Below are 71620 nucleotides of genomic sequence, written 5' to 3'. Positions count from 1 at the left end.
TGCCCCAAAAAGCACCGATAAGAAAAGAGAATCTATTTTGAATTTTACATCTTTTGAAGATGAACTGAAATTAAGAAGCACACACAGATCATTGCCTTACCACTTCCACAATGGTCAAAAAGCATTGCAGGGTCATAAAAATCACTACAGTCTCTTTCCTGCTTTCCCACCCCAATTCAACTAAATCAAAGCAAACAAAAACCCATTTGTACTATTACCAATTTGTGACATCTGTAACCCACACCATGGAAACATTCATTGCTATTTAAAGCAGTTTAATCAGACAATTTGGTTTTATTATTTACAACTGAAAGATTTATAGAACTAAAAATAAGTACCCTCTCAGTAGCAACTGTGGACTCCTGCTTAAATTTTTGAAGAGTGCCCATCAACAAGCCAAATATACGTCGATTCCTGAGTAAAAACAAAAAGAAGTTTGAGATTCAGTTCAAGCACCAAGATTTTTATTTGTATAAACAGTCAGAGAAACTTTTCCACCTCAGAGATGGTTATTTTTAAAGGCTCAGTACTACACAAGGCCACTAGCAATAGAAAACAAACCGACTGCCAGCAGTTGAGGATATAACTTACACCATATCATGTTTTGCTTAAGGGTAAGACACAGCACCTATCTGTAACACAGCACAGTTAGCATTGGGAAAATTGGCTCTGCACATCAGAAAATAACAACACTAATATAAAAAACAAAAAAAAAAACAAAAAAAACAAAAAAACAAAAGGAGGCCATGGAAGAAAAGACTGAGTAAACACAGAGTGAGATTTCAAAAAGGCACTGAATTGCAAGGCTGTTAAGTTGTCTGAAGAACATCCCTGTGCCACTGGGGGGATTAAGCAGTAACACAGCCACAGAGGAGTGAAAGACTATCTGCCAATGATCTAACTAACAATATCTTATTATATAAGACACTGCACACCAGAATTCTTCTTATTTAATTAAGGGCACTTGAAGAAATTTATGTAAACAAATTCCTCAACGAATTCCCTTCTTTTGAACCAGCTTCCTGAATTTCACCTTCTCTTTCTTCCCATTTAATGCAAAATTAAGCCTTTATAACAAGAAGCTGACTTTCTTACTTGCCTTGAACTTTCACCTAATGAGACGAAAGAAGACTACCCTTCTCACTCAGGACTCCAAGGCTCTATTCCAGTGGCAATAACCTGGCACACAGAGATAAAACTACCTGTACATGCAACAGCAAAAATAGCAATAGCTAAAGAGCTGAAAGCTAGGGATTACCTGACCAAGAGTATCTGTATACAAATGGCAACCCAGAAAACCCTGAGCAAAGCCAGAGCTGAATGGATGCTGTCTCCCTGAAGGCCTCTTTCCAATGAGTCACATGAAGATAAACACTGTTTCTCATCTCCCCAGAACACAACTCAAATGCAAAATGCTAAAACTACAATTGCAAACAGACAAACTTTTTGTGCCAGAAGACCTATAAAAGTCCACCACCATTCCTTCTGTAGGGAAAAAGTCAGGAACTAATAATGGAAGTAACAGCAGCATTAGAAGAAGCAAAAGACGACCAAGCAAAGTGTCTTTTTGTTCTAATTGATCTCTGTTCCTCATCAAAGAAGTGCAAAATAGTTCACTATTTCAGCTCTGATTCTATTTGAGGCATAAGTGATTATGACACCAGGTAGGCTGCTGACTGGAGAGTCCAAGAAGTTGGATACTGCTGCAAAGCTGCTTTTCCAACAGCTCTTCTCAAAATAAGTGCATCTTAACAAGAACTTTAGTGAGCTACTCTAAAACACACACACATGCACAAGAAGAAAAAGGAGATATAAACACTAAAAATTTACAGAGGCAAAAGGAATGTCAAATTATATGCACAACTAGCCTAAAAGTATAGTAAGAATTAAAAAAAAAACAAAAAACATGAAGGAGCTACTCTGCAAAAAAAGAAAACTGCACACTTAAAACCTTTTTTCAGCCAACAAAAGAAGTGGGAGTAATAAGAATCACCTGTACTGTCTTTGGCAACTGCTCTTTCAAGATGTATACTTACTAGCTATAAAGGTACACAACAGGTTACTTCCAAGATACATTGACACAATCTTCTATATCACAAAGCAGGGCAGAATGGATGTCCCTGTATTCACATTCTGGGTTTACTTCCTGTTTTAACAGTCCAAAGTGTTAAGTAACCAATTAAGTTGTCCTACTTAAAGAGGACCTGTTAGAATAACAATCTTATTGTTGTAGATAGCTTGAGAAGCAGAATCTCTTTCACCTGTGTTACATGAATGATTTGTTGTTACCGCTGTAAATATTTTGAGAGAATATTTATCTAAACCAAACCTACAATCTATTCTGGTGCATCTGCAAAACCATCTTTGATACATGACAGCATCTGTATAACGCCTTTTAAAACCTGAAGTTACTTCCTAAGCCAGGACTCTGAAACATCACATAAATGCATGAAGAGACTGCTGCCTACCTTTGTTTTCCTTTCTCATCCATATTTTGATCTTGTATAAGGTCTCGACGTGTTCGCTCTTTGGAGGTAGCAACAACAGAAGATGGTAATGCTGGCTACAATAGAAAAATACAAACTTCTTAGTTCACCTAAATGCTTTCCTTCTTCCTACACAGCTCCCTTTGTCGTGCATTACCTTTTTAATATCATCATCCTCTCCATCACTTTCTTGGCGTGATTCTCTTCTCGTCCGACGCTCTCCACCCAGCCTGAGGAGTAAAAAGCATTACTGGCCACTGGAGAACATTCATTAACAACTGCATCTGTATATGTCAGCATATATAGTCAGCAGAACCAACAATTCCACTAAAACTGTTGATCAGAACAGTGAGAAGAGATAAATAGTGCTTTCACAGCACTGTCTAAAAAATACTGTTCAAAAAGATTTTTAAAGTACCACGTGAGAAAAAGTGATTTAAATTTCAATGACATTTCAGTAGTAAAGTAGAAATGAAGAACCCATGTTACTGCCCTATTTGACTTTCTAGAGCAGTTACGGATTTTGTTTCCTGTTTGGGCTTTTCTTTTTCCAGAACGCCTAAAATGTTTATTTATGTAAGAGAAATATGAGTTAGATTTAAATGCATCAAGACACAGAGGGCAGTACGGTTTTCCCAAATTCAAAATGCTATTGAGGTTATCTAGGCAAATACCTAGAAAACAGTTAAGGACAGACAAAGCATTTAGCTGGGACCTGAGCCCTTGGATAACCTCAGGTTTTTCAACAAAGAAAGCTAGGCAATTTATTAAATGAATGTTATTTTCAACTTTTGATCTCAGCTTTGTGGTATAGCAGTTTACTATCAGTACAGCCATTTTCCAGTATGCATTTTGTAGAACTCAAAAATTAAAAAGTGTTGCTTTTGTCAAGATTTAGCACTGCATGTAAGCACTCAGAAAATGCAGCTCACTATAACCAAAGCCACATCCGATGGATCTGCATCCAGTTGTGAAAGCCTGAAATCTCTGTATAATACTGTCACACAGTAGGCATTAAACTTAATGAAAGGGAAATCCTAGTCACAATTTGTGTCTATTGTTAAACAAGTCTGGGCTAATATGCAAAATTTAACACAGCAAACTGCAATGAATTTCCTGCTTTACTTAGTGTAAGTTTTTAAATCAAGATTTTACAATTTGGCATCTAACACTGTAACTATATTCAGAAAACTGATCAACTCACTACAGCCTGCAACAAAAATGCCCAGAAAGTTAAAGGAGGAGTTGCCTGCAGAATGGACAAGGAACAAGAAATACCCCTCCACTGTACTGGAGCAAGTACAAAAATGAGAAGTGCTCTTCATTATAGTGAGTGTGAGATTTCAACACCTTTGAGTTTCCTACCCATCGTAAATACACAAAGTTATTTAATTCCCTATGCAGTTCTCTCCACAGTGATTCCAAAGGCCACATAAGCCCTTGAATCCAGCAGAGAAAGAATTATACATTTAAGTGTCTCCACTGTGCAAGAGTCTTAGTACTGATTTTATCTTTATATTATTGCTGTAGTCTTCATATTACTCTAATAATCTTTAAAATACTATAGGATTTAGAAAAGAGATTCCAACACAGTCAGCTCCAAAAACTTTCTCACAAGTCACGAATAAATTTCTGAAGAAGACAGAGAAGGTCATCATTTACTAAATTATTGCATCTAAGTATTTAGAATATGCTGTTACAAATTCTCATTCTGAAAAAGCAAGGTCTCTACACGCATTTTTCCACCCACCTACTGGATGCCCCTTCAAGATCCCTCTGTTTGGCTGGGGGTCCTCCTCCGCTATCCGAGAATCCACGCCTAAAAGGAAACCACTTGTGATCTCAGAGCAAGGCATACATTTTACTCAATTCTGTAATCATTTGACTGTTGCTACAGGAATAAAGTATCTAAATGCACTGTTTGTGAATCAACCCATTTAAACTTATGCAGATGAGCTGCTACCCTCAAATGAGCTACCTGAGTAGGTTCAAAAAGTTTTTTGCAGAAGTTTTTAAAAAGTGTTAAGGCCTCAGCAACAATTTGGTGTTGAAATTTAACAAAAGAAAAGAAATGTACTATGTATTTGATAAGATGAAATTACTGAGTACAAGTCTGTTCTTGATTCTGGCTCTACCACAGAGATAAGAAATAAAAGAGGGTAGAGACGGTAAATTCCCAAAGGAAGTCGCCTACATGAGTTTTGGGAATCTTGGAGAGTTCCATTCTTTCTATTCTCCCTAGAAATACTACCAGTTTCTTAACCACCAAGACAGTGATTTTGCACCACTTCAAAGCAAGGAGGCCCACCTCAGCAGAGAGCACCTCCCTTCATTCTGAAGGTCCTCCTCCACTTTAAGGGTAACGGCTGGAAGCGCTAAGGAAAGCCACCGGTATCAAACCAGGCACCGCAGGCTATCAAACCCCGGCTGCCCTTGCAGGCCTCCCACTCGACCGCGTTATTACAGCAGCAGCTTCCGATCCCTTACAGCGAGCACAGGGATCAAATCAAGAACGCAGAACACGCAAAGACAGCAACCCGGCGCCACGAGAGAAAAGCAGAGCCGCGGATCCTTACCTCAGCAGTAAACTCCCTCGCCCCCTACCTCCACCAGGGCCTGAGAGGGCCAGCAGCCTGTTCTGAGGGGGCCTGCGGAAGACAGCACAACGCTCAGCGGCACCGCCCGGGCCCCTCGCAGCGTTCCCGCGGCGCTGCCTCAGGCGCGGGGCCCGCAGCCATCGCTGCCCCCCCCCCACCGCCGCGGGAACGCCGCCGACCGGCCCGGGGCCGCGCCGGAGATGCGGGGGAGGCCTCCTCGAGACGACCCCGCTAAGCCGCCCCTCACCTCACATCGTTGGGGTCCCGGCCCGTGAGCTTGCGGATATTCTCATCCACGTGCTTGAGGCTCTCCTTAGCCTTCTCCAGCTGCTCTTGCAGCGCACGCACCGCGACCGCCATACCGACCGCCGCGCGGCCTAGCCGGGGCCCAGCGCAAGGCACCGCTGGGTAACGGCGGGAGAGGCTCCGCCCGACAGCCGCCACTCGGCTCCGCGAGGGACGGGACGGCGCAGCCAATAGCCCCTCGGCGGACGCCGCCGACTGCCAATAGGCGGGCTTGAAGCGAAAGGGTACGCCCTCCTGGAAACGCTCTCCGCACTCACCCGCCAATCACGAAGCTCAGAGGCGGACTGACATCCTTCTTAACCAATTACCGAGAGCGGCCGCTTGCCAGCTCTGCGAATCATAAAGCAGGAGGGCCAGAGCGACGTCTCTGTTAGCTAACGAAAAGTTACTTCGTCACTTTCCTGTGGTGGGAGCCAATCACCTTCACGCTCCCATAGCCTCTGTGCCGAACGAGCCAATTAGGCGGAACGTTACTGCGGGCTGCCGCGTAGTACTCTCCCGCGCGGCACAACGTGAACTACTGTAACGGGTTCTCACGCGGAGCGGTGTGGGGGATGGGCGTCGCGGGCTTTGGGCTATAGTTCTCCCCCCGCTGCCCTCCGGGACGCTGCCGTAACGGAACACAGGTGCCGTTTTTGCTGGGGCGCCTCCGGCTGCATCCCGCGCCCCGCCGGTTGCCATCTTACAGAGGCAGGAAATGGAGGATGAATAGAAAGTGACGTTTGGAAAAACAAACAAACAAACAAACACAAAAGCGGTCTTTCCTCTCTCATACACGCCCCGGGACGAGCTGGCTTCGCCCCCTTCTCGGCTCTCCGCTCCGCCTTGCCCAGCCCCGGCGTTGTCTCCCGCAGCCCTCCCGCTCCCGGAAGGGGCGGTGCAGCAGCTCCCGGCGGCGGGCCGTTGCCGTTGCCGTGACGGCGGGGGGACGGGGACGCCCGCAGCGGAGCGGACATGGCGGACGAGGCGCTGTTCCTGCTGCTGCACAACGAGATGGTGGCGGGGCTGTACCGAGCCGCCGAGCAGGGCGAAGGGGTGAGTGCGGCCGGTGCCGCCCCCGAGGCCGTCCGGCGGCGGCCGGGCCCGAGGCTGAGGCGGCGGCTGCCCTTGTGTCTTGCAGGAGAACGGCCGCTGCACCACCAAGCTGGAGAGCATGGGCTTCCGCGTCGGGCAGGGGCTGATCGAGAGGTGGGTGTGAAGGGTAGTTTTGTAATTGGCTACCGCGAGATTTCCCCTTCCAAGGGCCTCTTAGCCCTTGGATCTTCCGTCTCCCGGTGCCTCGCTGCGCAGTATCGGGTTGTGTGGAGAATCCTGAGCTCCCAGCGTTACGTTTTCATAGAATCGTTAAAGTTGGAAAGGACCGCTAAGAGCATCCAGTCCAACCATCGGCCCTCTAACCGTGCCCCTCAGTGCCACATCCACACGGTTCTTGAACACCTCCAGGGATGCTGATTCCCCCACCTCCCTGGACAGCCGGTTCCGATGCACTACCACTATGTAGATTAGTTGTTTTTCCTAATATCCAGCTTGAACCTCCCCTGGCAAAACTTAAGGCCGTCACCTCTCATCCTGAATCGCTGTTACCTGAGACAAGAGTTGATCAAAGCGACTCAAAGACCATCAGGGAGAATACAGGGGGAGAGCTGTGAAGAAGGAAGGCGCTTTTCAGAAGACAAGTTTTGTGTGTTTGTTCCTACGCATTAATGTTTGGCCTTTTGTTTTTTGGCTGATATTATTTGGCAATATTTGAAGGAGCCCTTCCAAACACTACTATATGTGAGAGCTTTATGTTAAGATATCTTTATGTACTTCAGCTGTCTTTGATGATCATATAGTTCAAACTCATTTATTCTTACCATAGTGCTGCAAATATTAAGATAAAACTATGTTACTCAAGTTACAATACATGGTGAAAGCTGAGTGTTGCTAGCATGATAGCTGGAACATTAATCTCTGTAGCGTTCTCAAAAGTAATGTTGTATAGTACCATTTTTTTAAAATTGTTTTGTATTTTTCTGCTTAATCAGTCAAGTTGTTGCGCGTACATTCGTGACTGACATATTTCTCTCACTTGTCTTTTAGGTTTACAAAAGATACAGCCAGGTTCAAGGATGAATTAGATATTATGAAGTTCATTTGCAAAGATTTTTGGACAACTGTATTCAAAAAGCAAATAGACAACCTAAGGACTAATCATCAGGTACTAATGCTCTAGAATACTATTTAAGTTACAAAATCAGTAACACTATCTTGTGTTATAGGTGGATTTTTTTGTTTGTCTTGGTCTAGGATATATTACCTGGGAAGAAACCCAGACTGTTCTTTTTTTTTTTTTTAAGCAGTTTTTAAAAGTCTGTGTTGGCGCAGATTTTGAGAATACCATTTAGAATCATAGAATCACTAAGGTTGGAAAAGACCTAAAAGATCACCCAGTCCAACCGTTCACCTATTCCCAATAGCTCCTACTAAACCATGTCCCTCAACGCAACATCCAGTCTTTCCTTGAACACCCCCAGGGTCGGTGATTCCACCACCTCCCTGGGCAGTCCATTCCAGTGCCTGACCACCCTTTCTGAAAAGTAATACTTCCTCATGTCCAGCCTGAATTTCCCCTGGCGTAGCTTGAAACCATTCCCCCTGGTCCTATCACTAATGACACGAGAGAAGAGGCCGACTCCCAGCTCACTACAACCTCCCTTCAGGAAGTTATAGAGAGCAATAAGGTCTCCCCTGAGCCTCCTCTTCTCCAGGCTGAACATTCCCAGCTCCTTCAGCCTCTCCTCATATGGCCTGTGCTCCAGACCCCTCACCAGCTTCGTTGCCCTTCTTTGAACACGCTCCAGGGCCTCAATATCTTTCTTGCAGTGAGGGGCCCAAAACTGGACACAGTACTCGAGGTGCGGCCTGACGAGTGCTGAATATAGGGGAACAATCACCTCTCTGCTCCTGCTTGCAACACTGTTTCTGATGCAAGCCAGGATGCCATTGGCCTTCTTGGCCACCTGGGCACACTGTCGGCTCATGTTCAGCCGAGCATCAATCAATACCCCCAGGTCCGTTTCCTCTACGCAGTCCTCCAGCCACACCGCCCCAAGCCTGTAGCGTCGCCTGGGGTTGTTGTGGCCGAAGTGCAGGACCCGGCATTTGGCCTTGTTGAAACTCATCCCATTGGCTCCAGCCCAGCTCTCCAGCCTGTCCAGATCCCTCTGTAGGGCGTCGCTACCCCCAGGCAGATCCACGCTTCCAGCCAATTTGGTGTCATCTGCGAATTTACTGAGGGTGCACTCGATGCCCTCATCGAGGTCATCTATAAAGATATTGAAGAGGACAGGCCCCAGCACCGACCCCTGCGGAACACCACTCACGACCAGTCGCCAGCTGGATTTGACTCCATTCACCACCACATTTAGTAATTGCTTATGATGTATTTCTTGCCACCCTGTTTGAAAAGACTAAATGTTTTCAATTTCATACACAGTGTTGTGGAATTACAAACTGACAGGACAGTAATGCTTACAGTTTATTAAGACTCACACAGGAACTTTTTCATGAATCTCACAATATATTTTAGTAGAAAACTAGTGTGAGAAATTACATTGCTGCCTTAAAACTCATTTAAATAGAATGGCTGTCTTGAAGTCATTTTTTAATTTGGAAAAAGATTTACAGTTTTCAGCAGTGAAGACACTTAATTGCACCCCACTGAACATAGTTCTATACAAAACAGCTGAAAAACTTCCTAAAGTTTGCTTGTTGATGATGTTGCTTGGTAGAATTCTGATCACATCTCATTAGAAACTCAATTAAAAACTTTTTTTTTTATAATTTAAACAGGGTATTTATGTTCTTCAAGACAACAAATTCCGACTCTTGACACAAATGTCCGCAGGAAAGCAGTATTTAGAACATGCACCAAAGGTACCCTTCTTGGGATCTATGAACTTGATTGGAATCATCTTGATCTATTAATAATAACTTGAAATTTTGTAGTTGAATGGACACAAACCCACCAAAAGGGAAGCTAAAATTTAAATCTCCAAAAACTGTTTTTTAGAAATGCACCTTGTTTGAGTACAGTTTATTTGGTCTGTGTTTCGAGAAACAGTCAGTGATTTTGAAACATGGTGGGATTTGATGGTGGGAGCTGTACTGACTGCAAGTGGAAAATCATTGAGCTGATGTATTTTGCGTGCAGTTCAGGAAGAAACTTCTGCCACTGTCACAGTGCACTGACAAACAATAACAAAACCTCCGTACTTTTATATTGGCAAAGTGATAAGTCTTCAGTTCTTCAATGTTTTGCAACAGGCTTCACCCTTGAAACTTCTTTAAAATGTAACCTTATGTTTAGTATTTAGCATTTACCTGTGGACTAATCAGAGGGGGCCTCTCGAATTTGGGAATAAAGAGTATTGTAACAGCTGAAGTTTCATCAATGCCCGCATGTAAGTACTTCTCAAGAGTACTCCTCTATTAGCTCACTCGATAACTTTAGTCACCAACTCCACTGTGCTTTAAAAAATACTGGCAGTGAACCTCCATGGCATTAAAGTAAAGCTACATTAAAAACTTTTATTTCAATCTGGAGGCATTGGATGCAAAAGAGCGTACATCCAGAACTCCACTGCAATAACTGAAGATAAAAACAACTATTTATATGCTCTTTATTTATAGAAGTCAGTAAAAAAGGTAGTAAGTGAACTCCATTGTAACTACATAAGCTGATTAAGATGGAGCTAAATATTTTCACGAGCTTTGAACAAGAAAACTGCTGTAATATGGGGCATGGATCAATTGAAAAAAAAAGTGAATGTGTTCAGTTGGAGTTAGGTTTAAATGCTAAATTTAAATCATGGCTAGATATCTCAGTTAAACCATAAGATTGAAACATTCCTTAGAAATGTCTTAACAAAAAATATCTTAAAAAGGAAGTAACTACTTGGAGTAATAGATCTAAAGTTCATGCTTTGATCTGACTTTGCATTCTCTTTGCAGGTAAATTCCAGGTGATGATACAGAAAATGTAGAGCATGTTCAAATCTGGATATCTACCTTAAAAATCCTCTGTCTGTGGTTTTGGCATTTTGGTTTGGCTTTGTATATAGCGCGTAAATTATAGCACTGGGCAGCACAATTCCAAAGCATATAATAAATGTTTGTTAAAGTAACACTGCTGTTGTATCTCGGTATGAAATTAATTCCGTACCAAGGTATTGATGTCCGTCATGGTAAAAACTGTCTTCTCAAAAGCTTCCAACAAAAGATTTATAGTACTAAATCAAACAACAGGCAGATTTTAAGAACAGAGTAAAGTCGCAATGAAGACTCAGTTGGTATAAGAAACAAATGTGTTTTGTGTCACCTAAGAAATGAGGCAACTTTCTATTATTCTGAGGAAACAATTATTGCATAAATCAGCAGTCTTAATTAACAGCATTCATTGGAATATAGAAATGATATGAGCAGATAAAGATAACTTATTTTAAAGGTATATCCTATGCCTCTAAAATTAGTTTTTTGTTTTATTTTGTTTTTTTTGCATCAGAAGAATTGTACAGCTAAGGACATCTACAACCAGCAAAGGCAATTTGCTTTAGTTTATTGTGTATAAATTCAGTATTAACATACTTTTTTTTTTTTTAATTGCTAGCTACAACTCACTTCTGTAATGAGTTTGTGCAGGAAGATGATTAGGCCAGCAAGAAGCTATAAAGACATCAGCAAGACCCTAGAGGAGACTGGGGGTTGCTGGATACTACTTGTTACAACATTTGTGTAACAATAGGTATCTTGCTGTAGGTAAGCATGAAAACATCTTGTTTAAACTTGTAACAAATTTTACCATAGGACTTTTCTGTTGGCAGGGTCAAGTCTTACACTTCCAGAAATGTGAGAATGTCCTGTGATTGCAACTCAGTTTCTACTTTGAGACCAGCAAACAACTGGCAAGATATAAAAAATAATGCACTAGAACAACATTTTTGTCTGTTTTAACCATCTTCTGTGTTGGAATAAATGTTTGTTGTCCAAGTGCGTGGTTGGGCAGGAACACTGGAAGTTGTTCTTCCATAAGCTCTAAGGAAGTTCTAAAGCTTGTAATGGATAGTTGTCTTTTGTAGTCTATAAATCCGTGCTGGCAAGCTGTAGATTATAGGCATGCGTATAATCAATGGATATTAAGATGTTATAATCACAAAAAGAACAAGAGAGTTAGGCAAAGTAGACTAAGATAATAGGAGAGAATAAATGAAAGGCTTACCCATATGCTAGGCTCACCTGAAAAAAAAAACACCAGAAGAGGGGATCTCCAGAAGAGATCCTTCCCTACTGGCAGTCAGCTCTTAAATAGGTCTAGGAGGGGTGGAGCCAGGCTCCAGCCCTTCCGGCAGCACAGGTGAATTGCCTTCAGCTGTGCTCCTCTGGCTGACTCATGGCTCACCTCAGGTGATCAATCAGAGGTTCAGGCCGTGACCCAGCAGTTCCCATACAGCATGATAACCAGGGGCTTATTATATGAGCTTAAGATGTGTTTAGGTTCACTGTGAACACTAGCTCAGATTAGTTGTAACTGCATAATTTGACAGTTCTAGGAAAGATCTAAAGCATTAGCAGAATGCCATGGCGCTGTTTAGAGACCTAGAGGAGATAAAAGTAACCACGGTGGTTGGTGCTCTGTAGGGATCAGCTGTGTGACTGAAAACACTGAGCACTTACACTGGTAGTTTACAGGAAGGTTGTGGTGGTTGTCCACCTGTACGATTCAGGCTTCTCTGAAATTGTAAGGTGAGAGGATTAGCTGATTAGTGTTCTTCCTGAGTGCATTTTGTGGGCGCTTCAGTTGCCAACTCCTGCTGCTTTTAAATGCTGTTATTAAAGGGACTGACTTGCACTGTGCCTGACAGATGGACACTTCAGTGACACCCACACAACTTGGAAGGGCATTTTGTAATTTGCTTCTCTAAAATTAAAACTGTCGTAGTTTCTTTCATTTTCACTTGACAGTTGAAATTACCGTTCCACATAAGAAAGTGGTAATAATTCTAAGTTATGCTATGGGCTTAACCAATAACTCGTGCTTAATGATATGTCTTTTTTAACTAGTGAGGGATTGACATCTGCTTCCTTACAGTGTGAAATTCAATACTGTCTATCAGTCTGCTGTTACCTGCAGAAATCAGAGTTCCTTTAGACTGGATTTTCAATTGCTGAAGATAATTAAAGCCCAATAGAATCATGTACGTACGAAGCAGACACCAGTATTCTTGGCAAAGCATTCCCTGTTCAATGTGTTAAATCAAACAGGTGAGCTAACGTATTTGTCAAGATACTACAGAGAAAATAAATTTGTCCATTTTGTTTAATAAGTGCTTCTGTTAAAGAGTACTGAATACAGCTGTGCCTTACCCCTGGTTTCTGCCACTGTTTATATAAAGTAGCAAATATTATTACTCAGGAAATCTATGCACTACCTCCTTTTATGTTTTGGTAACATAATTTTTTCAGTAATTCACTGGCTATAGTTGTATTGTTGAGCAGTATTTAAGCTCAGTAACTGTTTCCTGAAAAAACACATTGGATCCCAATTGTGTAAAGCAGTCATTAAGTACTATGAAGAATGAGAAAAGCCACAATGTTTAAGAACAGCTTAAAGAACATTTTAGTTTTATTAAAAAAGACCTCAAGGGTTGTGTATTAGATAAAGAACAGTCATCTGTGACATCTCTTTAAACTCGGAACCTAATGACAGCATCCACAGGATTACTCAGATGGCAAAAATTTGTCATGAAGAATCTATTATACTAAGATATTGCTTGAGAGATAATGACAGATAATTCATGGACCATTTTACGATGAGGATACTGGAGAGCAGTACCTTCATGCTAAAGATCAGCTTCAGTTATTCATAGCTGTCCCAAATGTATTATTATGTTGAGGGTGCTCTGAAGAAGTTGTATTGTACTTGACAGAAAGACACTGCACTCTTCAGACCTGTACACTGTTTGTACTATTTGTACTACTCTGTGCTTTGCAACAGAAAATGGTTTTCTCAGAAAAGTCTAGGAGGGTTCATCAGCTAAATCACGTTGATCAAAGTACCTAGGGGAGAGAAGTGGAATACAGTAAGAAAACTCTAATGCAACACACTCCTTACTTTGCTCTGAGTTGTTAGACCATTTGCTTTCCAGGTTTAATTTAGTATTTCTATCATATTTATAGAATATGACATTATGACACCATATATATGACATATATAATAATATGACACCATATATTTGGTGAGCCCCCTCAAACATGACTAATGTTATAAATAACTATTATAATAGTTATTATTAGTCATTATAGTCATTATAGTTATTATTAGTCATAGTCATTATAATAATGTTATAAATAAAAAACTAATGTGTTTTCTTTGTTTTAGCCTTAGGTTTGTCTTAAGTCCTGGTAACTAAGTATGTCTGCTACATACATCCAGACTACTTGGATTGACTTTCACTTTAAAGGAATCTATGTTAGCATAAGGATAATCACACTTATTCTGGACATACTCTGCTATTTTATATTTGTGGTTTGCATTACCTGCTAACTAAGCAGATTAAGAGGTTCAGAGCTGAAACTTGCTCTTCGTTCTTGTTCTCCTGAAAGAGAAACAAATACCAGAACAGTTCTTCTGTTAACCATATCCATTAGAAAAAAGTTACCTGCCATGTTATATGTTGCAGTATTCCTCTCATTCTCCAGCAGATTTCAAATGTGAAAAATAACTTATCAAGAATTTAAGAGCTGAGAAATCATTCTCTTGATAATTTATGAAGTTGAAACAGTCCTTTGCACAACATTAATTTAAATCTTACCTCTAGTACTCTCACTTCTGAGCACCGTCTTGCCAACTGTCGAATAAGGGAGTGAGCTTCAGGTAGCAAAGGTTTTTCAAGGCATGCCAACAGTGCATAAAACCATCTACCCTGTGTGGATTGAAATAGTGAGTTTTTAATTATGGGCACTTCTTTGAAAAAAGAAAAACGTGTTATATGTAGTAGGCCTTGGGCACAGGTCTCAAAGCAAAATTTCATTTAAGTGCCATTGACAGAATGGAAAAGTTTGAAGGGCCAGATTAGAGACTGCATAGTAGAATTTTATGCCTGTAAATAAGCTTCTTGTGAGCATGCTCCTGGATTGCCTGCTTGCTTTTTTTATTTTATTTTTTTTTTTGAACAGTTTCTTCTATTAATCTAAGGGAAGCACTATTTGAGCAATAATTACATAGCTATTATTTTTTAACTTCATAAACCATGGAAAAACATTCTAAAGAATGAATATATTAAGTCAGATCTTTGTGGAAGTAATGCTGTTACATCAGCCTTAGGATTTACCCCACTGCAAAAACATGTCCTCTGCTTTTTACTTACTGAACATTATTCAGTATTATAAACATCACTTTGCTACCAGTCTAATTTATTAAATTAATTCCAGTGCCTAGTGCCTTTCATGATAGGATTAAACTGAGAATGTGCACATGCTCTGCAGCATATTGGTCACTAAGAAGAGCTCAGAACAGAAAAGGCCTTTAAGCAACTCAAAAATCAAGAAGCTGTATTTAGTATTGTGGAAGTTTTCTTTACTCATTTATTTTGTGGTATACAGCTAGTTAACCTAGTTGTGGCCAAACTTCATGCTAATGTACTCCATCACTCTCAATTTTATATCAGATTGGATCTGTTTCCACATTAACATAGATAACATAGTGCTGCACGTGAAAAGATTAAATGATCTCTTTTAGCAGAATACCATGTATCTCCAAACTAAAGCAGACATGTTAGCAAATACAGCCTGCAGCTCACTGACTTCAAAGCTTCTGTACTCTGGCCCTCTTCTCTCCCCAGCACCCTTCAACCTTGCAGATTAAGTTACTGTGGAGAGCAAATGAAATGGAGGAGTTTTAGCAGTACCTGAAAGATCTCTGTCTGCTCTTTTGTAATTACCCTTTCAAAAAGTTCTGTGTATGTTCAATCTAACATCTACTCAGGTGAGTTTTGAGAACAACTGAATACAGTACACATATCTAGAGAACTAGTTGGAAACTAAATCAATTTCATAGAAAACAGGTGCTCACATGCGAGTAGTTAGAAAAAAAATTACCAGTTCTGGAGTAAATTTTTTCTCTCCAAACCAGCTTATCAGGTATTCTAAGACACTGGTTACTGTGGCCTTCAAAAGAGAAACATAAAGACACAATGCCATATCTGCAAAGTTTTGTTTTGCTGTCCTTCTACCCAAAGCATTACGTTACGTAAAAAGCAAATGTGATTTTTGTCTTTAAATACAGACATAATAAGTTTCCACTCAACTGCAATTCTATATGGCATTTAGTTCAGGTTGAGATCGTATGTAAGGGTAAAGTACATGTTAAAGCATCATGGAAAAAAAAGCTTTTTAAAAAACTAAGAGCTTTATATAAAGCAACATTCTGTGTTAACAAGATGTTACAGATAGATAACAAAAAAAGGCATCATACTATTTCTATATAAGAATGACCAGTGAGAAATGTAGCAAACGTTGTTCTTCTAGTATTGCAGTGCATTTAAGAGTTTACAATCAAGTTGAACAACTGCACTTAAAAGACAAAAGGTGATAAATTACTGTAAGCCCCTAAAAGAGGCACTCAAACATTAGAATGTTCTATTAAGAAATGATGAGGAGAAAATATGCTTACATTTAGTTACTGTAAACATTTGCTGGTATAACTGTAGTTAAAGGTGAGATAATACTTTTTCCTTGTAAGTGTACATTGAATAGCAGTTGGAATAAACAATCACCTTAGCACAGAAAAATAGGTAAAATTTATGCCACTGATGGAACATAGGAAGTACTAACTTTGGCAGTATCACTATGCTGTCCTAAGAGGTAGGCTTAAGATGTAGGCTTACCTGATTCATTCTGCTTACAATACTTAGCAAAGGAGGAAAGCCAACCTGAAAAAAGTCAAGTTGGAAAACGGAGAAACATCACGAACACCTTTTTTTCTAAGTTAGAACTTACTACCATTTGATCAGAACATTTGTAATACAATCAGAAATTTGAATTCTGTTCTGAGCTTTGACATCTATTGGAAAAACAAGACAACAAAACAGTATTCAAGTAACTTCAAGATAAGGTCTAGCCAAATTTGGTATCAAATAGCATTGCCTTTGCTGTTACTTGTAAAACAAGGCTGTGCTTTTTTTTTTTTTTTTAAAGCTGCAGTGAAGGGCATTTTTAGAGTAGGGTGTACAAGGACAGGAAGCACCTTCACAAAACACTAAACCAGACTATGGATAAAACTTTCCATTCTGTTCTAGCAGTGAATTAGTGTGTTCTAGCTGGGAGCAGACAGGGGAACTTCCCCAATTTTTTTACTGAACTAACAGACCTGTTCTCTGTTTCACTCAGTTTCAACCTAGAAGGGAAGAGAAATGGATCTTACTGGGCTCACCAGACAGCTTGCTTTATGTTTAGCACAACGTGGTAATAAACAGTAGCATTGTTTCTGGTAGCTATTTGTGAAAATAACAGTTGAAAATTAGTTCTCTTATACTCACCTTTATGTAATCAATTCCTAGATGTTCATTATCAGATTCTGCATCTATTTCTGAGTACACTCTTTCACCCAGGCAGAACTTCTTCCAACCTTCTTCATCCTCTAATTTGGGCTGAAGTAAATAAAAATAAAAGCAAACAGTGAAATATAGCTATCTTGAAGACAACAAAGAACAGACGTGATAATACTCTCCAGTTGTTGAATTACACTGTAAAGCAAGATTAACCACAAATTTAATGACTAGGAAAAACACATAACTGTTATGAATTCTACTCACCATGTTAACATTGCTGTCCAAATCCTGTGACCGCCAGTGATGTCTGTGCTTGTTCAGGCTCTGAATAATTAAAGCCAAATCAGTTTTAACTTTACACTTATCAGATCCTAGCCATAATCTTATCTTCATTAAAAAGGAACTTCTGAAATCAGTAAAAACATTCCTGAGTACATATTCCTCTAGCCTCTTGGTATAAATATAACTGCTACTTATACTGGGTTTTTGGAAATAATATTAAAGCCAAAGGAATTTTAAAGTCTACCGCATAAAGCTTTAAGTTTAAGTAGTAAGTTTTACTAGTCTTAAAATCCTTTTTTATGCTTGCTGTAACAAGAAAAAACAACTGGGTTAGTCAAAAAAGCAAACGTAAGACCAATACCATGCTTCCAACAGTGCTCTGTGTCAGTGCCTACAGAATTGTGAAAGACAGTAAGCTTACTTTCCTAGAACATTTCTTCTGACAGGGATGCCATGTAAGACAAATTGATCTCCATGACAATTTCCTATTGGACGTATAAGCTTTTGTAATGGAAATATTTTTCCCTCACTCAATTTTTACTCTAACAGTAAAAGTAACCACTAAAAAAAAATGCTGCAATGAACATTAGCTGATGCGTAATGTATTGACAAATGACTTTTGATGCTCTTTTCCCTCCACCTTCGCTGCTTTATATTCCTCAAAAAATACAATAAATGAGCTCACACGAGGCTCAAGGCCACAGCAGCTTCAGTGCAATTGATTATACTGCAGTGTATTCTGGTATTTTTACAATGCAATATCAATACATTATAGACATGCCTTCAGCAGTACTGGAGCTGTAAAATGTCTTCATATACACTCTGAATAGTGCACAGAGAGACACTGTTCAGCTCTCCATTTCTTTTCTGTAAAAGCAAGGTACAAATATGGTAGGAAAGTCTATGCTAACACTGCATCCGCACAAATCCATTTTAGCAAATCAGTATTTCTGACCATAATGGCTCCCACTGATGCCCATAGGACCCTAAATGAACTGTGAAATATGAATCTCATGGTGGATAGGAATCCACTTGTTCTATAGTTCCACAGAACAATGTAGAACACTGTTGGTTTTAGTGTCACTGTGTAACATCACAGTGATTTTTGTCCTTCCTCAAGTACTCCGTATCATTCAGTGTAAATATTGCCAGATATTTTTGCTTTATTTTTATTTAACATGACTCTCAGGAAGGAGTTTCATCAGAAGTTTAAAAGCCTCACAGTATATTCCCATTTTATTTTATTTTATTTTTAAAAAATTAAAACAGTTAACTAGCAACATCTGATCAAAATGTTATGACTTTATGGTACGAAAGACATAAGTTTGTCCCCCCTAAAGCACAGATGTGCAAGTTAAAAGACCCCCCATTCTCCATCACACAATTTTCTACCTGACGAACGGATGAGAAATTGGCCACTTGCTGCTGCTGCCACTTGAGTGTTGGAGAGTATCCTTCTGGAGCAGGCTGACATCCAGAAATCTAAGGAAACACTGGTAATAATTATAATGTATAAAGAGCTTTATAAAAATAATCCTTAAAGAACAAGAGAATTAGTAAATAACTACCAGCTGATAAAAATAGAAGTACTCACTTTAAAAAAGGTAATTTCCTGACAACTGATTTAAGTTGGTCTAGACAAAATTTCTCCTGCTTGATGGTGCATGTATGCAAAGAAGGAAAATTAAATATATAGAATGTACTGTTGAAGAATCTTTTAATGTTATCTTTTTAGCACCTTAACTTCCCTGTTAATAAAGGAGAGTGCTCTTTCCTTATCTTGGACAGGCGCTATTAATAGTAGGAGTTGTTCTTGCTCAGATAGTAAGGTGGGGAAGACAGTAAGTAAAAAAAAATAAATCTTTGAGGTTAACTGACAATTAAGTAGATATAACCTCTTCAGAGATTAGCATGAAAGAATTACAGTAGAGAAAAATCTTTCTACAAATGTTTAAGAGTGCCATTATGAAGAAGTGAGACAAATGAATAGAACAGCCACAAGGTACATGGTCACATCAATAGTAGAAGCTTTAGCATAGCAATCTAGCAGGCAGAAGACAGACAAAATTGGGCACTTGAAATATTTGGAAGTAGATAAAAAAAAAAAAAGAAATATGACAATAGAAAAATCTACTTGTAAGGGGAAATCCCAATAAGAGGTTCCATCAAAAAGTGAAGAAATGGAGCTAGCATTTCATCTTACATTAGCTGTACTTACTGCTCTTAGTGCCTTATACAAGATATATTTTTGAATCTAGATACAGATATTGCTTTCTTCTAAAGCTTATGCAGGTTTTATGACAGACTTGTAAAATTTAGCTCAGCATTTGATTCCTTCAGGCAGAAAAAGTCTGCTGTGTGTCAGTTCGAAGGGGTATGACTGATTTAAACTGATCAGCTACAAAGACTGCTTATTGCCCAGAAGTTCAACAGGCATTTCTTCAAACCCAGAAGTTTCATTTATTTCATTAAGTAAGATCCAGCAAGCTGTTTTAGTTATGCTCACGACTCCCCCATCTTTCCAGCCGCTTGTCTCTTAAAGCAAAAGGCATAAAGCAGCCCAGACTTACTGCAATGTTTACTGTCTGCTTCTTTCTTAGCTTCTTGGGGTCTATTTGTGCCACGACCACATCTGGGCATCGCGCCGCTTCAATCCTACAAAACAAAATCAAACTGCTGTATTGCAGTGGGCGGTTATAGGCTGAATGCGGCATCTGTGGAAATCTTCACTTATGCAAAAAAAACCCAAGTGACTCTGCAGGCAATTCTCACAGAAGGCCTGACTTCAGAATTACCAAGTATTCCCTCTTCATACGCAAGTGCACTGGCGCCCTTGAAGCTTGTATGCTCCTAAGTTGCCTTGAAGCGAGGCTGCGCATCCCATAGCGACATCCTGGGACACTACTGCTACACGGAGCCCAAAACCGGACCGCCGTCTTCCTCGAACGGAGCTTCAGCGCGGGGCTCGCCGGGGAATAACGGGCCCCTCGGGCACACGCAGCGGGAAACGCGCCGCCCCGACGCAGCCCGACCGGCCCGCCGCCAACCCCCGGCCCGCCACTCACTGGACGCGCCTCAGGTACTCCTGCGGCGTCCGGGGCGGCACGGTGGGGTCGAAGTCGTCGGGCAGGTCGCAGTCCCCAACGGGCAGCAGCCGCGGCATCAGCTCCTCCACGGCCGACTCCATCACCCCGCCGGCCGCAGCCGCCAGCCCGGCTGCTCTCGCGAGAGACGCGGCCTCGCGCAGGCGGAGCGCCGCCGCCGTGCCCAGGCGTTGCGGCCCTTACGAGCGCCGTGGGCTGTTCCGCAGGGCGGGGGTGGCCGTGTTGCCGGGGAACTGCCCAAAGCGATAAGCCCGTTCCTGAGCTGGACGGGACCCCTGATGACCACATTTAGGCCCTACATCATTCTCACGTACCTTAGTTTTTGCAAGTGGTTCTTAACTCACTCATTGATAACACTGCCTTTTCCTTCTGAGGACGGGCAGTAATAATGCTTATCCCTTCCTTGGATCCCAGAGATCTGTGGTGAAAATTAATTGTCTAAAGTGCTGTAAATCCAGATGTAGACCTGGAAGTGCTTGGCTGAGATTTCATTTTGTTTCTGTATGGGTTTATCTAAATAGTAATGGGCTGGATCCCAAATCAAAATCAAAGCAGCAGTAGCAGTGAGCTGGGTTACTTCTCAGATAAAAAGCAGAGGGACGATGCTGTAATTGTTCAAATCATGTAAATTGTCTCTTACCAAACTCCTGTATATTACTGTTTCTTAGTAGTTCTGAACAGCGTGCTAAATCAGTATGCTAAATGCAGCCCATACAGCAGAACAGTGTAACTCTAAATTGTTCTCAGTTTTGTTCTTTATTTTTCGTAAGACTGTATTTTAGCAGCTCCAAAAAAACACCAGCCCTAACTCCTCCTCCCTGCTGACTTTTGTTTGCATTAAGGTGTTTCCAAATCCACCTACGTGTAACAGGGAGTCCGGATCTCACATCCTGGTTGAGTGAGACAGCTGCAGCCATTGTTTGAAATAAGTCCTGCTAATCCAAAGCCACAGTGATGCCTCTGGGAAGGCTGACTAACAGACAAAGCAGAAATGCTGGTGAGTAAAACCGTGAAAAGTTCTCTTCTAAAACTTTGGTAATATACAGACGTTATTATTTTTTCTATTTGTCACTGAGTCAAGAACTATGAACGGAAAGAGATTCCAGAAATAAAATATATTTTCTCTACTGGGACATGTTTTTCTGTATAAACTTTTGATTTATACAGTTTAAGTCAAGTAATTTTTAAAAATTATTGCAGGTAGTCTTCCAGCAAAGTTGCCACAGATTTTACCAATGATGCCAGTGCAACAGCTGGTCAGTGTAATTCAATGGAAGAAGAGGAAAAAGAATCTGGAACAGAGTATCATGCCCACTTCTCAGCTGCGTAGCCATTGCAGAAGAGTACTTTTCCAAAGAAAAGGTAAGCTGCTACCTGTGGGCAGGCACTGCTGCCTAATAAAGTCCGAGACGTCAACTGAAAATTATTTATTAAGAAAAATAGTATTAGTACAACCTAATAATGGAAGACAATGGCACATTTTCTCTTAGTATGTAAATACAGTGCCATCACCTGATCTTCTATACAGTGTCAGTGTTATTGCCTCTCTTTGCTTCTCTTGGTTTGCACCCTTGTAGTATCTGCAAGACTTTTCTTGAAGCTTAGAACACTGGATTGTCATTATGTAATGAAATTTAGCTGTGCTAACAACTCATTAGAAGAGTATTTGAGTACTTCTGAAATGCAACACTGAGTTACTTTCTGTGCATCTGTTTGAATTTCACCAAAAGGTTTTCATTTCATTTTTTTACGGAGGAGGTTCCATGTCCTTGACACTCTGCAGCTGAATATTCCCACAGCTGACAGTGGGATTCAAGGGCAGTGAAAATTAAAATCCTCCCTTTAAGATGTGCTTTTGTTTACTTGCTCATGTTTGTAGGCTAAGGAAAGCTGGCAAACAATACTGGAGATGCTAATGGTATAGAACCCAGAAAAACAACCAAAGGAAAAAAAAACCAACAAAACCTGAATTGTACGTTCAGGGCTACATTAAAATTTCTCTGAAGATATTACATAAACATGCATTGTATGTTAAAGTATTTCTAAATGTGAGATAAAATATTGTCTCAAGCTGAAAGCCACCACAAATATGCTATCAATCTATTTTTTATCCCCAGAAGCCTGAGAAAACACGTAAACACGAGGAGGCGAAGCTCCCTCTAGTGGCCGCAGCCCGTCATTTCCCAAACACCGCTGGGACGAAGATCGAGCTTTTTAGAAGAAAGCTCAAAGTCGAAAGGCAAAAAGCGGACAAGGAAACACGAGCCCCTGCTCTGGTAAGGCAGAGAGCGGTCGTACGGGCTGTCTTACGCCAGGTACATCGCTGCCCGCTGCTAAGGGGAGAGTCAGGCCGAGCATGCCGAGCTTCGCTCGCAACGGGGAAAGGCGTGGAACCACGGCGCTTAGCCCGCCCCCGGCCCGCCGCTCTCTGCCCCTTGACGTGGCGCGGACTCTCCCATCAGCCATGTTGGCTGCGTCGGCGGCGCTGGGGCGGCTGCGTGCGCCAGGCGGAGAGCGAGCGCGAGGCAGGCGGCGGCCGGGACGCGGGGTGAGCGGAGCCCGGGCTGCGGCGGTGAGAGCGCGGAGCACCGCGGGGAGGAGCGCCCTTGACCGGCGCCGAGCGCTCCCGTGTGGGGCTGACGGCGTTCAGCCCTGCCGGTGCGCCAGGGGAGCGCGGGCGGGCGCTGCCGATCTCCGTGGAAGAGAACCGGGGGACCGCGGGGCCGAGAGCGACTTGCCAGCTCTCCCTACGGCCTGCAGCTAGCCGGGGAGCGCCCACCCCGTACGTGGGGCCCTGCCGGCAGCCGCGAGAGCTCCTCGGCCTCAGCCGCACGGCCTCGGCGCCACCACCGCTCCGCTGTGAGGTGCGGCTCGGCCCCGGCGGCGGCTCGGCTGTGCTGGCGCGGGGCTGCGCGGTGCGAGCGGCGTGCCGAGCCGGCGGGGTGGGCAGCGGGACCCTGCGGTACGCGTGGAGCTGTGCGAGCGCTGTGCTAGGGAGGCCCTGGCGCGTGTGGATTTGTTTGCTTATTCGTTTGCTTATTTTTACACTTAGGGCGTTCTTGTATATCCAGATCGCTTCTTTTGTCCCTGACAAAACTGGGAAAGCAGGTTTAAGTGTAAATGAGTGAAACTTAGATTCTTACATTATCGACAAATACATTATATTTGTATTACATTATTGCATAATGTATTACATTACATTATCGACAAGCTCAGACAGCTTGTGGTTGCCTCCTCGTACTGACCTCCTGGAACTATGGCAGATTTGTACCTGATAGGCTAAAGACCTATTTGTGTGTGTGTGTGTTTAGTGGATATTGTTTTACTTGACTTTCTGTACTGGAACAGGTTTACGAGCGCTGTGTAAGGGTGCTGAGTGGAACCAGGAGCTCTGCAAATGGTCTGTTATGGAGAAACTGCATCGTTACTGTTTGCAGTTAGTTCTACAGCAGCTACTGAAAACGATGTAGCTTCGAAGTGATGTATTTCAAAGCTGTTCATTTGGGTAGAGGATAGCTTTCTGCGTGGTGATTTGTGCGTTGGTTAGAAAGTCCTGACTGCACTCTTGCACCCAGAGTAAATGCAATGATACTATTGTTTATCTCAGAACGACACCTTTACAGCCAGCTTGTTACTCTTTATGCAATTCAGGTGTGGTTTATTTGAATGTGGTACAGCATGAATTTGCAACTGTGCAGGGATGGAAGGAAAGCTCAGCTTCAGAAGTGGGAGGAAGCAAGCCTGAAAGGACTGTTAGCCTTTTCTGAGTGTTTGTCCTGCAGCACAGCATATTGACATCCTCAACTCCGAGCTGTTGCTATTCAGCTCTTCTGAAATCACTTCTCTGTGGTTTGCTGAGGTTGGCAATATGTATTTTGTGGCTCTCAGGCAGATGATGGCTCTCAGTTTTTAGTGCATAGCCTGTAGATCAGGAGGATTTGTTCTTCCTGTCTTATGCTACACAGCTCCACACTTATCCCAGAGAATCTGCATGGATAGCTATGAAAATGTTACCAAAACTGACTGACTTGTCAATGAGATTCACATCTGCTTTAAGTTGAAATGTGTAAGCATTATTTATCTTTGGGGGGAAATTTGAATGGTGGGATCATAGAATATCCTGAATTGGAATGGAACCCACAAGGTTCACTAAATCCACCCCCTACTCAAAATCTAAACCCAGTGTGTGAGAGCAGTCCTTTGAGCTGTCGAAATGTCCCTTGAGCTCTGTCAGCTTGGGGCTGCACCTGCTGCCCTGGGGAAGAACCTTTTTCTAACACCCATCTGATCCCTCCCCTTTGCAGCTCCTTATCATTCTGTCTATTATTAATAACCCCCTTGATTTTTACCAGGTTCTGTCTTCTGAATAGGAATTATCTATTGGAAAGTAACAGTATTTAAATCACTAAATCCAATAAATCTTTGCTGTATATGCATGTACTTTATAGGTCACTGCATGCTGATGTTTGTACATTGCCCTGTGTGGAGCAATAAGTGATAAGTTAAAATAATATCCATGTCAAGCCATTTCAAATGTGTCTGGGTTAACATGGAAGAAAGACTTTGAACTCCAGTTCAGAGCAGGAAGTAGGAATTGACATTGCAGTGTGTGGATGTGGAGCTCGTGGACTTCATAGCAGGTTCAAATGGAATGGCTTTAGTGGCATCTGTTGCAATTTACTCAGTCTTCTTAGGAGATCATTTTAAAAGGAAGGATTATTTCAGTTTGTTCTTACAACTGGGACTCTTTCCTCATTTTTTTTTTTAGCACTATTCCATTTCTCAGGGATAATTTTCCTTTGCATTTTACTCAGAACAATGGTGAATTAACCTTGATATATTAGGAGACAAACTTTTTGTGTTCTGCATCCTTTTCAGATCCTAGGCTGTCCTTTCCTCCCTCCGTGGAATTATTTTCTATTTCTGATTTCTCTGGCTTCTGAATATGTCTTTCCCCTTGTATTTTTGTCATTTGCCCAATGGCCTTGCAGCATGAGTAGAAGTAGCAGTGGAAACATTCCTGTGTGTAGATTTCCATGTGGCTTCTTGTGCTGCAATTACAGTGACGCATGGATCTGCTCCTGGTGTCAGTGAGATGCTCATGAAAATGTTGACAGACTGTTATCATAGTGTTTGTGCTACAGTATGGGAATTAGTGATTGCATCTGTGACAAACTGCATGAGGGGATATTTTATAGTTTGTATGATAGTCTTTGTTTCATAGGAACAGTTTTGAGGGTGGTTTTTGTAGTTTTCATCACTTCTGTACTGCTGATAATTTCCTAATTATGAAATGTAGAAATTTTTTATGGATTATGTTAATCTGCTTGGTTAAAAGCCATTTTTGGAATCAAATTATTAAGTTAAACTACAATCTAGAAAACTTGATAAGTTTTTAACTGTTACATAAACCAAAGATTTTTGTTCTAAAATAATTGTATGTCCACATTCTACTAACGATTATCTTTTTATTTTAGTGATACCCAGAGGAGTTGACCATGACAACCTTCCTGGAATTTATCCAGCAGAATGAGGACAGAGACGGAGTTAGATTCAGCTGGAATGTTTGGCCATCAAGTCGTCTTGAGGCCACGAGGATGGTAGTCCCAGTGGCTGCCCTCTTCACACCACTGAAAGAACGGCCAGACTTGCCTCCTATTCAGTATGAACCAGTTCTGTGCAGTAGGACCACATGTCGAGCTGTTCTGAATCCCCTATGGTAAATCTAATACATTCGTTTTTATTACGTCCATATTTTTTCTTACAAACCAATATCTAGAATAGTGCTGGTTAAAGTGTGCGAAAGATGGCAGTGTGTTGAGATATTCCTCACGTGAGTATACAGTTCAAACTTTTAGATAAGAAAATCTGTGTGTAAAAATCTGTGCTTATAAAAATCTGTGCTTTTGAGGTGTAACAGGCATGATTAAAAGATGACTTTCATTCAGCTAGGTTTTTCAATGTACTTCAGGCATGTTATTTTTGGAATTGCACATCTTGTGCATTAATATTTCACCTCTAGAAAATTAACTCAAGGTAAAAAGTTACACTACTTATTTGTAACTTTTGGGCACTGAGATAGTTTAATTTCCATGTAAAATTAACTGTTACGAACTTTAATTCATTTGTAGACTGAAACAGGTTATATGGTTTAACTTGGAAAAACAAGCTGAAAAAAGATGTTACAGATAAATAAACTAGTTGTGGGCATGAGAGAGGATAAAATCATAATTAAGGTAAAGAATGATAATGCACAATCACAGATGACTGTAAAAGGTTGGAAGCAGCAGAAGCATTTCATGCATCTTTCCAAACACAAGAAGCTGAACAGTTTCCAAGTAGAATTTGATAAGCTTGTGAAAGGTACTGGATAACAGTGGGAGGCATGATGTAACATATCTTGTAGGAATACTTAGCTTTGTATATTTTTGAAAAATAAGAACAGACATATTCTAGAGTCACTGAAGGAAAACTGTTTTTTACTCAATGTAAACTTTTTTTATTGTGTCTTTATAGCCAAGTGGATTATCGAGCAAAACTCTGGGCTTGTAACTTCTGTTATCAAAGAAATCAGGTAAGAAATGAAGCATTCAGTAGGCTTTTAAAAAAAAAAAAAAAAAGAGAGACCAAAAAAAACCCAACATTGTAAGCTGAAAATGAAAAATTCTCATTTATCAAATCATAGTTGTGAGATGAAATTGGCAGCAACTCTGTCTTCAGAGATTGCATTGAGATTTTTTTCATGATAGCAATAGTGAACATCTGCCATGTAAAACAAAGTAGTCCATACATATGTTTTTGTTTTTGTTGAGGTTGTAATCTTTTGCTTGTTCTTAGTGTTTATGTTTTTCTTTGCAGTTTCCTCCTACATATGCTGGCATATCTGAAATGAATCAGCCGGCTGAGCTTCTGCCTCAGTTCTCTAGCATTGAATATGTAGTACAGGTAAAATCATTAAGTAAGATATTTAATGTTATCTATAAGCTAACAATGTACAAAAATAATAAATTTTAGTTAATCACTGCATGTTAATGACTGAGTCCATATGTGCATGTCAGTAGATTGAAGGTTTATCATCAGTTGGAAATGGGAAACGTAACTTATTTGTAAGAACACAAGCATGACTAATAACACTGTTGTTCTAAAAAACATCAAACCCCAAAACAGAATGAGGTTTCTTTTAAATGCAACACTTTTCCTAGGTATATTTCTAAAACTTAGAGTTTAATTTTTGTTTATGCTGGGAGTTTCTTTACTGCTGCTGCTTGCTCAAATGATTTTGACTCAAATTGTTGATTTAAATTTCATAAATTATTTGAATTTAAGTTTGTAATTGAATAATTATCAGTTGGTATTGGATTAGAGAAAACAGCTAATACTTATTCATTAGGATTGAAAAGAGTTGAAAGGACTGGGAACAAAAAAAGAATGTACAACCTAAAAGTGCAAACCTTGTGATCTCTGAATTCTACTTTTGAGGATTACAATTTCAGACTTCGGTGAGGCATTCAGATTATGGAAAAAAGCTGAACAGAATCTCTGTTTTGCCAACTGATTTAAGACAAAGTAAAGGAAATATTTAGCGCAGTAAAATTTGCTGAGAAGGAAGAACTGTTGGTTTCTAGATAAAATCCTACTGAATCAGAATCTTTTATAGTTGTGATTAACTTATTACTGTTATCTGCATTTTGAGCAATAAAAACTCGTTGTTTATTAAATGATTTGTAACATTGGAACATGCTTTAAAATTATCTTGGCATTCCAAAATGATTTTTTTTTTAGTATATGTTTGATTTTTGTTGTAGAGTTCATTGTGATAAGGATTTTGTTCCTCTTCAGCCTGATATACCAATTATTATTTGAAGGGAGGAAGGAGATAATTCAGATTGAACATTGATGTTATCAGTATGATTAAAGTATCAAAACTTACCCCAAAGATATTTTATTTCTTCATTTTTGATCCTGTAAGGATTACAAGATTTATTATGTGTTGATGTTTGTATTTCTTAAAGCGTGGTCCTCAGATGCCCTTGATATTTCTTTATGTTGTGGACACATGCATGGAAGATGAAGACTTGCAAGCTCTGAAGGAATCGATGCAGATGTCTCTTAGTCTCCTGCCACCAACTGCCTTAGTAGGTCTCATTACCTTTGGACGAATGGTGCAGGTTCATGAGCTTGGCTGTGAAGGCATTTCCAAAAGTTACGTCTTCCGAGGAACGAAGGACCTGTCTGCAAAGCAACTGCAGGTAAGAGACAGAAAGAAAATAGAAGTCATCAAGATGACGAAAAACACTCTGTAAACAAATGTTGTACTGAAATCTTGTGTGTTTGACTACAGGAAATGCTAGGACTTACAAAAGTAGCTGTTTCACAAGTCGGTCGGGGTCCTCAAGTGCAGCAGCCACCACCTTCTAACAGGTAATGTGCTTAAAACATTTAAAAACTCATCTTGGCTATAGCAATTTACTAGAAAACTTATGTTGTGTGCTAAGGAAAATACCAAACGAGAGTTGAGCCTTCTGATAGGTCAAGTACAAGTACAAACTACTTGGAAACCAGTGGCTATAGTTTGTTTCCTTCCTGGCAGTTTGTACTTCAAAGAAAAGATGTAATGTGTGGTAGTAAAATCATCTGGATGATGTTTTTGAAATGTCCTGAGAGAATGTTAAACTGGCATAGCAGAGATACATAAATAACTGTTTCTGTTGGTTTGTGCTCTGGAAGGTGTTAATGACTGCCTTAGTGCCTCTCTTCTGTTTTTTCTTCTGGTTTTGTCTGCACTTTGTGTCTTATACTCCTCTTCCCTCCACTTTTGTCTCACATTTGGAAACTGTGGACTGATGTTTGGTTCTCCTGTGTTCCCAGTGAGACATAAAATAAATTGCTAAAATACTTTAAAAACGAAAAATAAATCTCAACCTTCCTGTAGGTGCATTTGTCGACAGTCTCTTACCGAGAAAACAAGTGCTCTTTTTAATACTTTTTCTGTTTTTTGATTTTTTTTTTTCCACTGAAGTAGTGACACTTGTTTCTTTTTGAGATCCATAGATGGCTATCTGCTGCGTTCTTTTGACTAGATGTGGTTCTTTCTGGACAGTGGTGATGTGATACTTCAGAGTCAGCAAGGTTTTAATTTACAAGCTCTTTGTTGTACTTCTGAAGTTGATACGCTGTCTGTGTAGTACTGCTGAGCTGCATTGTCTTGGTGAGGCAGAAGCATTGCTCTCAATCTAGAGTGGTGTCTGATATTGCTAAGTCTGCTTTGTTGAGCAACTAGTATAATTCTTATTGAAAAATTAATTCCATCTGTTTGTTTCCAGATTTCTACAACCAGTACAGAAGATTGATATGAATCTTACTGATCTTTTGGGTGAACTGCAGCGAGATCCTTGGCCAGTTCCACAGGGGAAAAGGCCCTTACGTTCCTCTGGAGTGGCTCTCTCTATAGCTGTAGGACTTCTTGAGGTAAGAGCTTTGACTACACTTGTGCTACTTATGTAAATAGATTTTTGTTGCAGAAAAGTTCACATAACCAATATATAAAAATTTTAATAATTGATGCATATTAGATCTGTATGATGATTCTGATTGATATCATGCTGTACACACACCGAGTAATTATGTGTTTAAACATGCATTTCAGTGAGGCAAGTTTCAGATTTTGAATTAGCAAGGAATTTTAAAAAGTACAGTTAATGTTAAAATCTTATCAGCATGAAAAATGCCTCCATTCTTCTGTCTGTAGGAAAAAAAAAAAAGTAGCAAAAAGTGGTTGTTTTGTTTGTCCTTTGTTTCCTGCAGTGCACTTTTCCAAATACTGGTGCGCGTATAATGATGTTCATTGGAGGACCAGCTACACAAGGACCTGGGATGGTTGTAGGGGATGAGCTGAAGTTACCTATAAGATCGTGGCATGACATTGAGAAAGACAATGCTAAATATGTTAAAAAGGGTACTAAGGTAAGAGATGATATTTGAAGCAGTTACCTGTAAGTAAATATTTACAGTGCTTGGCAGTGTAAAATAATGTTAGTAAAGGTAGTAAGAGTATAGAGAGGTGGGAATTGTGTGTTTTCCAGTAACTATTTCTGAATAATAGTATATCCTCATGAGTTTTTTCAGAAATGACAGTGTATTGACTTAGGACTTTGTCCAGCTCTCATTAAAATTCTTCAGAGTGTTTCCCTGATTTAACTTGGAGCAGTTCATGTTACTAAATGGTATATCTGAAGTAAGACTGTCTGCTTCTACAAAAGCTGCTTAAGACTGTTTCTTTAGTTGGAGGGAGGATTAATCAGTATTATTTAGGCACAGTTCATTTCATCCTAAATGCACACTTGTGCAGGTGAGCTGCATCCAGAACCTTTTGAATCCATCTTGACTGATTATGATGGGAGCTAAATTATTAGCTCAGTCACAGGCACCTGTCATTGTAGACACTTGAGATTAGAGAAGTAAATTAAATTCCGTGAGTTGGATCTACTCCCTAATGCGCAGTTGGAAAAGAAAAAATCAAGGTCATTTTCTAGTTGAAATAACAGCTACTGGTCCATCTAGTGTGTGTTGAGTTCTCAGCTGGTGAGATGAATGAAACACAGATGTTGAAAATTTCAGTTTAAAATTAACATCAGGAGAAAATATTCTTCTGTCTTTTATTAGAATATGGTATGAATAAAATCTGATACTGTTTTAGATAAATTTTGGGAGTCAGTGATTTAATGTGAAGTTGACAGTTCATGTCACAACTTGCTGTAAGTTGTATTTTCATCTCTCGTTTAGCATTTTGAAGCCCTGGCTAATCGTGCTGCTGCAAATGGTCATGTTGTTGACATCTATGCATGCGCATTGGATCAAACTGGTCTTCTGGAGATGAAGTGCTGTCCCAACTACACTGGGTATGTGCCCATTCAGTTTTAAGTAATCTACGAAGATGCAGTTTTTTATTTTTTTGAATTATTTCACAGGAGGCACTTAGGAAAAACATTCTGCAGGTTTGTTTGTTTGTTTTAAATTTAAATCTACTGTCATGGTTGCATTTGTGCTGGAATTTCTCAGTTTCTGTCAAAGTTGTCACCGTACTTGTGAGTTTGTAAGAAGTCTTTTAACTGTTTTTCTTTAATTTGCTCTGCTTGTGACTTAAATAATGGCTGTCTTAGACAGTTTTTCAGCGTGTTTGTGCGTATATATATATATGCTTTGAGCTTATGTACTGCTAAAGACCTGTCTTCTCTCTGCTCAGAGTAGAACAAAAGTCAGTTCTATTCCTTCTGCCTTGTTTATGCCCTTCTAGAGACTGTTGTTTGTAAGTTCAGCTACTGTCTCACAGAATTATCGGGTTGCGTACTTCACAAACTTTGTTGCTCGTAATTTTTGCTCCATCTAGCCAGTTCTACATTTCATACGTGCTCTTATATTCCATCAGGGTGTCTTGGCATCGGTTCATTTTTAATCTGATCAAAACAAATTCTGATCTTTCTTATAAACCTCTTCTCTATTTTGTTTCATTGTTAATGACACCCTCACCCTTCCTGTTAGGCAGATTTACAGCCTGGCGTAGTGAAAGATTTTGTTAGAGGCTATAATCACAATTACTTTAACATGCTTATTGGGCAAAACTTCACTTGAAAAATTCATCCTTAACATTTAGCAGAACGTTAATCTAATAATAGTCAAGAAGACAAAAATGTGTCTCATTACCATCTCTTTCATTTTTATCTTTAATAGAAAGCAAACTACTTAAATCCCATGTGCTAAATAATTGCACAATGTGTCATCTATTCTAACTTCAGATTTTCCTTTATCTTTTTTGTGTCTAGTGGCTACATGGTAATGGGAGATTCTTTCAATACGTCTTTATTCAAACAGACCTTTCAGAGAGTATTCACAAAGGATATGCAAGGACAATTTAAAATGGGATTTGGTGGCACGTTAGAAATAAAGGTAAGAAAAAAATGCAGTGTGCTAGTGAAAAACTACCATGGGATTGCTATTAAATGTAGCATTTCTACCCTTTAAGGAATTGTTAGGAACCTGCTAAAGTGATGCATTAGGATTTGCTTGGACATAGCTGTTACTGACTGGTTACGTTTTTGCAGTTTTGCAATTCTCTGCATGATAGTTAGATATGATGTTAATTCCCTGCATTCAGTGACAGCTAAAAGGGAAACTGTACTGAGACTAGTCTGTTAGAAATTCAGAATGCTATATGCTTATATTTTTGGTGTCAGTAGGATCGAAGCTGTCTACATAGTGCAGCAAATACTTCATTTTCCATTTTTATCAGAATCCATATTGGCAGTTCAGCAGTGCTTATTTGTATGTCCTGTCTTTTGAGAAGCTTTGAGCTGAGTGTGTTCCAGGTTCAGGTATAGCCTTCAGTCATCTTTCTTGGAAAGTATTACAACGTTGTCTAGTAGAAGAATATGTGGCTATTTTCTTGTTCAGCAAAATTCATTTCAAATTTTTGCTACCAGGACAAATAATGGAACCTTCTTTTTTCGTGTAAGTGTTGCTGTGAATTTTGTTGGGAGATCCAGGAAAATACAGTAAGAGAGGCTCAGCTATAGAGGAATGTACAGATCACTTAAAACAGTAAAATTGTATTGCAAGAATGTAAATGACTGGATTTTCCTTTTAGATACGTTTAGGAGATACAGAGAGTGAATTCACTGTAAGATACATACAGACTTATCCTACAGATCTTCAGTTTTAATCTCATGTTTTGAATATTACAGTGATTTCCCTGGAAAATAGGCATGATGCAATATGTTTTCTAGATTCTCAGGTCTATGAATAACTGGACTTTTCCTCTATGTTTTAATTTATGTTCGTACTGTTTTTTCAAATGAATTTATAATTAAAGCCAATATACCTAATACTGGTGTAGAATATGACCAGGTGAAAAGTTTGCTGAAGTGTATCAAGCATTATTATATGTATAACCTTTCCTAAAGGTATAAAAAGACTGATATGCATTAGATTTTTCATTATTAGTGATAAAGTAGGGCTGAGTTCTTAGTGTGCCGTATTAATGTGTGTTTTTCTTTTAAATATAAAGACTTCAAGAGAAGTAAAGATTTCTGGAGCTATTGGACCCTGCGTATCTCTAAACTCTAAAGGACCCTGTGTCTCAGAAAATGTAAGTAAAATTTACTGAAAGTGAAGGTAATGCCCCATTATGGAAAAGTGGATTTAGGATTTTTGGATCTGAAGGGAGAGAGGATGGATGAAACTTCTCCATAAATTGTGTTCAGTTTTCACAGTTTTAAATTAAATGCACTCAAAGGCTGTTCTTTGGATAAGCTCGTGTTCACTGCTACATTAGATTTCAGTTGCATTAGACCTTGCAGGTCCATTGTTATTTGGTTATATTTGTTCACTGGGTGGTTGCTTTAAAATTACTATGGTGAAACTATATGCTGCTGTAACAGAAATCAAGTAGAAAGTGAGTTAGCATGCTTAATGTTAAAACCAAATCTATATTCTTTTGTTCAAAAAGAGAGCCATGAAAATATTTTCTTTAGAAAGACTGAGAGAAAGGAGGAGACAAGTTTGGGAACATGACTTTTCCCATTAGTATTCCCATTAGCTACTTTACCAAATATGCATTTAATAATTTAATAATTTAATAAGCTGTTACAGGCTTCTGAAGTAACTCCCTTAAATTTACAACAGACTTAAGTTATCATTTATTCGCTTATTAAGTATTATCATAGTTATTATTAGAGTTTAATGTTATCTTTTATTACTAATAAAAAACAGTTTAATACAGGTAACTGATGTCTTAAATGTCAAAATCTTCTGGTTCTATTCCTAATAGGCTCTGCATTGCAGCATGCAAGTGCCTTCAAATGGCATACTCTCAAGCATTTTTCACAAATACGTATTTTTTTCCTGTCTTTGTGAATTAAAAATCTCAGTACAGAAATTGTTTTCTCTTGGTGGTCTGTCACAGGTTCTCTGTCATCACTTGAGTGATTGAGTAAATTGCAGCACAGTTTATAACGTTCCCCAGAAGCAATTAAATGTACAGCTCCCTTTTTAAGCTATATATTTAAATCACAGGGGACTATAGAAATATTAATAGCTCATTCATGTCTGTTGCCCTGCAGTTACATCATAATTAATTTCTATTTCAAAAACCTTTTTTGTTGAGATAATCTGAATTAAAATTTTTGAGAGAAAATGTGTGAACTAAATGTAGACATGTGCAACTCACTTAAGGTAGTAACTGGATACTTGATTTAGCTGTAACTGGATAATTAATTTAGCTGTAATACTTGGGATACAAGCACAGCAGTGACTATTGCAGGTATAATTCTCCTTCAATATTTTGTTTGGTTTCGCTTGTTCTCCTAGGAATGAAACTTAATTTAATTCATATTTTCTGTAGTGGTGTTGTATTGATGACAAAAATGAGTTGCCACTTCAAATCACCATCTGTGCACAGATACTTTGTTAGTTACCAGTGACTAAGTACTATTTATTATATGAGCTGCCAACAAGAGGTTTTTAATGGCATGGGTTAGAAGTGGCATCCCACTTGAGCACTTTTTTCATAATTGTAGTAATTTAAAATGATTCATTAAGTGGGAGTGTTATCTTCCAATCACATAACAAAGGAACTATATTTTTCCTAATACATAAAGCTTAGCTTAATGGAACAATGAAGTTGGAACAGTAACAATTGTAACGAGAAATCCTAATCTGGTGTGAGGTATCTTCCCTACTCAAACAGTGTTTCACTGGGAGTTGTCACATAGTTTCAGGAGAGGATTTTGATGCCCTAACTCTTACAGCTGCTTTCAGCCCTGACACCTACGCTTTGTTTAATACCCAGCGAAATTTTTAAATTGTTAAATTCCCAGCGAAAGTATTCCACAATTTTCCCACTCCTGACAATTCTGTATTTTTTTTCTCTCTCTCTTTGTCTCTTTTTAAAAAATATTTTTCTATGAGGAAACCTTTAGTAACCAACATTTCACCAAAGTCTAACATATTTATGGTACAGCTCATTCTTCAAGTAGACACTTATTCATTTTAAAGAAAGAGTTAGAATCCATCTGAAACAGGGTGAAGAAATGTGTGGTGAGTTACCTCTTTGCTTCTACTTCACAGAACTCTGCAGTTCTCTTGCCTGACTTGTTAGATGTTAGCAATGGGATTATATATTTGTTCTAAAATAGTGGTAGAGAATTCACCTATCTTATCAAAACCTAGAGACAGTTTTCCACTGGAGTGTGCTGTAGTGCAAACCTGGTCGTACCTGAGTCTTCCTTCTGTGGGAGGTGACAGAAGAATAGTAGTAGGGAAGCTAGTAATAGTAACTGTAGTAGAGGAAACAGTCTACATCTGGTTCATTTGTCTTTCCTCAGTCAAACAAATCTGTTTGACTTTCCTCAGTCTAAATTTCCTCCTCTTGCTGCTGATCTAGAAATAGAGGTGCATCTCTTTTTTTTTTTTCTTTTTTTGTTCCTATCTCTTCATGCTTTGGGGAGCTCAGCATTCAATTTGTTACCACTTCAGTATGCAATGACCCTTTAATAAGTGAAGGACATCTGCACTGCCTCATTGCTGTAGTAGTGACTATGCACAACACAATGATAGGAATCCAGAGGAGCTTACCTAACCACTTTTGGTTAATGCAGTGTTTTACTAGGCCTGCCCACTGGTCAGTGGTGAATTTTGCCCTTATCTCTCAGTGCTGCTGTTTCTTCTGGGACTGCTTAAACTCAGCGTATTAATTTTCATGTTTCCTTTATTTTGACATACTTTTTCATTTTTTCTGATTCCATCTTCTTATCTTTCTAATATTTTAAACTTTTTCAAACCATTATCTTTCTTTAATTATTATTTTTTTTAAATGATTTCTGAATTCAACACTGTATTTGTATTGCAAGTGGTGTTATTTTTGTCTGAGATGATGTCAGAGTGAGCAGGGAGAAAACTTGTAAAGGAATAATTGTGAAATGTTGTCTGTAATAGATAGATGCTCTGTTGCAAATATTATTATATTTCTGTTTTGTAAAGTTGTTATATGAATCTGCTTACAGGAGATTGGAACGGGGGGTACCTGTCAGTGGAAGATTTGTGGACTTAATCCTACTACAACACTTGCACTCTACTTTGAAGTGGTCAACCAGGTAATATGTGCTTGTCTACTTGTCTATTAGCTTGATTTCGTGTGATTGCTGAAGCAATATTTTTGCTTTTGGTCTTTTGTATGTCTTTTTTTTTTTTTTTTTTTGTCAAGCACAGTAGTAGGTGTATGAATGATGTTACTGTTCTGCAGCATCAAAGTTAAGGAGATGGACATTAACAGATTAATGATGAGTTAGTCTCCTTCTTGGATAACGAGTGAGATACAAAGTGCTTTACCAATTTTGGTTAAGGCTCATTACCTAAGTCCAAATATTTATTTTCAGAACATTACTTAGGGAAATATAGTTCTGCTGCAATATGTGAAGAAGCTGTAACATATTTATTTAAAAATACTTTTCAGTATTTCTGTTTTAGTTACAAGATAATTACTCCATAATGTTACATCTTAATTTTGGTTTTGGTGCTCAGTTTGTAAGTCAAGTAAATAAAGATTGGTTGAATGGAAACACATTAGGGGCAGATAGTCTGTTCTCCTCTCTCCCACTGGGAGGCTTTAGGGAAGAGCATAAAAACATGGCAAGCAAATGCACTGTTGTCTTCGAGTACTTTCCCTTCTTTCAGATGTTTGCTACTCAGGAGAGTAATGAGCTATGTATTCTATGTAGGTTTTAAAACCTCTGCTTACCCTAACTATTAGTATTTGCTTTTTATATATTTGTTTTAATGATCTTTTATTACTGGCTCACAAACTGATCTGGTAGTGGTATGTCAGAGTCAATGTCAGTTGTCCTTTTGAAATTACTTACCTCCTTGACAGTATGAGAAATCTGTATTTCTACTGATCAGAGTTTTGAAATTTCATGCCTAAATTCCAGTCTATATGTTTCAGAGTTGCTTTACGGGATTAATTTGTTGACTTTTTATTGTGCTATCACACAGGGTGTTCAGATACAGTTGTTGATTTCATTCAATTCTAACATAGTCCTCTTGAAAATATTGTTGTTTGTGAGGGTGTGTGGAAGGAGAGAGAATCTTTGAAGGTATCTAGTATGCTCCTTCTATGCCTTAACAGTTTCCAAGCTTATTAGCTATGTTTGGTAAAAATACTAGGTGTGATTAAAGCATCAGTTAATGCATTTATAGAACTTCAGTGGCTTTTGTTAAAGTTTTTATCATATTCTGTCATTTGCTTGTTAATTTTCAAATTAAGCTGCAAGATCTCAGCAGCCTCCTTCTCGTATCTTTTTCCTCCCATCCTCAGCACAATGCTCCAATTCCTCAAGGAGGTCGTGGTGCGATCCAGTTTGTGACTCAGTACCAGCATTCCAGTGGACAGAGACGTATCAGAGTGACCACAGTTGCCAGAAAGTATGTGGTTTTTCTTTTTCTTTTTCTCTTTTTGCTTTGACAAATTGTATTTAAAGAAGAAAATACATATTTACCTTTCAGTCTTCACATTTTTATAAGCAATCTGCTGTTCTGGGAAATTTAGTGGTGATGATGAAGACAACTTTGAGACAGTTTCCTTTGTTACATTCTGTGGGCTCTTTCCTCTCCAGGAGGTTGCAGTGGCTATGTAATGATGTTTTGGTAGTGCTCTAAAGATGCTTTTGCATCCAAGGGATTTTAGGTGAAGAGGAAACTTTGAGTGTCCTAATGGAATGATAAAGGTCACCCAATGCCACAATCTTGGGGTGTTGCAGTTCAGTGGCTTGTATATGCCTATTCTTCTGTGTGTAATCTTTACCTGCAGCTTCCTGGTTCAGTTTACTTCTCAGTTTTGGAAAGTGATGTTTAATATTATGGAAACATTTTCCAGTGTCAGATGATGTTTGCTTTAAAATGAAGATTTTTGTTTGGTTAATTTGATGGAACATTCAGATTAAAAAAAAAACAAAAACAAGAAAGCACTGACATTGCTGTTAATGAGTATCGTGTTTAAATTTGTTGTATTAGTAGAATCATCTTGGTGACTGTTGAAAAAACAGAATAGTACCCCATGTAAATTGAGAATAAGCAATTAGATCCCAGAACAAGTACACAAGAAAACAGTGAAGATATGTGGCTAGCTTTGTAGACAGTGTTTTCTGTAACTTAACTTCTCACAGTTTGTCAAGTTTTTAATATAACTGACTGTTTTATATGGGTATGTGGCATTTCTATAGAGGATATTTTTTTAATTAACTTCTTTTTTTTTTTTTTTTTTTTTTTTTTTTTGAGAGGCTGCTCATTTATACCCAGTAGATTTTTGAAAGTTCAGTGTGAGATTGTCTGTTAAACTGTTAAGCCTGTTCTCTTTGCCTTAATTTTGAAGATGTATATTTAGAAATTGGGATGCTTTCTTTGTGATGCAAATATGTGTATTTTTCTTTCACAGCTGGGCAGATGCACAGACACAGATTCAAAACATTGCAGCATCTTTTGACCAGGAAGCTGCAGCAATTCTCATGGCTAGATTGGCAGTGTATAGGGCAGAGACAGAAGAGGGGCCTGATGTACTTAGGTGGCTGGACAGACAACTTATACGACTGGTAAGAAGAACTAAATAAAGAGTTAAATTGTTTTCTTGTCTCCAGGCAATATCATTCACCAGTATTCAGTGCTTGTTTCTTAAAAGTGGGATGAGGGCAGAGTATTTCCACAAGTGGTTATGTAGAATTTTAAGAGAATTTTTATTTTGAATGATGAAAGAGCAGCTCTATTTTTCTTGAATTTATTAATATCTCCTCAGCCCTCAGCATTTGGTCGCTGCCAGCAACTAAGAGAAAATCTAACATGATGCTAGCAGTTATTGGAAGTTTGTAGATTGACTTTTTTTGCTTAAAATATTTAAAGTTCTCTTTATTTTCAAAAGTTTGGTGTTCTATTTGTTTTCGGTTATTATTTCTTTTGTATAAGTAGCTTTACATTAAATTCTTAATAAAGATGTTCTTTGGGGATGTTTAATCATCTAATTCTGCTGGGTGATTTAAATGAAAAACAAAAAGCCATTAAGGCTTTTTTCGTATGCAAAATCACTGCTTGCTAAGAAAAGAATTCATGTCAGGTTGGTTGGTTGTTCTTGTTTTTTTTTGCTAGATCTTTATTTGCTTATGAAGATGTAGGCACTTCAAATTGTATGTTTATTAAAACTGAACAAGCTTACAGTAATGGCATGATAAAGCTACCATGTTTCTGAATTTAGATACCATTTTCTTTCACTCCAGTGTCAGAAATTTGGAGAATATCACAAGGATGATCCAAGCTCTTTCAGATTTTCAGAAACCTTTTCACTTTACCCACAGGTGAGTAGAAGGAAAATTTGTTTATATTAGAGTGAAAAGATCTTTTGTGTTGTAACACTGATAAATAGTGGGATGGAGGTTTAGAGGCATAAGAGGGAACTTTTGGTTTGAGATTGAGATTAAAAAAAAAAAAAAAAAAAAAAAAAAAAAGGAAGAAAAAAGAAAGGAAATGATACCAACAACTGTAATCAAAGAGGGGGAAAAAAAAAAAGATGATGTAACGCGTAGCTACTCACCAGTAGTGCCCAGCCAGTCCCTGAGCAATGGCAGCTTCCTGGCCAACTGCCTGCAGTGTTATTGTTGAGCATGATGCCATATGGTATGAAATGTCCTGTGGTCTCTTTGGTTCTGTTGGTCTGGCTGTACCCCTCTCCCAGCTTCATGAGCTTATTTGCTGGCAGGCTGAGGTCCATTCCAATCTTTGCCATTCAGTGTTTTTGTGATTCTGAGACCTTTAATTCAAATTTGCTGTGGCATCAGTTTCTTGTACCTTGTTTTCCTGAAAAAATCTTTTCACTACAACTTTGCTTTATGGAATTTCAAATAAATGGTTTTTTGTTTTGCAGTTCATGTTTCACTTGAGAAGATCTCCTTTCTTACAAGTTTTTAACAACAGTCCAGATGAGAGCTCATACTACCGTCACCATTTTATGCGTCAGGATCTGACACAGTCGCTTATCATGGTTCAGCCAATTCTCTATGCTTACTCCTTCAATGGACCTCCAGAGGTATCGTTACGTGCAACCTAATTGTAGATTAAAATATGTGGTTTTGAGAGAGATTTGTTGTCCTCATTGTCATACATGTTACAAAACATGTTATTTTAAAGCTTTTTACATGAGAAACAACTCATCTTATATAGAACAAAGAACAGAGTGTATCTCAGAATTCTAACGCAACAGTCTTGAGGGAAAATCTTCCCTTGTTGAGAGACTATATTTTAAACTAAGAAATCTTTTTTGTTACTTTTTGAGAGCAGCAGTAGTTTTGGTTGGTTTTTTTTTTTTTTTTGGTGCTGGAATGTAAGCATCAACAAAAAATGTCTTTGTATTTCAAAATGTATTTTTTCAATGTACTTTTCAAATTAAACAGCCATTCTTCAAAACGTACAGAACTTCCTCCACTTCAGTATCCTCATCCAAGCCTTCTAATTATGACATGGTTACCATATTTGGAATAGAACTTCAGATCTTATAATGGCATATGCTGTATAAACCTAACATAAAAAAATCTTCTCTAAAACATACAAAAGAGTTAGGTAGGAGTAGACAGGGTACAGTAGTTAGGTACGAAAGTAGACAGGAAAGAAAGAGTGAGGAAACTGTGACAGTGGCAGTGAAAATGAGCATTGTAGGCAGGGATCTTGGCAGCTGGAACCTAACTTTTGTAAAGATTTTTTGATACTACGTTGTGAGGATAAAGACTTCTAACTGTGGAATTTAATTTAAAGTAATGAGGTGGTTTGTCTGGAGCTTCTCAAAAGTGTGAGACCATTTTCCCATGTATAAAGAAAAGTTACTAAGGTGGGTGATGCAAAATGCAAGCAAGATCCCACTTGATCAAAATGTGAGCTGACACTTCAGTGTGGAATGAACAATAACTTTTTTTTTTCCTTCTTGAAGTACTATTTTTGCTGTCTCTATTATGACTGATCCAAGTAAATCAGATGGTGCAGATTCAATGAAATCATATGATACTAACATGATACTTAAAAGGCTAGAAAAGTGCATAATTTGGAAACAGCTTACAACTTCTCTTTTTATTACTTCCATGATGTTATGTATTCAGAATCAAGATGGCTGACTTTACAATGAGATTGTGTAATGTGAAAACAAAAAATAGGAGCTTTAATAAGATATGGAAGAAGTTCTGAAGATACAGTGATTTACACAAATTGCTTGTAATGCCTGCGGCTGCTCAATTTTACATCAGTTGGAAACCTTTTATTTATTTTTAAATCTTAGCCTGTTCTTCTGGATAGCAGCAGCATTTTACCAGATCGTATTCTTCTAATGGACACCTTTTTCCAGATCCTTATATATCATGGAGAGGTAAGATGAGTAATTTTTTATTTAAATATTCCTTTTTCTGTATGAGTTCTACACTGTGAACGTCAAGGCCCCGTTCTAAAGTGCTTCAATGCCTGATGACATCTGCATGGCCAGAACCAGACTCCTGTTTCATATTTGCAGTCTGATAGTCTAACTTGCCTATACAAAGGCAGCTGGCCTTACTTGCTGTTTTGGTCCAATCCTGTTTCTTCAGACAAATTTAGAAGGAATTGACTTCAGCATGCAGTTTATTTGCTTTAGATCAATATTGTTCTGGCTTTTGAGAGTAGTATTTCTTCCTACTTCTGTTCTTCACTCATTTATTTTAAAGCTCTGAATTTTCTGTGGGTAAGGAGCCAGAATACAATGTTTTAAAATCAACCTTCATCTGCACTGCCATGGAGGAATGAAACTGCTCCTGGCAGTTGAGTAGATGGACATTCCCTTGTATTCTCATACAAATACATGTGACTTGCTACTGCTCTCCTGCCTTGGAAGGAACCAAGCTGTTGCTTTTTGCTGTGTGTTTCCCACCTAAGGGTTTGGGAAACACTGTTCTGGATCTTGTCCTTGTAGCTGCTCTTTTAAAAATAACTATAAACTTTAATAGTTTTTAATTAGAAGAAATATTCTCTGCATTTTTGTAAGACGTTGCCTGGAAATAAATGGGGTGGTGCATTCCCTGAGGGAAGGGTAATGGAGAAGAGCATGATTACAAATCAGGCTGAGGCCTTGTGGAGAGCCTGAGCAAGGCAAGCAGGGCGTTTTGTAGACAGAGCTGCATTCAGCTGTCATTCCAGATCATCAGACAAGTTGGTCTGAATTTGGGCCAGAAAGTCAAGTTTCCAGGCAAGGGTCCAGATGAGTAGGGTGCCGGGCCAGGTGTAGAGGCATGTCTGTATTGTGCTTTTAAAAAGTTAACTTAAATGGCACATTTTCTTTTAAGAAAGATTGATAAATTGGTTCTAAACTTCTTTCTCTTCCCAGACCATAGCTCAGTGGCGTAAATCAGGTTACCAGGATATGCCAGAATATGAAAACTTCCATCACTTGCTTCAAGCTCCCATAGATGATGCCCAGGAAATTCTTCATTCAAGATTTCCAATGCCCAGATACATTGATACAGAGCATGGAGGAAGCCAGGTATAGCCAAGTACATGTTTTTATCATCTAGGAAATGATGTGCTGTAACGTTTTGAGATTTTTTTAAATATAGTAAATATGCTTTTTTGTACTAAAACATATGTAAATAGTAAGTGAATATCTGGAATTTTAAAAATTCTGCAGAGATATTTAGTGATACCTTTTAGCTTAGTTTGTGAAACCTGTTTTTTTGGGTTTTGTTTTTAACCATACTTGCTTAAACTGTTAATTTCCTTGAGATGCATAGGACAAAAAGACAGTGCTTGTCAGAGTGTTTGGACCAATATGAAAAATATTCTTTGTGGGTTTTGGTTTGTTTTTTAAACTTTTAATTAATGTTTTATAGATGTTCACAATTTCTTTGCTAGTGTTTAAAAAGGAAAAATTGCTTCCTGCTTCTTTGTTAATCTGTTAGCAATTCTGCATTATAGCTATGGAATTCAGAGAGTGGCTTTTTTTTTTTTTTTGAGAAGCTACTCGTTCTTCTAAATGGGCATCTATGCTTGTTTTTATCCACAGGTAATAGAACTGATATATTTCATGCATGGGTGTTCTTTTTTTTGAGAACAAGAAAATTCTGCCTGAGAAAATTAATTTGTTGCATGTGCTTTGTTTTTTAAAGGCTCGCTTCCTGCTTTCAAAAGTAAATCCCTCTCAGACTCACAACAACATGTACGCATGGGGACAGGTAAGTATGAATCTGATAATTAAGCTTGCGTGTATAATTTTATGGGCTTTTTTCCTTGTTTCAGAAATCATGTAAGATGCTGTGTACGTAAAAGTAGTAATGTCAAATTTTGAAACTTAAAAAAGCAGTTTTGGCCTCATGCCATCAGAATTGTGAAAATTAAGAAAAAAAATTAATTTATTTAGACAAAAATGATCTACTTTTCTATTTTAAGCTTCTGTTAGGATTCTTTAATGTCTAGCTATCTTTCCTAGCTCTAGTTAGATTCCTTAGAACGAGGGCACCTAACACACGTAAAGGCTAAAGGACTTTTTTTCAGTAGAGGATATTAATTTTGAAATTAATTTTAAGGAAGAGCCAAAAGGTACCAATTTCCTAGAATTTTGGTGAACCATTTGATTAGGCTTTTCAGATTTTCTCTGTGAAAGAAGTAATATATAAACTCAAAAATGAAACATTCTGTAGTTGCTTATTTTGAGTGTTGCGTCCCAGTCACGTCATCCTTCCAAATTCAGCTTTCATAGTGGGAAGAGAAATACTGCAGTGGCTGAATACTGGAGCAGTGTAAATTTCTCATGAAAATGTGATGGCATCAGAAAGATCTTCACATTAACTGTATTTGTATTTTGGTGAAAGGTGTTTAGGTTTTCAAGTCATGAATAATGAGTGAGCTGTGTAACAATTTGATGGCAGTGATTTTTGTCAGAGAAGTTTTATCAGAGTACGTTTTCATAGAGATGTACTACTGGTTCTAAGGAACATTCTGGTGGGATAGAGCGCTGAGATCCAGAGTGAAAATGCTTCAAGAGCTTGTCAGAGAGGGCACCATTTTAAACTGTTTCTCTTCCCTTCAAATTTGGAAGTTTTCCTCAAACTTCCACGAAGTTCCTCATGAACTATGTGGTTTGAATGATTCTTTTGTCTATGTTACCTGGAAATTTTTTGGAGTTTCGATATTTCTCATGGTGTAGGCCAACAGCTTTCTTACTATTTATTTAGTAAGCAAATGAAGTGTTTCAAATGTAGATGCAAATACAACTACTGAACTGATCTCTAAGAAAAAAGTTTGTTCTGGAGAAGTCCCAGTGAGACCTTCTGAAACATACTAGAAAACACAACTTTCCCTTGTAATGTTGGAAATAATTACTTTAGGTTGACATAAAAAATAAAATAGCGTTCTAATCTCCCCAGTATCATTGTAATGTGTGTGTTCTACATAATATCCTGCTTGTTTTATATTTTTTTTTCTGTGAAGAAATCTGGATAGAGCAAAAATTATGGAACCAGAAATGCTGAAAGGAAATACTGAACTGAGCTGGTTTTGCTTATTTTTGTCTTGAGTTTCCTGAGTTGTTCCATGTCAATTTGTGTATTTTGTGCAAAACTGAAAGTCCACAGAAAAAAATTGTTAGCCCACATTGACCTGAAGAGGGCACCCACACACCACTGAGACCATGTTTCAGGAGGTGATCAATTGACTACTTTGGGTTTAACATTGTAAGTAAAGATTTTTTAAAGCTTTAGGAGATAAGTACCTTATTTGGTATGTAAAACATTTTCAGAAGATAAAGGTAAACTAATTTCACACAGCTCAATTCTATTGGCTCTGAAAGTGCATATTGATTACTCTTTTAAGATGCAGTTCAAATTTTCGGACTGTATTGGATATGGCATTTACTTTAGGATGCCTTTATTTATTTATTTATTTATTTTTAAATAATCTTGTTGGTAACTTTTGTGCAATTTGAAGTGGAAGACGTCAGTGGCACAAATCTTACCAGATGCCCAGTCCTCACCGTATTCCTTAGCTGAACATCTTGAATGAACAGAAAACGAAATTTAAGACAATTTGTGCAAAATCAGAGCTAAGTTTCATCTGCTTTTCAGATTTGTATGTTGTGCAGTGTGTCCTCGGTGGTTTAATTGTATTGTGTTAAGCTGAAGGAAAAGTTTGTGCTTTGGTTTTAAGTATCATGGATTACCACCAGCAATCACTGTGGGGAAACTCCTCTTAGATTTCTGACAACTCCATTCCTTTCTTTCTTCTGGAGGATGATGAATTCTGTTCCACACATAAGACACAAGGTGGCAAATAATATTCTGCAACAGAACTAAATTACTCCCTTGTGGCTCCTTAAACAAAAAAAACTTAGCTTTTGACCAATATGGAAGAACGAAGTCTTTATTCTTACCCTGGCTCCAGAAGTTAAAAGATTTAAAAAAAAAAACCAAAAAACTGTCTTCCCTGACAGTTGCTGTGTGTATATCAAGTGTAATGTAATGTAAAAAGTCTTACTGCTCCTGGATTTGTGCCTTGGTCATTAACTGAGGAGTGGTTTTGGCCAGTTCTAAGTAAGGAGCACCAGGTCTAAGCATCCTCTTTAGAACTTTTCTGTCTTTGTTTTGAAAGATTTACTGAAAGTTCAGATGGTTCTGATGCCATTTGGAATTGTGGGTGCTTACTACCTTGAAAAGAGCATAGATTTCATTATCTGTAATCAGATGTAGCGCTAGCTTCTGATACTTTTGTGGTACTCTTGAGGTAGTCCAGGGCTGTAGGTCCAGCTCACTTTGCAAAAGCTAACTGACCCTCACTTTGATCAGATCCTCAGTGGCTTTTTCTCATGTCCTGGTTGTGATTTCTGCCCGAATTTATGTAAATGTATGAAAATGTATAGACTGCGGGTTTGGTGGGGTTTTTTTGTGTCAGAAAATGTCAGCAATTATATGCTCTTAAGATCTTTCTAAACTTCAGTGTAGAGAGGTGTTTGTTGATGGAGCATATGTACCTTAAAATGCTTTTTCTTCACAATAACTAATCTATTCTCTATGTTTTCTTTTATAGGAATCTGGGGCACCCATTCTTACTGATGATGTCAGCTTGCAAGTATTTATGGATCATCTGAAGAAACTTGCTGTCTCTAGTGCTGCCTGAGATTCTGCAGTACATTATAGGCACAGATCGCTGTAGCTGTATTTCAGCTTTTCCTCCTTTGCCTTTTCTGTGGCTCTCTAGACAGAATGCTCTGATATGCACAAGCTGCCTGACTAGATGTAAAGCAGTGTTGTTTTCAAAGAAAAGCTTTTGTTATCAAAAATGTTTTAATGTGAACTGCAGTTTGTAAAAATGACAAGTAGTAGATTAAATTAAGTTATAATTAGAGGAAAGAGAACAGTCATTTTGATTACTGCCGTACTATTCTTACTTTGAGATTGTTTTCAACAACTTTGAAACGTTTTCTCTTTCCTTCTTGAGTGGTTGAGGTTGATTATGCTGTGCACTACAAAGCCACATTGAACAATAAAGGAAATCTTTGGTGATGTCGTGTTTTCCAGACTGCCATACATCTACTACTACTTATTGAAATCGAGCATAAAGTGAACAAAGAAGCAACAAAAAGGTTACAAAAGTAATATTAGCTCAATCTTTTGACTTAGGTTGTGGAACTTCTCTGCAGTGATCTTATTCATGTGTTGGTTTGTTTGTTTGTTTTTAAGAAATATTTAACTTTAGATAGTTCCTGTTTGCATTTACTATACTGATTCTTTGGGAACAGAGTTTTTCTTACTTTTCATGTAAAGAATTTGGATTGAAAAGGTTTAAAAAAAATATATATATCTGATATTGCACAAAGCTTGAGTTGAGAAGAAATCCTACACTACAAAAATCAACTGGCAGGGTGCAGCCTTGAGTTTTGTCTTGGCATGTATGCTTTAGAAAAAAGAAGTATATTACCTTTCTTATTATTGCCTTATCATATTATTACACTAATACATGACTCTGCACATCAGCTTTTTCCATACCCTTTCTGTTAGGAATTCAATAGGCTGTAGTTCTTGTTGAAACAGTGTTACAGAGAATATGCTGCAATTAATTTGATATTTAGTTAACACTTAATTTTTGGGTGGCTTAGGAAATAAATTAGTAGGTTTTTCCATTTACTTTCTGAAGTTTACACATAAAACAGATGTTTACATAGATAACATGGTGTTTTGACAATTGAAGACATGCAATAGTGTACTGGGCAATAAAAGTGGTGCCAAGTCGAGAGGAAGAGAGTTTTGACATAGGAAATTCAATCATGTATTGGTGTGATAAGAATGAGGGTTTTTTTATTTTTTTTTCTGCAAATTCTCAAAAACATTTGCTCTCTTTTTATCAAACTGAGATGTGCTCCTTTTGCCTCAGTACAAATAAAATGTTTTCTTTCACTTTTTGTGTTTATTGTGCTGATTTTCTGTTTGTGCTTGAAATGAATTGTGGAAATAAAGCTAATAATGATAAAAATGAGAATAACCTCATCTTTGATGCCAATTATTATTGGTATAAAGCCTATTTAACTTCTCGTGATATTGCCCACATTACTTGCAATTTGAGATAAAGATTCAGAAGCCCTCTTCTTGTTTTAGCTAAGAAATGTTTTTAAAAAAAGTCTCCTGTCACTAGGTGTGTCTGATTTATTTGGCAGTTAAATATAATTTCACTAATGAATCACTTCACCATCATGTCATGATAACAGATTTTTGTTTGTTACGTGTCTAGTAAGTTCCATGCTTCTTTCCTGCCCCTTAACCATCTTTTAGTCTACAGTGGGTTCTTCTATCCACTCCCCTTGCAACTCACGCACTTCTTTCATTTTAGATATTTTACACTGCTGAAGACTTTTTAAAAATCCTGGAGTCTGATGTATTTTTTTCCTCTACTCTCCTGCTTATTGACTGACTCCTTCCAAATACTGGTTACTGAGACAGAATTTTCCTTCATACAAGCCTGCTTCATACAACCCTTTCTGTGGGTATGATGTGGGATGCAGTCTGCCAGTCTTCCAATAACTTACACTAAACGATGTTGTCCAAAGCCCCATCCAGCCTGGCCTTGAGCCTTTGCAGGAGTGGAGCATCTTCAGCTTTTCTGGGCATCCTGTGCGAGTGCTTTGCCACCTTCATAAGTGAAGAATTTTCTCCTTTTCACAGAATCACGGAACGGCCAGGGTTGGAAGGGACCTCAAGGATCATGAATCTCCAACCCCCCTGCCACATGCAGTGTCCTGTATATTACTCTGCCAAAGAGCAGCCCCACTGATACTCTGGAAGCTGTGCTTCTTTGATTGTACTTGAAGAATTTTTCATTATTGAGCTCAATATCTCTTATAAGGTGTTTTTCAAATTCAGCGTTAGCTCTCTTAATTTCCTTTCAGCATTCAACCAAAATGTACAGGGGATGCAGCTATTTTAGGATTTATGCCTGCAGGAGATGCCAGTAACCACTGGTTGTTTTCCAGATGAGAGAATTCTGTGACAATTCTGGTAGTGAGAACCAATTTGATTTTGATCTAAAATGTGGGAAAAAAATGGCATTTTTCAGCTGCAGTTTCTACAGCACTGGTGTGTCCCTACAGGACAGTGGGATATTGAGAATGTCATGAAATTGTTGTGCAGGGAATTTAAAAAACAATAATGGGTAAAACACACATGGGAAGGTCTTGTTTACAGTCCCTGTTACATGTTATTGCTGAAATTTCATGTAAAAGAGGTGTATCCTAAAATTGATGCTGTAACTTGTGGGCAGAACTATAAGTAACTTGGACTATTTTGAATACACAAATCTTTTCAGTCTCTTCACAGCACCTGTGTTGGACTGCATAGTGAAAATCTCTTTAAATACTTGGTTTTGATTGGATACAGGTTGGAAATCAGAAGGAGTTGGTCAAATCTCCTTGTGAAGAACATATGGAGACTTTTACTTCTCTCTCTCATGCTCCGGAGAATTACCATGCTACTGGATAAGAGAGGAAAATAGAGTTGCTGACTGTGCTGCTGAGGCCTGGTGTATGGGAACTGCTGAGTCACGGCCTGAACCACTGATTGAGCACCTGGGGAAAGGAGCCTGGGGGCACAGGTGAAGGTAATTAAGCTGTGTGACCTGAAGGGGCAGAGCCTGACTGCACCTCTCTGAGACTGCATTTAAGGGCTGACTGCGGTAGGGAATGGGTTTCTTTCTGGAGATCTCTCCTTAGTCTTAGCTTAGGGGAGCTTTGCCCTGTGAACCTGGAATCTTCTGATACAGGTAAGCAAGTTTCTTCCCTTCTTTTATAGCACCTTTCTATTGTGCCGCTCCTTCTGTCGTTACACCTCTGGTGAAACAACTTTTGCCACCGTACTTATCTGTCTAATTGCTATGCTGGGGCAGCTGAAGGTTGAAAACTATCAGTAGGCAGACGATAAAAGCATCAAGCAATTGGATGCTACTTTCTCTGCTCAGTTAAGCAGTCTGTGCATTTTAGAGTGATGCAAAATCTGTTTTTGATATAAAGGTCTTCATGAGATGTGCCTAAAAATTTGCTATCTGAGAAGCACAGGTGAGGTTAATGGTCTGCCAGGATCATGAAAATCAGATGGGGATTCATAGAAATTGAACAGCTGTTGATGATCTTGTTGCCAGTGTTTGAATGTTGTACAGAAACATGCGTTGTGACTGGCAGTCAATGAGTGGTGCCTGGCTGTTATTTCTAGTCCACTGCCTTTTTCTCAGAACAACTTTTCAGGCTCTGTGTGCTGCAGAAACATCTGGTTGTTGGTTTTTTTTTTTTTTTTTTCTTTTTTTCTTTTCATTGTTTCTTCAGTTCCTGTATTCTCAGTCCATTTACTTTGCCCACAAATCCTTAAGGAAATGAGCTGTGAGGCTGTGTAATTTGGACTATTCCAAGTAACAAATTTTTGCCTGACTTTTGCCTAGGTGTGTGTTTTTGGTGAGGTCAGCTGTAGCCCTCCAGTGGTGATATTCCTTCTTCCTCACTTTCTGTAGCATGGGAAAATGGGTAAGACCTTAGCTGTGGTGCAAGAACTTCTTGTGGTATCACCATGGGAGCCATGACAGATATTTTGCTGGAGTCTCCACTCATGCTGTTTTCTGCCGTAACCTGCGATCGCTTCCTCTTTGTTCCTGCCACAAGGACTTCTTCAAATTCTGTTGGATGGTTCTTCTTTTGCATTGCTGCCTTTACTGTAGCTGTAGGGGATATCTTTTTCTCACAGTACAGGATTTTAGCTTTATTTTACTTACTAAAGATGTGCATTTTTGCTGGAACCTGTGAAAGTGAGATCTGTTGTTGGTTCAGGAGTACTAACAGTGTTTCATAGATCTAATTTGAAATGAAACAGAGCAAGAACAGCCACCATCCAAAACAGGAATGTTGATTCCAGTGTCTAATAAACGAAAAGCCCTAAATGTTTCTGATTAGTCCTCTAAACCAATCTTCTTGCCACCCACACAGAGATGTCAGTGTGCTGGAAGGAAGGCAGCAACCTGCCCTGACATTGCCTTTGTCAATTTTGCGAGTGTCAATGATTTACTTTCCTCCTTTCATGGAAAAAGTAGAGAACTGTTAATCTCCAGCTTGGATGGGATAGCTCACAAGGTAATAAACTCAACCCCAAAATTGAAGTTAAGCTGCTTAAAGCCAAATGCTCTTGACTGTATGTGGAAACGCTGCCTGACAGATTCTTGCCTCAGAGCCTGGGTCTGTGAGGCTTCCACAGCAATAAGTGATCCCATGTCTGCTTCCAACACACAGTACTGTGGTGAAAAATCACATTTCCCAACATTTCTTATTTTCTGCAGTTAAAAGCAGCAGTTGATAAATGGTGACCAAGAGCCTACCCTGCTTTTCTACCAAATCTGAGGCAAACAATTTCATTATCCCGATCAAGTGGTGAAGCACGAAAAAATTGAGCTCGGTTTAACTTTTAGCATTTTGGGTTTGTACAAAAGTTAAATGTTACGTGAAAGCCGCAGAGCCTGAACAGAACAGATGGTAAGATTAATTAAGTTGTTGCTCTGCTCTGAATTTAATGTAAAATCTCATTTAAAATAGCATATTGTCCCTAACAACACAAGCTTTTGTCCAAAGAAAGAACTACGGAGGTGGAAGATAAACAATGAAATCAATGTCCATGAATTGCTTTCAGCAAAAATGAAGCAAAATAATCACTGCATGCATAAATAGCAGAGGCCGTCACCAACACCCTCAGAATGTCCATTCTGTGCATCTTTCCATCCTATTCCATGACTGCCTGGAGATATACAGATGTGTGATAAGTTGGTCATGAAATGTAGTAAGAGTTTTCTTGAAAGTTAATGCATGTGGGATGAGCAACAGTGTCCCATTTTCCTCTTGGGAAGAAATGCATGCATGAGTTCTGCTATGGATCTACTGCCTTGCACTGGAACTGTGTGCATTCAGGGATGTTTGACTAGAGAATGGCCAAAGACTAATATACCTTATTACAAAAATAGCACGTTTCACAAAGCCTAGGCATGGCTACCTTGTATTCTCCTTTGGACAGTCACTCGGGATTATCTGCTTTTAAGGCATACATAAACTCTGCTATTGGAGATGACTGGGAACCACAATGGTTGATGAAATGGAGTTGAAACAGCGTAGAGATGGCCTCTGAGGTCCCAAAATGTATATTTCCATTTAGGTTTGAACTTGCCTCTATGTGGTTACTGTTTTTTTAACCTGGGATATATGCCAGTGACTCATAGACCACAGCTCATAGTCTGCAAATAGCACATGGAGCTCTACTGATTCAGTGGGGTTCTTGGTGAAAGTTTATGAAGAGTGCACGATCATGCATGAAAAATAGAATGTAAGTGGAGATTCAAAAAGGTTTGGTGATGCTAGCTTGGTATGAAGTAACCCATGGAATTAATTCAGCATCAAAGAAGAGGGGGTTACACTTGCAGTGTTAAACTGTGTCCTCCTTTTTGGCTGCAGAGTGGGGCTGATACATATTTCACAGTCTCATGTGTTAGCACTAACGAGTCTGAGCCTTCGCACTGGATTGAACCTCGGAATATATTACCTATGTAAAATGTTCTTACGAATGTGCTGCCAAAGAAGATTGTCTTTTTTTTTTTTTTTTCTTGCTAGATATTTCAGCATAGAAGGACAGTTTGAATTAATAATTACAGATCTGGTCTTCTATACGTAAGTCCTTTTGCCCATCACCTTCTTGTTTATCCTTTGTTTGGAAATGTAAAGATGCTTTTTCAGAAACCGAGTTAAAGCTGTCCAGCAGCTAGTTTCTCAGGTCCTCCTCTGAACCCTTCTTAAAGATGATTGTAACGCTAACCCTTTCCTGTAAATCATCACAATTTTCTGAGGAGGATGGGTCTTCGTAATCACATCACCCATTTTTTTTCACCATCCTTGAGCAGATCCTATTGATCCCATTTATGTGAATACACCTAGGTTCTTTTCTGAAGAGTCTGTAACTCTTCTGCCTTAGCTTGGCCTCCTTTCTCAAACTGTACAGATAAATGCAACAGTCTGGGAACTTTTTTTGAAGATCGTGACAAAAAAAGTCGTCTGATATTTCAACCTTTGCTATATCTTCTGCCAGCAGGTAGTCTCCACCACTCAACAACAGCTTCACATTTCCTTTAAAATTTGGTTTGCTATTAGTGTACTTACAAAATTGTTTTCTTTTTACCTTTTATGCTCCTCATCAAGTTGAGCTCCCACTGGGCTCTCTACTTCCTGATAACATCCCTAATTACCCAAGCACTGCTTTTATATTCCTCCTTTGTCACCTGTCCTCATTTATATTTCTTCTATGCAGCCTTTTTACATTTTAATTCATTAACAGCTCCTTGTTTTGCTGACAGTATCTTTTGCCAAAATTTCTGATTGTATGCAGAATTACTACAGCCCTAAATAAGAATGAGAGAATATTTTGCTAGTGGATCTATTATTTTTATTATTTTTAGAATAAATTCTATCAGTCGTCAAATATAAGATTTTACGACTCAGTTTTTATGGCATTTCTGCCCTCTAGAAACCCTTTAAATCTGATTGCCCTGTTTCTTACAGCAATGATTTGCAGTTTTGTCTTAATGCAATGCAGATGTAGTTAAGATGACACTCCTAACCTTTGCAAGAAGTAAATTTAACTTGGATACAGCTGATCTATTTTCATTTGGATTACGAATGCATATTTGTAATACTTCTAAGTGTGTAATATCATACATCATGGAATGTGTTTACTGTACATACATAAGGACATAAATGTTGGTGGACTCATCTTTCAATTAAATAATGCTTTTCTCTTCAAAAATGATACTAGAAGGATGCTAATTGGAAAATGAAATACATGTACCATACATTTCTGTGTCTGTTGCCAGCTTTGAACATTCAGGTAACAAGGATTTCATTCATTTTCACAGGAGGTTTTTAATCTATGAAGAATTCAGAGACCTTCTGAATTTTTTTCCGTGTTAAATAGAATGAGATGTAGAATTCTGGAGGGAAAAGGAGGCACTGATAACTTTAATAAGGGCAGGATTCAATTTCAGTTCCCAAACAGCTATTGCATACAGAGGTTTGATTGCAGAAGCGGCTGTAGCCAAGAAGCAGTAGTTTTTACTGTGCAATTGAATTTGCTCATTTCATAAACTGTTTATGCATATTCAAAGGCTCAAGCTTGACTTACAGCATGAAACATCTGTTAAAGGGAGTTAGTTAGCTGGGAGCTATGGGAACAGGCAGTAGAACTGTTTCTTTGTGTAATACATAACTTCTGTTTATTGTACCGAATCAAGACTTCAGTTAGAAATAAAGCTGTTCATATATTGTATATATTGGTGTCAAAGGAGGAAAGTCTCCTGAAGGTTTGTGGTAAATTGGATGGACAGAAATTTGGAGACTATTATAGGAACTTTTTTTCAACAAGTATGGGCAATTTCAGTGACAGACAATTGTAGACTTGGTGCGCATTTAATAAAATAGTAATATAAAGTTGTGATTTTTTTAGAAGCCCTGCTATTTGCTCCCAGCTTGCCTACCAGCTACCACTGCTCTTTAGCTGCCATCTGGCAGGGACAGCAGCTGGGAGACAGGACCCAGGGATGTACTCTCCTGCAGTTCCTAAGTTCTGTAAGCTGAGACACAAGGGTGAAGAGGGAGAGTTCCAGAGAAGATGAGGGCCTCATGAAATTCACTGAGGATTTCAAACTGCAGAGTTAGATGGGGGAGCATCCTCACCCCTCAGAGTCTAGGGGGATATAATGGGTAGGGCTGGGGTGAGGGCAGCGTGGGCCCAGCTGCTCTAGTTTCAGTGTCAGGGGGATGAGGTGTTTGGTGCATCCCAGCTGAAATGAAGGTACTTGGCTTTTTCACTTTTTCAAAAAATGCGGGAAATCCCAGTCTCCCCATACATAGTGAATGCATTCAACTCCTTCCATCATTCTGTGGCAGAATCCTCTCTTGCACTGTGGATACTGCAAATACAAAGTTGTCCTTGTTTGCAAGTGATTGTTTGCACCTGAGGGGCAGAGCCAGGTTCACTCTTGGTTCAAAGAAAACGTCTCCAGAGACATTCTTCCTGGCTGTGAGGTGCTGGCTTGGCCATTTCTTCCATGACACACGGTCACTGAAGAAACACTTTGGCCTCGTACAGAGGTAATGCAATGAATCCCAGGTATGCAAGGAAACATGAGATGGCCTCACTTCCAGTGAATTCAGTGCTCCTGAAGCACATGAGCTGGGCCTGAGAGAAGGGATTATTTAATGCTGCTTCATGATTTTACAGTGAGGGCGAGGCTAGAAAGCACATTTTGAGAGGTTTGGATGCAGAACCATTCCCATGTTAGTACTGTCATTATTTGCCCTAGAACTGAGTAGAATGTGGGCCTGCCCTTTTCAGTGATTTTTTCAAAAAACCTGATTCAGTAGGGTGCCATAAAATTCAAAAAAGAGCACTCAATGCTTAGGAGAAATAAGGGCAGTGTTAGGCGTTATCCTATAGCTAGAGAAAGAAGTAATTTAGAGAGAACTTCATGCTTTTTAAAGTACTGATAGTTTAACAATTTTGTAGTTTTTGTATTCTGCAAAATTCATCACATCTATGGCCTAAGGCAGTATGGCAGAGTTCCACACTCTTCCTTCAGTTTAGCTCCCTTATTTGATGTGACTGCACTCCTCCAAATGAAATTAGGCAACTGTGGCAGAAATGTTGTCACAGCTTGAAACAGTGATTGAGCACCTGGTGGGAAGGCATGGGCCAACCCAAGGGAGCCCAGCTGCATGCAGTGCATCTGATAGACTGGAATCCTGGCTCCACCTCTTCCCAGACCTGATTTAAGGGTTGACAGGGGAGGCAAGGGTATTTTGCTGGGGATCCTTGTCTGTTTGAAGTCTTCTAAGGGTAAGCAGCTTTTTTCCTTTGTTTCTGTGTTCAAGGCCGCTGTGTTTGGGCTGAAACTCACTTGCTGCAGCCTAGGACATTGCTACTCCACTATCATTGCTGTGCTTTCCATTGCATTAGAGTTACTGTGTTCAAAGTGTACTGCTGATTAAAATCAGTCATCTCTTTTGAGATGTTGAGAATATGGCTTGATTTAGAAATAAATTGGTCTGGAAATACAGATCTCATGCCTTCCTAAAGTTGCTGTTCTAAGAAAGATACTAGCTGGACACAGAGGTGGTCGGAGAAAGAAATAGAAGTACATGATGTTATGTTACTACTTCACTCTTTCATGATGGACAATTGAAGTAACTAAAAACACCAGTGGTCTCATGTTCAGAAAGGCAAGAGTACTGGAAGCTTGCTCTTTGTTTATTTTTCTTCCTTTAATTAGTTAAACAGGAGCCACATGGTCCAGTCAGTGATGCATTATTCCCTCTGCTTTTCCAGGTGTATGAAACTTAAAGGCAGTTCTATCTTGTAAGCTCCTGGAGATACTGTTGGCTGTGTTGGGCAGCATCATACAGGTAAGTTTAAATCTTATTTCCTAAGAGTTTGAAGTTGTATTATTTTTTAAACCAGCTTGAGACCTCTGACTTAATTGTTGATGGGCGTTGTAGTAGTTTGTTGTTGTAGTCTCTGGGTTTAATGTGGATTTTTAGTTGTTACGATAGTATAGTGCTTTACTGACATGGTGAAAGGATTACAGCCCTGTTTCAGTTTCTTGGATGTATTGATTGGAAAGATTTCCAGAGAAAATGTTAGTAAATATTCTTGCTGAAGGCGAAACTTTAAAAGGACTTTCTGTTTTAGGATTTAATGTTAAACCTTTAATTATCAATAGCTGAATAATCAAGGCTAGTATATTTTACTTACTCTGTTAATACTCTAATGACCTGATTTTTGCTTTTGTAAGTGATAAAAGCTAACTTCAAAAAGGTATGTTCTTGTATAGATTTTCTTTAAGTATATTGATTTTTTCTGTCCAGATACAAACTTTTGAATCTTGTAAAGCACTTTCAAACTGGAGTAACTTCTCAGATGTGTGTGTATATATATGTGTGTGTGTTTCTTCAGTTTTACTAGAATAAGTTGAAGATGCTGAGATCTTTAAAGTATATCTTATGTGGTTATTGAATCAACTATTCTACTGGCTAGTAGATAGAACAGTTTTATATGCTTAAGCAAGAGAACACCGGAGGTTTCAAAGTTGTGTTCTGTGCTTTTTTGGGGATCTTCTAGCTCATATATGTACTGCCACAGTACTGCAGAAGGAAAACAAACAAAAAAAAACCCACAAAAAAAAAAAACCAAAAACAAACAAACAACAACAACAAAAACTTAAATTTGATTAGGACAAAAGCTGTTTGTATCAAGTCTTAACTTACATCTCGTTTTCCAAATACATTGCGCAAAATGGTGGCAGCCCAGTCTTTTTTGTAATGTGGTTATTCTGTTCTTGGACAGCAAAAGCTATTAATATATGTGAAGCTAATATAAAATCGTGAATTAGTAGAGCTATTAAGAAAAGTTATGGTTATTTTCTACTGCTTTCTGTCATGATGAGTGTTTACAGACAACTTTTTTCCAAGAGACCAAGTGCTAGGTAACTTGCAGCATCATTCTTTTTTGCCTGAGAATTCATTTTGAGTTAATTGAAGTTATGAGATAATAAAATAAGTGAAGACCTTAGGAGAATAAACACCTGAAATAGCAGATTAGATGCTGCTATATTTCAATAGTTTGGATTTGTTGTTTTGTTTCCACTTGTAAGTACCACATAGTTACAGGGCTTTGAGGAATTTCTTGCTCACCAAAGGACACAATGAAGAGGGAGGAGACTTCTGAGCTGTCTCACTGGTTCAGAAATCAGCTGAGATGATTAGTTGTTACAACTTTTTGGTATGATCTGATTAAGTAGTGAATAGAAATAATGAAAAGTCAAAAATTGAAGATATCATGAACATTTGGTTGTGTTGCAACTTCTTTCTAACTTTAGGAAGTATAACCCTTATATGTAGTGGTACTGAGTAATTAATGAACTTGTTCAAGGATCCACATTAAGTCACAGCATTGTCAAGAATGGTGTTCTCATTTCCTGAATGTTACCCTAGCACTTTAAAATAATTGTCCCATTTGCACATTTCTGTGATGCAGTAGAAAGATTGCAATTAATTCAACTCATTTTATTCCTTTCATCTCTTCTATTATCAGTGACTTGTTTTTAATTTATTCAGAGCCTACTGACTGTGTATACTAATCTAAAAGGAGGTAGTACAGATAGTTTTCCATTAAGTCATGGAATAACAAACTGTGAAAACTGCTGCAAATTAAATGTAGGAAACCAAAGTGGAAGCTATGCAAATAGGCTGTCTTTCATAGCATTTTGTAAATCCTATGACTTGAATACTGGGGATTGAATGACTTCCATGAACACGCACAAAAGATTCTCACCATTAGAGTTTTGAATGGGTATGTTTTCATCAACACTTACTTTCTTCCCTAGAGTGTCCCAATGTAGACTGTAATACAGATGGTGGTACTACTTTTTGGTGATCTGAATTAGTTATTGTATTAGTATTAGCAAATCTAATGATCTTCATACAAGAAAGGAGGAGGAAGCTCACATAAATGACCTGTTTATGCAAACTAGATATCTAGTTATATAAAGAGCTTTTGAAATGCTTTCTGGAAAAAAAAACCTATAATAATATGTGTGATGGTAAAAACAGATGGCAGAAAGACGATGATGAAAAGGGCGAAAGTACCAGCTGACACCAGGTAATGTAGTAACTCCAAATCCTCTTACTTTTAGCTTGGACTGAAGAGAAGTCAAATTCACATTTTTTGTGTGACTGAGTATTTCAGGAGTATGGAAACTTAACTTAGCAGCTTCTCATTATACCTTTGGACAAGGAGGCTAAAGAACACAGCAGTTGCCAGTGCTAAGAGCATGTGTTCAACTGCTGTAGTTGGTAGCCTTGCTGTATGTCTGTTCAGACCTCCTCTGACAGCTCAGGAACATTTATCCTCTTTAAAGATTTCAGTTTTAGACTTCCAAAGGGCATCATAACTACTAAAGGTAAAAGAAAGCACTTTTTAAATCTTCTTTCCATTTAAAATGCATAGAGGGCCACACAGCAGAATGTTATAAGAAGCTTCAAGCTATCAACTTGTATGAAGGCACTGCGAAGGAGAGGTAGACTGTTAAATAGAGAGCTCTGAATAATAATAGTTATGGTGATGTATTGGCCTCTTTTGGAAGTACAGCAACTGGTCTGTTTAGAATTAGTAAAGTGCTGCAAATTCCACTGGGTCTGGGAGGGTTTGTCAACAGCCAAACACAGTTCCCCTGGAGTGTAAAAAATTAGATGGTCTGTGGAAGCTTGAAGATACCAAATTAGTATCAGTAAGGTCTTCTATTTTCAAAAGTTTGCCTGTTGGTTGTTCTCAGAGTGCAGATGCTGTTATTTCTATTTGCCAACTAACATGTTTTTAGCTGTGTATACATTTGAAAAAGCATAACAACTGAATTTATCTAAATGCATACTGCCTGTTTACTCTGATGTTGAGTTTGAACTTTTCATGTGTTGCTGAAGAACGCAACTGGCAAAATGAAAACATGTACTGAATCTTTGGTTTTATGGTTGCTGCAGTGTGTATCTTAGCTGTGCTTCAAATATCATTGCTCCTAATCCAGTTAATTTGTAACTACATCTGAGCAAGCGTACCCTAAATCCTACACCTATATGGTTGCTTTTATGATGTACAGTGCCACAAAGTCTTTTGTAAAGCTGTAGCTCAGGTTAGCACAGGAGATCTAGGGTTGTGATAACTTGCTGCTATATATCAAGATCATTCATTATATTTCTTTTGCTGCTAAGAATTCCAGTGGTCTATCAAACCAAGCAGAGCCAGAGAGCAATCATGCTGAAAGATAAAAATGCAAATAATTGTTGTGGAAGCACTGTCAATTACAGTTTTTTAAACTATATGATTAGTGGCCCATCTCAGTGAAGTTGAACCCTGGTTATAGCTGTGTTGCAACTGGAACCAGTATAACATTTAAGGATGCTGACTATTGTAGATGAGGAATGCCCTATTTGAAGCCCTGGTTTTCTGAAAGTGGGTACTTCGAAGGAACTACTTCTTTCCTTGGTAAAACCAAGATAGGTCTTAATTTATCTCTGAGATTTTTTTTCACTGAAAACTTACCTGTGAAACTGCACAAGATCTTGCTAAATTGACTTTTCTGCTTATCATATAAAGAGATGGGTTTTGGTGAGCCAGAGAAACTGGTAAAGTAAGAGAACTAGTGAGGAACTTAGTCAAGTGTAAATCTGTATGCTGACAGACAGCAGTGTTCAAACCCCTTTCTGGCTATGACATAGAAATGTATCTTTGAGGAGTAGGTGGTCTTCAAATGTCTTGAACAACAAGGCAGTTGTGAAAGATCTCTAATTTTCAAGCAGTTTTATCAGCCTTAGCTTCTACTGAAAATTAACTAGCTGTATCCTCTAAGTCTTTGACTAAAATTATTGTTGTTTAAGTTAATGCCTGATTTGTCTTTGTCTTAAGCCTAAGCTCCTAAAGCAGGAAAACTGGCAGAGCTGAAAATACTGATTTGTCCTCAGCAAGAATGTCTGACTTCTGGATCCTCTTATCCAGGCGTTTAACTCCTCCAAGCATTGAATTTATGTTGCCAACAAAAATAAGGAATACAAAAATCTGTTTGTAAATCCGTACTACTACTTCTCACTGACACTGACACCTTGTGGTGACTGACAAAGGTAGTGGAATTTATCCAGTCCTCTAAGACCTGCCGCTCTTGATGCAAACCAGAATTAAGAATGTGTTGCAACAATGAATTCCAGGTCTGAGATCCAAGTGGCAAAGTCCTTGTGGCTTTAACTGTGCATGTGTGTGGCCAAAGACTGTGTATTTTAGTGTAGAAGATGATTTGTGTTCTTCAGACTGGCAAGGCACATGGATAGCAGAGAACGGATAATGCTTTAAAGTCTTGGATGACAGAATCTGTTTGCTTAGTCACTTCCAAACTACTGCAGTTCCTTACAGTTCAGGGCTTCTCAGTGACCAGAAAGGCCATGATCTGACAGTGTTTTAAATGCTTGGACTTGCAATTGCTTTGCAGTTCCTGAGTTTGCTGGTGCGTGTGCAAATCCAGGAAGCAGCCCAAACATAGGAGATAAGCTTGCAGTATGGCAAGTATAAGGTGTGAAGGGTGGTAAGTATCCCTGAACACGGCAGAGAAGATTCTTTGGGCAGAGAACTTCTCAAACGTGTGCTTTTTCTGTTCGTGTCAGTGCATAGCCCACAGTTAGCACTGGTGAGGTTTTTCAACCTACTGCACTTAAAGCAGACTTCCCAGACAACAGGCTGGAACATAACGTGAAGCCTCTCAGATGAGAATCTCTCTAGCAACCCAGGTCATCTTGCACCACCTTGTTCACCCCAGTCATCTTTGCTTTTCTGTTTTAAAGAGTTTTTTGAGAGTTTTATCCTAGCTGAAATTTCCAGCCTTAAATTATCCGCTGTATTGACTTCTTTAGATTCCATTGTGGATGTTTCCTCTCACAGCATTTGTGTACAATTTACAAGACAATATGGAGTTAATTACTTCAATAATACTTAATAGTTACTTCAAAAATCGTATTGTAAAATGCATCCCAGACTGAGAAAGCTAACTGAGAGCTTAGAGTCCTAATTGATTAGAGAAGGAAGTACCTCCTTTCTTTAAAGAGGAAGCTAAAAAATAACAGTTAATAAAAAAATCTGTTGTTAGGTCTTATGGAGATCCTCTGCACAACCAGTCTGTTTCCTTGTCCTGGTACCTGATAAGATATTCTAGGAATAGTTTCTACTTCTCTTTCTTCAAGTTATGCTTTATTCGTGTGGTCTGTGCCCCCCAAAAACTCCTTTAACTCTCATAGTGAATCAAATCAAGTTGCAGCACTAATCTAAGAAACAAAAGGTCTAACTAGTGAAAAAAGACATTTTTCCCTCCAAAAATTTGAAGTCAGTTAGCAATTTTTGTGTCTGTATATGATGCTACTTAGTTCCCCCAAAAAAGAAAAAAAGAGGAAAAAAGGTGAACAGTGAACATTACCTGGCATAAGCACAATGTTCTGATCTAAACAGTAGACTACTTCAGAGCTGTGGATCTCTTTGTGTCACTAAGGTCTGTTTTATGTTCTGTTATTAATTTTTACAATAGAATTTCCAGAAAGACCAATTTACATCACCAGGAAAGTACATTTTGGACTTGTATTGTTTCTGCATGCTGAAGACAATATTGCTGCATCTTTCTTACAGCCTTTAAATAAACTTAGTTGGTTCCAGGTATTAATTAATATGCATGCTCCTGACTTCAGTGCACATCCCATCTGGGGTCTGATAACATTTACTGGATAGTGTCTTTACATGGGAACATATTCTTATTCCAAATAATGTTAGCTCAAGTTTACTTAAAACTTTCAGGTGTTTAGCTGAACTGTCTTTAGCATTTCCTTTGTTCCAGAGGGCACTCTGCTTTCCAGAGACTGCCAAATCTTGTGTGCTTTACCTGGAGAGGTGTCAGGAAGATGCTTTGTTTTCTTCTCTATCTTTTGCACGCATTACTGTGAAGACAGTGGGATACTAATATAATCTGATGCCCCAGCTTATAAATGAACGTGTATATTCAATCAGTTTGGGGATAAGCTTTGACAAGGTTTGTTCTTGAATATTCTTCATGTCTTATGAGTGTTTTCTATGTGAAGATTCCATTCTTTGTTGAATATTTAACTGAAGTAACTTTGGAAAGGCATCTTTCTGTAGATGACTGCAAATGGCAGTAAATTAGCACTCTTAAAGGAACTGTTACATTTTGAACATGCTTTTCAAAAGTGACAGTGAATCCTTGTGCCACCTATTACATCCTTGGAAGCTCACTTTAACCCTATGAGCATGTGAAATCACAAACACAGAAATCACGGAGTGCTTCAGAACATCTAGTTGTTTCATAAGAAAAAACTTAGCTGGCAAGCAGTGATCCCTGTGATATATTCAGGTCCAAATATTCAGAATACACTTCAGAGATCAACTTCTAAAGCAATAAATGTGCCCTAATGCTTCTATTGGGACTCCTGTGGCAGATTTATAGCTACAGTTGTTGCTCACAGCTGTTGGGAATCTTGAGATGAAATAGGATGTTTGGGAGCTTGGGGAGCATTGCGAAAGTCTGGAGTGCTCTTGAAGATGTTTGGGAAGAGGGCAGTTGAAATAATCGGGTGGCATGGAAGGGAAGCAGTATTACTTAGCAGTTATGGAGTGATGTAGTGAGTGATAGATTACACTAATGTCCACAAAAACAAAAATAGCTTAATGTAATATGCCATAGCTTCCTGTTATGGAAACTTACTGTGGTGATAATGTTTGATGTTTAATGAAGTCATTATTTCAGCTGCGGGTTCTAAATATTACCATATGTTTTGTGCCAGTTACCTCCAGCTTGGTAAGGCAGACCAGTCCTTGGGAAATTCCTGAGTGCAGCTTTATCAGGCAGGATGGAGAGAGGGTTTTGTCTATGCTGCTGCAGATATTCCCTGACTAAAGGGCTGTAAAAAAAAGTGCCCAAAAACATGGTAATTGCCTGAAAATGCACTTATCAGCAGTTACTCCCAAATAATCTTCCTTGGTCTTTCCTTTTGACATGACAAAAGGAGAGAAGTTAACAATCTGCCTAATCTGATGGTGTTGTCTTGTGTAAGTAAAACCTGAACAAAGTGGTAGAGAAACAAACTCATGTGTCCCCACCGCTAGCTCTATAATGTCAAGAGGGAGATGTCTGGGGAGCATCTACTTATTATCTGAACACATATAGAGGAAAGTAGCAGAACTTGTACTGTTTCAACATTCTGGCCTGAAAATTATAGTAATGTACTTTCAAACGCACAAAAAGTTGGATGCCATTCTTTATAGCACTTTCTCTCCAAATGCAGTGCTCTCAGAGGGTTGTTACTGACGTAATATTTGCTATCTGATTCTTTGAGAATGGGCTAAATGCCATCATTGCTTGAAAGAGTCTAGGCTATGGCCAGTGCAGCTAGGGAACTACCTTAACTCATGTCATGGGATTGATTAAATCTGGAGTGAGTGTACATTGTTAGTTCACCTATTTACAGCTTGCTCCCAGGCCATAAGCAGCCCCATAGCCTAGCCAGTCTGGATTGGTCAAGTGTTAGGAATAGGTTTTCTGACAATAATTAATCCGTACCAGGTCTGAAGTTTTAAACTCGCTTAGAATTTTTTTTCTTCCTTTTGGCTATCTTTGAAAACGTCTTAAAGAATCTTTTCATCTAACTGCAATTTTCTTTTTAACCAGGTGACTACTGCCCTAACTCCAGCAGCAAATTTACCCAGTGTGTTTGTCTGGACAGTGATTTCAGTTTACTGTCTCATAAGTTTAATTATGAAGTGATTGTTTATATACGTCGTTTTTCTGTGCATAGAATAATGTTAAAAACTGTCTTGTTGTGTAGTGGTGGACATCAGTGAAATCTTTGAATGCTTCTCAGATTCTAAAAATATCCCATGATACCTGCATAGGCCTTGCTGTTAAAGGAAAAAAAAAATAATGGAGAAGTTCTGTAAGGATTTTCTTTTTCAACACTTGGGGAAGCATGAGGCCTTAATCAGAAACTGGATGAAAAAAAAATTGAGTTCCAGAGCACACCAGCATACACATATTTTCTTTTTTTAGAAAGAGTAACTAGAAATATAGTTTCTAGCAGTCTCAGTGAACGCAAAATAGCTTTTCAAAGGGAAGGGATTTGAATTAACTCTATGGAAATTCTAGCCAAATATGTTTTATCTTCATCATGCTAATTTCATCTTTCAAATGAATTTTTGCAAGGTGTTGGTGAAAGTCCAAGTTTGCTAGAATACACTGTGAGCAAAGCTCCTGGACTGGAATGATATGCTGTTTTCTTATACTGTTTTTTTTTTTCTTTTTTTCCCCCCTTCCAGTTGACTAAAGCAGAACAGATTTCTGACTGTTTTGGTAGCCTGAAATGATTCTCTTCTGAAATAGTTCTCTGTGCACAATCTCCCACAGGAGACAAAGGCAGCAGTTTTCCGTATGCTGATCAAAAAACAAGGCCTAATAAATTAAGTCTTAAGCAGCTTCTTCAATAGAGTAAACTTTAATATTATTTTCTTTATTTTCCCTCTTCTTATTGCCTCTTATTTGTATCCTTAGAAATAGATGCATGCTTATAGAAGACAAAGTACACAGATTCATAAATTTCTGAAGTATGCTGTTGAATGGGGCCTTCTGTGTTTGAGAGCTGATTACTATGGTTAGGAGACTGCTCAGTGCTGGGCCCAGAGCTAGAGAACTTACTTTGTTAAACTGACCAGTGTTGTAAGCATTGGCATATCTTTGTTGATTAATTTATAAATGATGTACATTAGAATAAATTACATTCTTGGAACTGGAAGGATTTTAATTCTTCAGTTTGTTAGCCAAAAAGGAATTGTGTGTTTTTGTCTGGTGCCAGTGAAGGACACGTTCACAATGAATTAAAAGATTAACCTTATTCTTGGAAGTGTCCTGTGACATTTATAAATATTGAGTTTTGTTTTAGTAAACCTATTTCAGATATAATGGAGTAGTGTCTCAAGCTAAGTACTAAAAATGGTGCATTAATCTGTTTTTAGTCAATATTACACAGCTTTCTAAGGAACAAGCCTTGTGCTATGGCATTTTTGCTGTCACTACTATGTTTGTGCTTTGGCTGTTGATTGCTGCTCTTCAGGAGGTTTCTGGACAGGTACCTATGGACTGACTCAAAAGCCAGAAGGTTTCCATATGGTGAGGTCAGACTTGGCACCTCATCCATGTTGAAGTTACTTTTAGACATTGCGGTGTTCACCTTAGGTTGTAAATTAATCCTTTTTAAATCTGCATCACCAAAGGAGGTCAGTTGGCTCTGCTTATCTGCATGACTGATTTTTTTTTTTTTTTTTTTTTTTTTCAGTTCCAGTACTTTCGTTTGTTATGGAATATATTTTTATTCTTAGTCTCTCTTATTTTAGAGTTAACTCTCAACATCTCTAAGATAATGTTACTATTAAATATGCATTTACAAAGCAGAAAAGATAATCATAGTTCTCATAGTGATTTGGGATCAGTCACTTGAAACACTTCTCTGTGCCTGTGTATTTGTTTACCACTTTGTGACTTCATTTAAGAGCAATGAAATCCAGGAAGCACTAATTCCACACACGTCTGTTTTGCAATTTTGAACTGGAAAATGGAATCTGTTCATTTCACTTGCATAACCATACAAAGTGTAAATGGTTTATTTATAGTTTAATAATCTTCAGGGCAGTTACAGATTTTATATTCTGTCAGAATGGAAGATGATTGCACTTGAAAAGTGGTGTCAGTAATTTTGGGAGCAGGAAATAGTGAGGGAGAAGTGGAAAGAGTGGAAATAATCTTCTTGTAAAGGTAAAACTTCAAATACCTTTTGAGGTAGCTCATACAAGAAGAGGGGAACAAATTGAAGCAGAGAATGAAGGAAGTCTTATGTTAGTTATTCATGTTTTGATACTAAATTAGCTGTATTTTAACATTTCCAATTTTTTATTTTTTTTTTTTTACCATAAACTTCCTGAGACTGACTTTCAGGAAACTACCTTGAATCAATATGGCATGTTCACATCTTATTGGTTAAGGGGGAGGAAGGGATGTGCTTGGTCTTAAAAATAGATAAAAAATCCTCCTTCCTTCAGAATTTTTTCTAGCATATTGAAGAGAATAGCACATCTCCTCCCTACTCCACAGAGGCTAATATGGGACTTGATAGCAGAGAGTAGATAGAATCTCTGTGGGTGAGTGACTTCTCTCTAATAGACAGATGAGAGCTAATTAGATGGCATACAGAAAGACAGTGGGGGAGTGGTCCTTAAGCATTTGAGAGATGCAGAAGAGGATGTAGTAAGAAACATTAAGGAATTTAGTGAATAAAAGTGGATTGTGATATGCTTAATAAGCCATCTGTCCTATCTTTGACACAGATGATGTTGGGATGGAAAAGCAATTGGAAAATATTATGAGGCTTACTTGTCAAATGGGGCTGTTTTCTGTATACCAGCTAGCAGGTTCTTAATAATCTAATTGCTGACTTAATGCATCCCCCTACAGCAGAAAAGATCATTTGATAGATCAACTTAAGCCAACTGTTCAAGTGTGTGCTGAGTTTCTTGGCTTTACAGTGACATGATTTTCTTACATGCTTCACGTATTATTGATTATTATTATAGTTTTTTCTATATCACCACCAGAATTTGTGACTTCTCATCTAAATATAAAATGACAATGTTTCTCTGTACTTAAGGTTTTAGCTTAGATTTTTAAGGAGAACTACACAGCTTAGCCTGGGAGCTGTTTTTTACCTCCATATGTTTTTTGTCAGTGCCTTGTAGTCTGTTGGAATAGTAAGCTTTGTGCTTCATCATCTGTGCCAAGACACTTTCTTGGAGAAGACTGCCTGTTTGAAAGACTTGACAAATAATGACTGAAAACATGAAACTCCTGAACAACACTTGCTTCTGATGTTATAGGCCACATCTTTTGAGTTGTCTCCCATTCACTCTAATGGTCTCTTCATCAGATGTGCCTGTCTTTGAGATCTTCTGGAGTCCAGCTGCTGAGCAAAGCAGGGAAATTGAAGTTCACTCATCCAAACTGCTCTGACTACAGAAATTGTGGCACAGCAATTTATGGGAAGACAAGGGATGAAAGAAAGGCTAAACACATTTAATTCCTCAGGGCTGCACAGGCCTGTGGAAAATCTCAGCCTTGGGACTGAGAAAAGAGAACAAACCTGAACTCTCTTCCCCATCACCAGTAGAAAAACAACTTTGTAATTCAAAGACTTTGCTGTTTTGTTGTCAACAGATTAGAAAGGCAGAGAGATATTCCCACTTGTGTCAGGTTGGATTGCAATTTAACATTAAAATAGGATTGTCTGTCTGTAAATCTATTAGTGGCTATTTCTGAACTTTTCTTGACAAAAGCAAGGAAAAGTGATCTATAAATCATCATGTTACAGATGTCTTACGTTATCCCGGTTGGTTTTAGGAACAGAAAAGGTATATTTGTTTCTTCATTTCCCCACACTTATCCTTAAAATGCAGCTTTGGTTTTATCTTCATTAAACAGAAATGACCTTTCTGTCAGTAGCTTGGCTGATAATGTTGTGCAAGCCTTTGGCAATGACAGTGCGCAGTGGGGATTGTGTTGGATATATGCAGATCCATTCTTTCAAAACAAGAATAGAAACATGATTGCACATTTTTGTAGCACCATGTAAAATTGAATAAATGAGCTTACCTTTTCCTGCACTGTCTGTTGCAGCACTGATTGATAGCTGCTGTAGGGAGCTCAGGGCTGTGGTTTTGGGGGAGTGAGGCAGGACTGGTGTTTGTGTCCCTTTCCAGCTGTTCTCCCCCACTTCCAGTGAAATGGGTTGTACCATATTTTCTGTGCATCCTTATTTTTCTCTCCCTTTGTAACTTTTTCCTGCTTTTTACAGTGATCTTTGAAAACAATCTGTATTATTGTGGCATAGTTTTCTAAAACTGCTTACTTAAGAATGCAGAGCTGTGTATTTGACAGAACCTAAGGAAACAAAGGCTGAGTGTAGCTGTGAAAAAGAAAAACAATATTCATTTGTTTACATTTACTGAATACACCAGGAAGGCAACACTGATGATTTCAGTTAGATTTGTTTGGAGAGAGCTCAGCATCTTCTACCATGGCTATCAGAGAGCTGTCTGAAGCCGGGAACCCTTACATTATAGTTGGAGCTAGATGCTTACATTATAGTTGGAGCTAAGTGGAGGAAAATTGCACAAAAACATCTTTTAATCCAACACCAATGAGGTTTTCAGATTAAAAAGAAGAAAAAAAGCTCTCCAAAAGCTTTTGCTTTTAATTTCAACCTTTATTTATGTTTTGGAAGATAAATACCAGGTTTTCCATTGTAGTGATATTTCTTTTCCTTTTTTCTTTTTTCTTGAGAAATTTTTCAGGTATTGATGGAAGAAAGAAACCATTTCCATCTAAAATTCCTATTAAAAGCAAAAGGCACCTAAATTCTGCACATACTTTTCATGCTAGCATATTAATGTGTTTTCTGGCCAGTGGCAGTTCTTAGTCTCAGTAGAAGCTCGTAATTGGAGTTTGCTGAGCTTTTTCTTGGGTGCAATGCATTTCTTTTGTTTTGGCAATGTTATTTCCTCTTTTGCAAGTGGTGATTCCATTTTCTCACAGTGCTATGCAGGATTATGTGTAATGAAATGGTGCCCTAAGGCTTCTAGTATATTAATTCATTCTGAGTTATGTGTGGTTTTAGGAGTGCTTCAATGGCCCAAAATCAAAACCATGCAGAAAAAGACAAAATAACACACTCTTATTTCTCTAAGGGATAAATTGTTGATCTGATGACAATAGTAAATGCAATTGCACTGATCAGTACAAATCTGCAGCAGTTCACATGAGGCCTGACAAAGGCATTCAAGACTAGGCTCAGCAGAAAGAAATGAGTGACTGTGTAACGTGCTGTCTTTGCCCTCCTTCCCCTACACTGAGATTGCTGATGAACAGTGATGAAATAAGGGCAGCACTTCTGAAAGAGGGGCAAATGTAATTGGCTTGGGTTATGTCGTAGTTACCATAAATCTGCAAGCTCCATTCAGGATATTGGTGGCGCTGAAACACTGGAAGTGCTGAGTTTAAAATTTCTGAAGTAACCTCTGTCTCTAGCATGAAAAACTGTACCTAGGCACAAGATCATGCAGGTGTACTTTAGGGTGCAATGGTGGCCGGGATAACCCTTATGGTCTGGAGGAAACCAAAGACAGTGTAGCCTGATCACACACTGACACCTGGAGAGGCATCTCAGCATGGACATGCCAGCTTGGAACGATGCCTGTGTGATAGGCTGGGGAACAGCCAGAACTGTGACTGGGTAGTAGCAAGGCACAAAGAGCAAGCTGTAGTCCTGTGGAAGAGCTGGTCCTATGGCCTGATCTTCTACAGAACTCAATGCTCTCACACTCTGCTGCTCAGATGCACAGAACAATGTGTGAGATCATGCCATCAGAAATTGTCCACTACTCCTGAGGCTTTTATCCCTTCTATGAAGTATCAAGTAGCTTTCTACAGTGCACAAAGACAGGCTGCATGTTTGTTGAAACATAACCCTGTGTTGAATAACAGTCTTTAACCGGAGTTTTGGCAAGTGCTGCTTCTATATTTTTCTGTATAGAAATAAACACTTGGCATTCCTAGAAGGGAATTAGTACGGTATCAATAAAAACATAGTGTCAGGGGTGGAGAAAATTGCTTTGTCAGTGGGAAGGTCATCTCATATGTGTGATTTGCTTTTTGCTCGGTAGAAATCAGGTTAGGGATACTACAAGATATATAGCACAGTCTATACCGAAACAGGTTGTCTTGAATGTTGTTGCCTTGAAGTTTTTAGACTTCTGTGAAATTGCAGTGTTTCCTCTAAATCTGTTCAGTGAGAAATCTCATGATATTTTTTTAATCAGTGTTTCATGTTGCTTAATTTGCTATTAGTTCAAATATACAATTTCTAGACAAAGCTGCATCTTGGTTTTATAGTACAGCCTTGTGCTATGAACAGAAGCGTAGTGAAGTGGAAACAATTCAGAAGTACTGTGAAGGTTTCAGCTTACAACAGATGTTAAAAGGACTTACTGGTGCAAGAAGAATGTTTTAATAAGCTAGTAAGTTCCTAGGAGATCTCATGTCCTTCTTGGGAACGAGGGAGGTCTGATTTTGATAATTTCCGCAAAAACTGCAATTCTGCAGAAGCTTCCTAGGTGGAAATTCAAATAGATAACAAACATCTGTTACTGAGACAGAATCTGAGTAGAGGTGTTCTAAAGTATGGCATGGAGATGTCTGTTCTCTATCCTGACTCTCAAAATCTGCCTTTTTTTTTTTTTTTTTTTTTCCTTATTTAACCAGTCACCATCCCACTTGGATTTCCTATCTTTTTCTCCTAGTTAGTACTGTTAGCTGTGTGCATGTGTATTGGTGCTGTAAAATATACTGTAGCTACGTGCAGCCAGACTTTTTCCCCCAGTATGATGAATAGAGGAGAGTAAATAGCCCATGAGATCAAGCCTTAAATTCATAGCATAAGCTTCCGTTGCCCAGAGGCCTGTGAAAAACATTAAAAATCATGCTGAATGCATCACAAACTGAGGAACTGGGGGCTTATTATTTCTGCAGTATAAATTCCCTGTGATTTTCTTGCATCCAGTTTTCTCTCTCTAGGTTCTGAATGCCTGTATCTTCAATTAAATTTAATTCACCTGGAGAAGTAATTTTTTAAGGAAAAACCCCATATAAATATGAAAAGAGAAAAAAAAACCTTCATGACCTAACTATGAGATTGCATATTTCCACACTGTACGGTGTGGCCCAGGATGAAAATATCTGCTAGGCCAGATATGTTTACAATAAATGAAATTGCGTAAAACTGCAGTGAGAACAGAAAGCAACAGAACTGCTGAAATTGGATCTTGTCTGCGATACTTGGAATTCTTGGAGAGTTTTGATTTATTACATTGCCTCTGGATTTTTCTTTTACAGTCTTGTTTCTTCTCTAACTCTGAAAAGATTGGTGAACT

The 71620-nt window shown here is 38.5% G+C and overlaps 4 protein-coding genes across 6 annotated transcripts in view; 2 read left to right on the top strand and 2 right to left on the bottom strand.

Annotated features, from left to right (window-relative positions):
• Positions 1-5458, bottom strand: part of PNN (pinin, desmosome associated protein) — a gene marked incomplete at its 3' end in the record, with an annotated part of 9380 nt that extends 3922 nt beyond the window's left edge. The window contains exons 1-6 of the mRNA XM_079536923.1: positions 5331-5458; positions 5063-5134; positions 4237-4305; positions 2644-2716; positions 2469-2563; positions 339-414 (exon numbers count right to left, since the gene is read on the bottom strand). Coding sequence (XP_079393049.1) covers positions 339-414; positions 2469-2563; positions 2644-2716; positions 4237-4305; positions 5063-5134; positions 5331-5443 — 498 coding nt within the window. The 5' untranslated portion in view covers positions 5444-5458. The remainder of the gene's footprint in view (positions 1-338; positions 415-2468; positions 2564-2643; positions 2717-4236; positions 4306-5062; positions 5135-5330) is intronic.
• An 885-nt stretch (positions 5459-6343) lies between these two features.
• On the top strand, positions 6344-10451 carry TRAPPC6B (trafficking protein particle complex subunit 6B; the record flags this gene model as incomplete). 2 transcript variants are annotated; one of them, XM_079536856.1, is made up of 6 exons in its annotated part: positions 6344-6424; positions 6510-6577; positions 7472-7589; positions 9224-9307; positions 9741-9834; positions 10385-10451. In XM_079536856.1, 6 exons carry the CDS (start codon positions 6344-6346, stop codon positions 10414-10416), a joined length of 477 nt encoding a protein of 158 aa, XP_079392982.1. In that variant the 3' UTR covers positions 10417-10451. The 2 variants fall into 2 exon arrangements, with proteins under 2 accessions (XP_079392982.1, XP_079392983.1); XM_079536857.1 differs by lacking the exon at positions 9224-9307.
• A 2995-nt stretch (positions 10452-13446) lies between these two features.
• Positions 13447-20446, bottom strand: GEMIN2 (gem nuclear organelle associated protein 2; the record flags this gene model as incomplete). Of its 2 annotated transcripts, XM_079536902.1 has the most annotated exons (10): positions 13447-13486; positions 13967-14025; positions 14242-14352; positions 15527-15595; positions 16315-16359; positions 16966-17076; positions 17242-17301; positions 18652-18741; positions 19830-19914; positions 20325-20446. In XM_079536902.1, 10 exons carry the CDS (start codon positions 20444-20446, stop codon positions 13447-13449), a joined length of 792 nt encoding a protein of 263 aa, XP_079393028.1. The 2 variants fall into 2 exon arrangements, with proteins under 2 accessions (XP_079393028.1, XP_079393029.1); XM_079536903.1 differs by lacking the exon at positions 16315-16359.
• Positions 20447-25861: 5415 nt separating this feature from the next.
• On the top strand, positions 25862-46568 carry SEC23A (SEC23 homolog A, COPII coat complex component; the record flags this gene model as incomplete). The annotated part of the gene is made up of 19 exons (XM_079537515.1): positions 25862-26082; positions 26880-26937; positions 27222-27308; positions 28376-28612; positions 28705-28784; positions 29687-29831; positions 30168-30326; positions 31146-31261; positions 32183-32306; positions 33424-33504; positions 36419-36508; positions 37729-37835; positions 38845-38998; positions 39674-39751; positions 40318-40479; positions 41716-41802; positions 42790-42945; positions 43568-43633; positions 46479-46568. 19 exons carry the CDS (start codon positions 25862-25864, stop codon positions 46566-46568), a joined length of 2298 nt encoding a protein of 765 aa, XP_079393641.1.
• Between the last annotated feature and the right edge of the window lie 25052 nt (positions 46569-71620).

This window comes from Tetrao urogallus, assembly GCF_951394365.1.
Source record: "Tetrao urogallus genome assembly, chromosome: 6".
Classification (NCBI taxonomy): Eukaryota; Metazoa; Chordata; class Aves; order Galliformes; family Phasianidae; genus Tetrao; species Tetrao urogallus.
The sequence above is the reverse complement of the archived record's forward strand: the minus strand, read 5'-3'. Positions and strand labels throughout refer to the sequence as shown.